At 42.0% G+C, this 72089-nt stretch overlaps 2 protein-coding genes across 12 annotated transcripts in view; one reads left to right on the top strand and one right to left on the bottom strand.

Moving 5' to 3' along the window:
* Nucleotides 1-8590, bottom strand: part of ptpdc1a (protein tyrosine phosphatase domain containing 1a) — a 196380-nt gene extending 187790 nt beyond the window's left edge. For 10 of the 11 annotated variants that reach the window (XM_070895334.1, XM_070895336.1, XM_070895337.1 and 7 more), the window contains exon 1: nucleotides 8439-8590. The gene's annotated coding sequence lies outside the window, so the exon portion shown is untranslated. The remainder of the gene's footprint in view (nucleotides 1-8438) is intronic. The other variant, XM_070895331.1, reaches the window with a different exon arrangement.
* Nucleotides 8591-42655: 34065 nt separating this feature from the next.
* On the top strand, nucleotides 42656-45788 carry barx1 (BARX homeobox 1). Its single transcript, XM_070894708.1, has 4 exons — nucleotides 42656-42860; nucleotides 44325-44619; nucleotides 45456-45540; nucleotides 45624-45788. The coding sequence occupies exons 1-4, from the start codon at nucleotides 42656-42658 to the stop codon at nucleotides 45786-45788; spliced, it is 750 nt and encodes a 249-aa protein (XP_070750809.1).
* Nucleotides 45789-72089: the final 26301 nt, after the last annotated feature.

Raw genomic sequence — 72089 nt, 5'->3', positions numbered from 1 at the left:
GAAAAGGCTTAATTTCGTCTTGCATTTCCCCGGGAACTCCCGACCAGCTCTCATTGAGGATCTGGCAAGTTGTGACGGGCAACCCCTCGCTCTCAAAGGCATCCATTACCAGAAGCAAGTCTGCGGGTTACGCCATTTCCACCCCGTGGTGGGCAATGGTAGCCAACTGAGGGCGTCAGTGCAGTTCTCTGTGCCTGGTCTGTGGCGGATTACATAATCATATGCAGACAATGTTAGTGCCCGTCTTTGGATGCAGGACGAAGCATTGGTGTTGATACCTTTGCTTTCTGAGAGCAGTGATGTGAGCAGTTTGTGGTCGGTTTCGAGCTCGAACCAGAGACCAAATAGATATTGGTGCATTTTCTTAACCCCGTATACACAAGCCAGCGTTTCTTTCTCAACCACACTATAGGCTCTTTCAGCCTTGGACAAACTTCTGAACACGTATACAACTGTGCTGTAACACACCCGACCCCGTATCACATGCTAGTACCGAACATTTACATGGGTCATACAATACTAGTAATTTGTTGGAGCATAGCAGGTTTCTGGCCTTGTTAAAGGCTGTCTCGAGATTTACCCCAAACCCAGTCGTCACCCATGCGTAGCAGCAAATGCAACGGTTCCAGCAAAGTGCTCAACCCCAGTAGAAAGTTACCAAAGTAGTTGAGGAGTCACAGGAACGAACGCAGCTCCGTCACGTTTTGTGGTCTGGGTGCATTCTTGCTGTCTTCAGTCTTGGAGTCCGTGGGTCTGATGCCGTCAGCCGCAATCTTTCTCTCCAGAAATTCAACCTCTGGCGCCAGGAAAACACACGGAGTGTTTCAGCCTGAGTCCCACTCTGTCCAGTCACTATAGAACCTCTTCCAGGTTGTGCAAGTGTTCGTTGGTGTTTCGACCAGTGATCAAGGTGTTGTCCTGGAACACCACTGTACATGGAACCGATTTCAGCAGACTCTCCATGTTCCTCTGGAAGATGGCCGCCGCCGAGCGAATCCCAAAGGGGCATCTGTGATACACAAACAGTCCTTTGAGAGTGTTGATGCACATCAACTTCTTCGACGGTACAGCCAGCTCCTGCGTCATGTAAGCGGAGGTGAGGTCTAGCTTGGTGAATGACTTTCCCCCTGCTAGCGTTGCGAATAAGTCCTCCGCTTTGGGTAGTGGGTACTGGTCCTGCAACGAGACTCGGTTGATCGTCACCTTGTAGTCCCTGCAGATTCTGACCGTCCCATCGCTCTTTAGCACCGGCACGATTGGACTGGCCCACTCATTGAACTTGACTGGCGATATGATTCCCTCTCATTGAAGTCTGTCCAGCTCGATTTCGACTTTCTCTCGCATCATATATGGGACTGCTCAGGCCTGGTGATGAACAGGCCATGCCCCAGGAACAAGGTGGATCTGCACTTTGGCGCCTGTGAAGTTGCCGATGCCTGGCTCAAATAACGCCGGGAATTTGTTTAGCACCTGGGCGCACGGGTCGTCATCCACCGAGGACAGGGCTTTGATGTCATCCCAGTTCCACTGGATCTTGCCTAGCCAGCTCCTGCCGAACAGCGTAGGGCCATCGCCTGGTAAATCATGCACCATTCTGTCATATGATACTTTCACTGCCGATAACAGGTATGCGTTCTTTGGTGTAAGTGCGCAGTATAGTGTGAATCGGGCTCAGTTTTGGCCTCTGTGCCTTGTTACTCCACTGTTTCTCAAAAGGCCTTCTGGCTCAATCGATTGGCTTGCTCCAGTGTCCAGTTCCATGGAGACTGGAATGCTGTTACGTTTGACTTTTAACATTATTGGAGGGCTTTTGGTGGGGAAGGTGTGTAGCCCATACACTTCCTTCTCATCCTCTGGCTGAGTTGTCTCTCCTGCTCTTTCAGCGTCATCCACGCTGGATCGGTCGCTCTCTGCTGACTTTGCCACGTAGAGAGTCTGAGGTCGCTTGCACAATCGCTGGTGGTGCCCCATTGTTCCACAGCCCCTGCACACGTAGTGCTCGAAATGACATTGATGGGCTCGGTGACGTCCCCTGCAGCGCCAGCATGGCGATAATGGATTCACATTAGCACTCCCCAGCGGCCTCAGAGTCATCCTAGGCCTGGCCTCTGGGGCCGTGTGGGCCCTATCGTGTACAGTCCTGCCTGCTGAAGGCATTATTTTAAGCACAGTACTTGCCGGGGAGCCTCGATTCTGAGAAGATATCTGCTTCGTGTTGTCGCTCGTGGATATGAAGGCCTGGGCTATCGTGATGGCCTTGCTCAGATCCAGGGATTCGGCAGACAGTAGCTTGCGAAGGATGCCCTCATGGCCAATTGCAAGCACGAAAAAGTCCCGCAACGTTTCCCCCAAGGATTCTGCAAAGTCGCACTGCCCCGCAAGGCGTCTAAGGTCAGCGATGAAACTCACCACGTTCTGGCTCTCGTGTAAAAGCGGTACCTGGCCATCACGATGCTCTCCTTTGGCTTGAGATGCTCCTTAGCCAGCATGCACAGCTCTGCATACGATTTGTCCATTAGTTTGGCCAGTGCCAGCAAGTTCTTAAGGAGGCCATATACCGATGACCCACATATGGTGAGGAGAATCGCCCTGCACTTGATCTCTGTTTCAGCCGTGTCCAATTCGTTGGCCACAAAGTACTGGCCAAGGTGCTCAACGAAGCCTTCCCAATCATCATCCTCTGTAAATTTCACTAGAATACCAACGGCAGCCATTTCCGCTTGAAAGTTCATGATCTGTAACTCGTTGCCAGTTATGATGTTTAGAATAACTCCATGAGGCTGTGTTGTAAACTTAAACCAGTGTGACCTTGGTCTGTTTAATATAATTCCAAAGTGAGGCAGCAACGTGTGGCCTGCCTTTTATACCTGCTTGCAGCAGGGTACACAGGTGACCCAGAGGTCTCCCACAAGTGTACCCTCTGGTGGCAAGTCTTACCTGTTATGTATGTGAACCTCACCTGTGTGTATGACTCAAACCAGTGGAGTTTTCCCCTGATCCCCATTGACTTCAGTTTTAGTAGGGTTCCTTGGTGCCACACGCGGTCAATTGCTGGCTTGTTGTCAAGGCCTGGAACTCAGCTCATCTCTGGAACTCAGCTCTTTTGTCTGTGTTTGGACCAAGGCTGTAATGAGGTCTATGCCGAGTGATCCTGTCAGAACCCAAACGGAGTATCAGTGAGCATGTTATTGGCGAGTAGGTGCCACTTGATAGCACTGTCGACGATACCGTCCATCACTTTGCTGATGATTGAGAGTAGGCTGATGGAGCAGTAATTGGCTAGATTGGATTTGTCCTGCACCTTGTGGACAGGACAAACCTAGACAATTATCCATACTGTTGGACAGATACCAGTGTTGTAGTTATACTGGAAAAGCTTGGCTAGAGGAGCAGCTAGTTCTGGAGCACAGGTGTTCAGCACTACAGCCAGGATGATGTTGGGGTCCATTGCCTTTGGTGTGTCCAGTGCACTCATGGAGTGAATTGAATTAGCTGAAGATTGGCATCTGTGATGGTGGGGACCTTCGGAGGAGGCCGAGAAGGATCATTCACTTGACACTTCTGGCTGAAGATGGTTGCGAACGCCTTGACTTTTGCACTCACGCTCTGGGTTCTGCCAGCCTGGAGGATGGGGAAGATCATAGCGCCTCCTCCTCATTAGTTGTTTAATTGTCCACCACCATTCATGACTGAATGTGGCATCTATGTCCTTCAGGACTTGGCCAGGTCTATCAGTAGTGGTATTACTGAGTCACTCTTAATGGACATTGAAGTCCCCCACCCAGAATACATTCTGCTCCCTTGCTACCCTCAGTGATTCTTCCAAATGGTGTTCAACATGGAGGTACTGACTCATCAGCTGAGGGAGGGTGGTAATCAGCAGGAGGTTTCCTTGCCCATGTTATATCTAATGCCATGAGACTTCATAAGAGTCAATATTGAGGACTCCCACGGCCACTCCATCCCAACTGTATGCCCTCCACTTCTGGAGGGTCTATCCTGCTGGTGGGACAGGACATATCCAGGGATGGTGATGGAACGGTCTGGGACATTGGCTATTAGGTACAATTCTGAGTGTATGATTATGTCAGGCAATTGCTTAACTAGTCTGGAGGACAGCTCTCCCAACTTTGTCACAAGTCTCCAGAGGATAGTGAGAAGGACTTTGCAGGAGCGTCTGGGCTGGGTGTGCCTTTGTCGTATCTGAATCCAATGCCAAGGTTGAAGTAGAGTGGTCTGTCCGGTTTTACTCTCGTTATACTTCTTTGTCATGGTTTGGTACAACTGAGTGACTTGCTAGGTCATTTCAGAGGGCAATTAAGAGTCAACCACATTGCTGTGTGTCTGGAGTCACATATAGGCCCGACCAGGTAAGGACAGCAGGTTTCCATCCCTAAAAAAAGGATATTAGTGAACCAGTTGGGTTTTTACAACAACCTGATAGCTTCATGATCATCACTTCTGATACCAGCTTTTTTATTCCAGGATTTATTAAATTGTATTTTTTTTTTAAAAACTGAATTCAAATTCATAATCTGCCATGGTGGGATTTGAACTCATGTCTTCAGATTGTTCACCCAGGCCTCTGGACTCCTAGTCCAGTAATCTGTGACACACTCATTCTTTCCCTCTTGTCAAAAGGGAAAGCGTGACAGAGTCACAGATAAACCCAGAGATACAGAATGACAACTGAAGTGTACAAGAGACACAGATAATTATAGGAGACAAGCAGAGATACAGGGCCAGAATTTCCTCAATGTGATTTACATCAGTGCTGCATCTTTAAAATAAAAAAGGTGTGAGCATCTGAGCCTCCAGGATATTTCTGTGCAGCCTTTTAAAAGTGCTGTTCAGCTTGCACACATCATCACGGCTGGAAGACAAATAGGTAAGTCACAAACACGGGCTCTCTCATTTCTCCCTCAAATCACTTCAATGCATTTCTCACCAATGTCTTGATTATATTTTGCCAGCAATATGACCAATCAAATCCCATCTGTGCCCAGAGGGCAGCAGGGCATGGACACAGCCAAAGAAAGGGCATAGAACTTCTATTTCTCCAAGTCCTCCTGGACGAGACCAAAAGCAGAGAGCACAAACTCCGCCAAGCTGGCCAGGAACTTCAGTGGTGTCATGTGGAGGTCGGTGGCAGTGGCAATGACTGCCAACTTCCTCACTCCCAAGACTGCAGAAGAGTGGCAAAAGAAATTCAACGATTTAACCAGAGGTGGCGAGGTAACACACTCCCCACACTCTCTCTTTTGTTATCGCCCATCTGGGCAGCAATGTTCCCTTTAAGCTGCGCAGCACTCTGCAACTCCTGCGCAGCCGGCTCACCGGCTTTCAAATTGGAAAAACCGTGCATGCGCAGTATTTTGAATGGGCCACACAGCCCCTTAAAGAGGCCATGCACCCCCCCAAAAATTAAAAGGGAACACTGCTGGGCACCATCATATTCTTCATCCCCAGGCACCAGACTTTCAGACAGTGGGGAATTAGATAGTGCTAGTGAAGAATTGGTACCAGGTAATTCGCCGAGCACAGGGATCCAGGGGGTCTTCCCTCTTCCCAGCAGAGGCAGACGAGACAGCTGCCTATGGCTTCAGAGTTGTGTAACCAAAACTCATGGGTACTTGCCTGAAAAGGATATTTGAGAAATATCATATCTACATGTAGGCTCCGAGGACAATCTCTCACGATGTGCAGCAGCTGACAGGTGTCACTGTCCAGTCTACAGATCTCCTTTGCGATATCTCAGAAGATTTGTTTCCCTTGCGGGTACCAATGCAGCAAGTGGTAACTGCATCAAACTGTGCGGCAGGTCCCCAGATAAGAGGCAGCCAGAGGCCAAACTGTGGCATCCAATTCCATGGAAGCACAGACCGCAGCTCCGGAGGTTATATGGACAGATTGGCGTGCAACATGAATCACAGCTTCCAGACCATGGGCACAGCTATATCTAATGCTTTCAGGATCTAACAGCTGTCATTAGATGAGCCATTCCACTGATCAGTGGGGCCGCAGAGCCAAGGATTTAATTTTAATGAAAAATTAGTGGCAACCTCTAACCTGAATTAAAACTAAACAAATGTGCAGGATGGGGCACACAACACCAAAGAGAAAGAGATGTTTTATGTGAACTGAAGTGCTGATATACTAAACATGCCTGCAACAGTCCACATCACAACAATTTGTATTTATATAGCACCTTTAACATAGTAAAGCATCCCAAGGCTCATCAAAGAAATTATCAAAGAAGATTTCACACTGAGCCACATAAGGAGATATTAGGGCAGGTGACCAAAGGCTTGGTCAAAGAGGTAGGTTTGAAGAGGTAGCTGTCAGCCGCAGATTAGCGGGTAGCACACTTGCCTCAGAGTCAGAAGATTGTGGGTTCAAGTCCCACTCCAGGGACGAGCACAAAAAAATATAGGCTGACACTCCAGTGCAGTACTGAGGGAGTGCTGCACTGTCAGATATGCCGTCTTTCGGATGAGACGTTACACCGAGGTCCCGTCTGCTCTCTCAAGTGGACGTAAACGATCCCAATGTACTTTTTCGAAGAAGAGCAGAGGAGTTATCCTCGGTGTCCTGGCCAATATTTATCCCGCAATCAACATAACAAAAGATTATCTGTTCATTATCACATTGCTGTTTGTGGGATTATGCTGTGCGTAAATTGACTGCCACGTTTCCCACATTATAAATGACTACATTCCAAAAAGTACTTAATTGGCTGTAAAGCTCTTTGAGACGTCCGGTAGTCGTGAAAGGCACTATATAAATCCAAATCTTTCTTTCAAGGAGCATCTTAAAGGAGGAAAGAGAGATAGCGAGGCAGAGAGGTTTAGGGAGGGAATTTCAGAGTTTAGGATCTAGGCAGCTTAAGGCACGGAAGCCAATGGTGGAGCGATTAAAATCAGGGATGCACAAGAAGCCAGAATTGGAGGAGCTCAGATATTAAGTAGATGAAATAACCACTTTTCTTTTTTTTTTAAATCATTGGGTAAAGGCTGCAGCACCAAAAAAAAGAGATGTGGTGTATATACTCCACAACTGAGGATGACTTAACTTTCTTATAAGTTAACGGCACTGAAAACATTGAAGCTTAAGCACTTTTGAAGTTTGCAAATGTCCACATGCACCTGCATATAAAAGATTCATCTCTGAATACAGTATCAAGCTTCCAGATCTCTGCCCTTACTTTTTTTTTTATGTATTTGTGTGATACTGAGCTACAGATCTGGAATCTCCACATTTGATCTCTGATTTGTGCCAAGTAAGTTCACCTTATCTCAGCTGACAAATGGCAGAGGTACAACCATCCTCAATACTCCATGACTCGGGTGTGTTAATCAGCCAAGATGCCCACTCCTGATCCCCATCCAGTGACAACAGGGTCAGTGTATACAGGTCCCATTAGGAAATAACAGAAATTAATATGTTTTCATTGATCAAAGTAACACTTATTATTTTGGTTATTTTTCTTCGCCTCTTAAATTTTCATGGTTTTTCTGTCAAACTGTTGATGAATAACCTGATAACTGTTTTTAAATCATGAAATATTTCACAAAACAATCTTCCAATTGCAGAGAGAACAGCAGTAAAAGTTTGCCTTGTGTATATATTTACTGCCAGCAGTCAGGCATTCATGTGGGTGCCAATTTCAGGATGGCAGCAAGCAGCTAATTAAAGTTTTACATCAAATAACAGTTAAAGGAACTGAAAGTTTATTTTTAGAATTGAAATATAACACTGGAGTAATGCGCCTTTTAACATACTCATGAAATACAGAAGAGACCTCTCAGGTTTCCTCGTTATAAATATTCCATTAATACACATAATGCAGCTGTGTTTACAACTAGCTATTGTGCAGTTTTGTGTTCCATTTCCATAAGCAAAAAAAATCACCTGCTCAGAGATAATAAACACGAAAAGGTCCAACTTGCACTACAATATTGGTGCTACTTCTGATGAAGCTGCAACTTGGAAATAAAGCATTTTTTTTAAAACTAGATTTGTCTCGACTCAGCTCTGGCTCGACCATCATCTCATTTAACTACAAAAGTGCAACACACAACTTATTGAACTAAACGGGTAAAACAAAGAGCTGTCTGTGTCTGGCACGGCGGCGGAAACCTCTGGAGGGGAGAATCACGAATGGCAGTGTTTTGAACATGCGGCAACCGACTCGGGTCGGCCTTAAAGGTACAAGCGGCATGGCAACATGCTAGAAGAATAAATACATACACACACACGCCAGGCCTCCCATTCAAAAGCAAAGGCGTGCGACTGCCCGGCGGGCCTTGCTGTGCGGGCTGGCCCAGTGAAGGGGGCCGCGCCGGCTATCATTCGGGCAGCAGGGACATGATGAGAACCGTTGCTCTCCGGCGATGGCACCGACCCTCCAGTCAGTCACACCCCCGCCATCGGCTTACCTTCCAACTACCGCTTCTCCCTCACCGTTATTCCAAGGAGGATGATCACCTCGAAGCCGCTGCCGCCCCCTTTTTACTGGTTGTGGCAGGGCCGGAGCTGCGGCCGAATGGCTTCGGGAGCCGGTCCCACCGCACTCGGGGCTGGAGCCGGCTCGCGTCACGTGACCGAGCGCTGGAGGGGCGGGACGGGGCGGCTCGGCACTGCGGGCACTGCACCTCACTTCCACAGTGACCTGACAGGGCACAGGGTAAGTGTGTGTATATACATGCAAATCACAACCACCCCACAACATCTGTATCAGCCACTAATCTAGGAAGATGCAGTTAACGTTTGCCAAATTTACATCAGCTATACATATAGCAAATTACAATTCGTGCTGACAAATGCAGAGTACTGGACATGTTGGGAGAAAGAACGAGCACCAAAGGTATGCAATTGAAGGGAATTGAATTAGCAGAGAACCTTGAAAGGGACCCAGAAGTGACAATAGGCTCATTTTCAGGGTGTCTTTACACTGAGATTTAGCATCAGTGTCATTTTAGCATTTTCACAGACACTGACTAAACTGACTGTGTCAATCCAGAGTCTGGAGTGGGACTACTCGGAGGTGTGAATAATGCATGGAGTGTAAGTCCAGGGTAGCACCACACCTGTTATGCAAAATTCTTCGGGGTCTACCTCCTGGACAGTTTGTAAACCTACCTGACCTGACCTTACTTTAGATGTTTAGAGAACAAAGATTCTCTCTGCCCTGTTCTCTCAACATTTAAATGTCTAGCTTTTAAGAGGTAGCTCTGCCCATGCACGTACCCAGGCATGCGTAGAACTTTCCTAATCAGGATATTTAAAGTTCCATTCAGGTAGAAGCTAAGTAGGCTTTTGGGTGGCATGAAACATGAAACTGCTACAATTGATCTCGACACTGTAAATGGAATGTGACGACAATATACAGAAGCAATTTAAAAAGTGAAAATACCACCTAACTAGAACAGAGCTGAAGCTTTATAATGAGGTACAAATGCACACTTTGGATATAGTTATACTGTAAATTTAGATTGGTGCAAAATAATTTCCACTTTGCATCAATGCTAAACTTGCACTGTAAATCTGGAATCAGGTGAGCCTTGACTCTGGAGGAGGAAGTATCATATCATAGAATCATAGCAATTTACAGCACAGAAGGAGGCCATTCGGCCCATCATGTCCGTGCCGGCTGACCAAGAGCTATCCAGCCTAATCCCACTTTCCAGCTCTTGGTCCGTAGCCTTGTAGTTTACGTCACTTTAAGTGCACATCCAAGTACTTTTTAAATGTGGCAAGGGTTTCTGCCTCTACCACCCTTTCAGTCAGTGAGCTCCAGAGCCCCACCACCCTCTGGGTGAAAGAATTCCCCTCAAATCCCCTCTAAACCTCCTACCAATTACTTTAAATCTATGCCCCCTGGTTGTTCACCCCTCTGCCAAGGGGTCAACAACCACGAAGTGTCACAGCACTTGAGTTTGACAATAGTACAAAATGTAAATCCAGTATGGTGTCAAACTTGATTTCCAAACTACTCAGGGGATATGTGACACATCCTCCGTCCCCACCCCAAACCCCGGTCAATGTTTTAAGCTACCTGACATTAACTTAAATGTTTTAGACACTGGAAATTCTCACCTATTATGCATACGCGGGGAACTTTCTTTGGAATGAAAGCTTACATGCCTCTGTCTTTGGCCAATATACCTCACATTGGCCATTACATAGAAACATAGACACATAGAAATTTACAACGCAAAAGAAGGCCATTTCGGCCCATCGTGTCCACGCCGGCCGACAAAGAGCCGCACGGCCCTTGGTCAGCAGCCCTAAAGGTTACATGTAAACCTATGAACAATGACGGAAAGGCAAAGAGCACCCAGCCCAACCAGTCCGCCTCACACAACTGCGACACCCCTTATACTGAAAACATCTGCACTCCACCCCAACCGGAGCCATGTGATCTCCTGGGAGAGGCAAAAAACAGATAAAAACCCAGGCCAAATTAGGGAGAAAAAATATGGGAAAATTCCTCTCCGACCCATCCAGGTGATTGAAACTAGTCCAGGAGATCACCCTGGCCATATTCTATTCTCTTCAGTACTTACCATTATATCTGCACCGTCCAACAAAAGGTCGTCCAGTCTAATCCCAATTACCAGCTCTAGGTCCATAACCCTGCAGGTTACTGCACTTTAAGTGCCCCTTCAACCATCTCTTAAATGTGGTGAGGGTTTCTGCATCCATCACTCTTCAAGGCAGCGAGTTCCAGATCCCCACAACCCTCTGTGTAAAGAAGCCCCCCCTCAAATCCCCTCTAAACCTTCCACCAACCACCTTAAAACTATGCCCCCTCGTAATAGACCCCTTCACCAATGGAAATAGACCCTTACTATCCACTATTTCCAGGCCCCTCAATATTTTGTACACCTCAATGAGGTCTCCTCTCAACCTCCTCTGTTCCAATCAGAACAAACCCAGCCTATCCAATCTGTCATAACTAAGATTCTCCATTCCAGGCAGCATTGTAGTAAATCTCCTCTGCACCCTCTCTAGTGCAATCACGTCCTTCCTATAATACAGTGACCAGAACTGCACGCAGTACTCCAGCTGTGGCCTAACCAAAGTATTATACAATTTAAGCATAACCTCCCTGCTCTTATATTCTATGCCTCAGCCAATAAAGGCAAGCATTCCGTGTGCCGTCTTAACCACCTTATCCACCTGGCCTGCTACTTTCAGGGATCTGTGGACAAGCACTCCAAGGTCCCTTTGTTCATATACACTATTAAGTGGCCTTAATGTGTATACCCTTTCCTTATTAGCCCTCCCAAAGTGCATCACCTCACACTTCTCTGAGTTAAATTCCATTTGCCACTGCTCTGCCCACCTGACCAGTAGATTGATATCCTCCTGCAGCCCATGACTTTCCTCTTCATTATCAACCACACAGCCAATTTTAGTGTCGTCTGCAAACTTCTTAATCATACTCTCTATATTCAAATCTAAATCGTTGATATATACCACAAAAAGCAAGGGTCCCAGTACTGAGTCCTGCGGAACCCCATTGGAAACATCCTTCCAGTCACATAAACGTCCATCAATCATTACCCTTTACTTCCTACCTCCAAGCCAATTTTGGATACAACTTGCCACTTTGCCCGGTATCCCATGGGCTTTAACCTTCATGACCAGTCTACCATGTGGGACATTATCAAAAGCCTTGCTAAAGTCCATATATACTACATCGTACACACGACCCTCATTGACTCTCTTGGTTACCTCCTCAAAAAATTCAATCAGGTTAGTCAAACACGATCTTCCCTTAACAAGTCTGTGCTGACTGTCCCTAATTAATCCTTGCCTTTCCAAATGCAGATTTATCCTGCCTTTTTCCAATAATTTTCCCACCACTGAGGTTAGGCGGGACAGGCCTGCAATTACTTGGCCTATCCCTGTCTCCCTTCTTAAACAAGGGCACTACATTAGCAGTCTCCAATCCTCCGGCACCATGCCCAGATCCAAAGAGGACTGGAAAATGATGGTGAAGGCCTCTGCTATTTCCTCTTTTACTTCGCTCAACAGCCTGGGATCCATTTCATCCGGGCCTGGGGACTTATCTACTTTCAAAGCTGCTAAACCCCTTAATACTTCCTCTCTCACTATATTTATTTCATCCAGAATATCACACTCCTCTATAGCAGTATCTGCATTACCCCTTTCCTTTGTGAAAACAGATGCAAAGTATTCATTAAGAACCCTATCTACATCTTCCGCCTCCACACAAAGATTACCCTCATGGTCTCTCATAGGCCCTATCCTTTCTTTAGTTACCTTCTTACTCTTAATATATTTATAGAATATCTTAGGGTTTTGCTTAATTTTACTGGCCAAGAATTTCTCATGCTCTCTCTTAGCATTCCTAATATCCTTTTTAATTTTGCCTCTTAACTTTTTATATTCCTCTAAAGATTCTAAAGTATTTAGCCGTTGGTATATGACATAAGAACATAAGAATATAAGAATTAGGAACAGGAGTAGGCCATCTAGCCCCTCGAGCCTGCTCCGCCATTCAATAAGATCATGGCTGATCTGGTCGTGGACTCAGCTCCACTTACCCGCCCTCTCCCCGTAACCCTTAATTCCCTTATTGCTTAAAAATCTATCTATCTTTGACTTGAAAACATTCAATGAGCCAGCCTCAACTGCTTCCTTGGGCAGAGAATTCCACAGATTCACAACCCTCTGGGAGAAGAAATTCTTTCTCAACTCGGTTTTAAATTGGCTCCTCCGTATTTTGAGGCTGTGCCCCCTAGTTCTAGTCTCCCCCACCAATGGAAACAACCTCTCTGCCTCTATCTTGTCTATCCCTTTCATGATTTTAAATGTTTCTATAAGATCACCCCTCATCCTTCTGAACTCCAACGAGTAAAGACCCAGTCTACTCAATCTATCATCATAAGGTAACCCCCTCATTTCTCGAATCAGCCTAGTGAATCATCTCTGTACCCCTTCCAAAGCTAGTATATCCTTTCTTAAGTAAGGTGACCAAAACTGCACGCAGTACTCCAGGTGCGGCCTTACCAATACTTATACAGTTGCAGCAACACCTCCCTGCTTTTGTACTCCATCCCTTTCACAATGAAGGCCAACATTCCATTTGCCTTCCTGATTACCTGCTGCACCTGCAAACTAACCTTTTGGGATTCATGCACAAGGACCCATCCCGCCTGCAATTTCTGCGGTCTGGAGGAGTCCGTGTTCCATGTTTTTATTGAGTGCACGAGGTTGCAGCCCCTGTTCCATTATTTGAAGGGGCTGCTCCTGAAATTCTGGCTGCACTTCAGTCCCACTCTCCTGATCTTTGGGCACCCTGTGCGGAGGGGAGCGGGTAGGTCCGAAGGCCTCCTCATAGGACTGCTCCTGGGCACGGGAGCCATCAGCCGGTCCAGGCAGCGGGCGGTCGAGGGGGTCGTTCAACCTGACTGCCTGCCTCTCTTCCGCTCTTACATCCGGTCCAGGGTGTCCTTGGAGATGGAGCATGCGGTGTCCACCGGTACGCTCGCGGCCTTCCGCGAGAGGTGAGCACCGGAGGGACTGGAGTGCATCATCACGCCCGGCAACCAAATTTTAATTTGATTTTACGTTTTAAAGTTTAATTTGTTTTAATTGCCGGTGCTTTTAGTGCCCCCCTCCCCTTTTATAGGGGGCACTTGGAAAAATGGGATTTTAGCGCCCAAAAAAAAAACCAGAAAAAAAAAGAAAAAAAAAACCACAAAAAAGGAAAAAAAAAGGGGCCTTGAAAATGTCTGCTGTGTCATCCAGGGCGGGTGGCACGGTTTAATGTTTATGTTTTTTTTCAGGTAAACTCAAAAAGAGTTTCATGCACAAGGACCCATCCCGCCTGCAATTTCTGTGGTCTGGAGGAGTCCGTGTTCCATGTTTTTATTGAGTGCACGAGGTTGCAGCCCCTGTTCCATTATTTGAAGGGGCTGCTCCTGAAATTCTGGCTGCACTTCAGTCCCACTCTCCTGATCTTTGGGCACCCTGTGCGGAGGGGAGCGGGTAGGTCCGAGGGCCTCCTCGTAGGACTGCTCCTGGGCACGGCCAAGGGTGCCATCAGCCGGTCCAGGCAGCGGGCGGTCGAGGGGGTCGTTCAACCTGACTGCCTGCCTCTCTTCCGCTCTTACATCCGGTCCAGGGTGTCCTTGGAGATGGAGCACGCGGTGTCCACCGGTACGCTCGCGGCCTTCCGCGAGAGGTGGGCACCGGAGGGACTGGAGTGCATCATCACGCCCGGTAACCAAATTTTAATTTGATTTTACGTTTTAAAGTTTAATTTGTTTTAATTGCCGGTGCTTTTAGTGTCCCCCTTCCCTTTTATAGGGGGCACTGGGGAAAAAATGTGATTTTAGTGCCCAAAAAAAAAAGAGAAAAAAAAGAAAAACACAAAAAAAAGAAAAGAAAAAAAGGGCCTTGTAAATGTTTGGTGTGTCATCCAGGAGGGTGGCACGGAGTAATGTTATGTTTTACAGATAAACTCCAAAAGAGTTTCATGCACAAGGACCCCCCAGGTCCCTCTGCACCACAGCATGTTGTAATTTCTCCCCATTCAAATAATATTCCCTTTTACTGTTTTTTTTCCCAAGGTGGATGACCTCACACTTTCCGACATTGTATTCCATCTGCCAAACCTTAGCCCATTCGCTTAACCTATCCAAATCTCCTTGCAGCCTCTCTGAGTCCTCTACACAACCCGCTTTCCCACTAATCTTAGTGTCATCTGCAAATTTTGTTGCACTACACTCTGTCCCCTCTTCTAGGTCATCTATGTATATTATAAACAGTTGTGGTCCCAGTACTGATCCCTGTGGCACACCACTAACCACTGATTTCCAACCGGAAAAGGACCCATTTATCCCGACTCTCTGCTTTCTGTTCGCCAGCCAATTCTCTATCCATGCTAATATATTTCCTCTGACTCCGCGTACCTTTATCTTCTGCAGTAACCTTTTGTGTGGCACCTTATCGAATGCCTTTTGGAAATCTAAATACACCACATCCATCGGTACACCTCTATCCACCATGCTCGTTATATCCTCAAAGAATTCCAATAAGTTAGTTAAACATGATTTCCCTTTCATGAATCCATGCTGCGTCTGCTTGATTGCACTATTCCTATCCAGATGTCCCGCTATTTCTTCCTTAATGATAGTTTCAAGCATTTTCCCCACTACAGATGTTAAACTAACCGGCCTATAGTTACCTGCCTTATGCCTGCCCCCTTTTTTAAACAGAGGCGTTACATTAGCTGCTCTCCAATCCGCTGGTACCTCCCCAGAGTCCAGAGAATTTTGGTAGATTATAACAAATGCATCCCTTTTTTTCTTAATCCTCTCCTGTAAATCCCTGGACATCCATGGGGCTGTAGAATTATTTTTCCCAGCCTTTTTCTTTAAGGGTACATGTTTGGCCTGAGCCTTCCGGATCACCTCCTTGAATACCTCCCACTGTTCCGACACTGATTTACCCAAAAGTAGTTGTTTCCAGTCCACCACGGCCAAATCACTCCTTAATTTAGCAAAATTAGCTTTTCCCCAATTTGGAACTTTTATTCCAGGCCTATTCTTGTCCTTATCCATAACCAAATAGAATCTGACTGAATTATGGTCACTGGCACCCAAGTGCTCCCCAGTCAAAATGAAGAATTATGTCAAGCTAGCTATCAGATTTGCTGATTAATTGTACATTATAACATTTAAAATTGTTACCATCTTCTCAAAAAGAGAGTCAACAATATTTTTACAATATTTCAACAAAAAAAAACTGGCCAATCAGCCTAATATTGGCAGTGGGAAAACTTTTAGAGGCATTAATCCAGGACAAAATTAATTAGCACTTGGAAAAACTATGGGTTAATAAATGAAAGTCAGCACGTATTTGTTAAAGGCAAATCATGTTTGACGGACTTGATTGAGTTCTTTGATGAAGTAACAGAAAGGGCTGATGAGGGTAGCGTAGTTGATGTAAATATGAGCTTTCAAAAGGCGTTTGGTAAAGTACCACATAATAGACTTGATAGCAAAATTGAAACAGATGGGATTAAAGGCGCAGTGGCTGCATGGATACAAAATTGGCTAAGGGACAGAAAGCAGAGAGTCATGGTAAACGGTTGTTTGTCAGACTGGAAGGAAGTGTGCAGTGATGTCCCCCAGGGGTTGGTAGTGGGACTGTGGCTCTTTTTGATATATGTTAAGGATGCGTCTATTTGTACTAACTGAAAGGCAGCTGTTTTTCTGATTGGCTCTGCACTTTCACATGACCTACTGCTGATTGGTCCACTTGGAGAATAAGCCACATCCTGAAGTTCCTCTGGAATGTGTAACTGGAGCTGCTCAAGTTCTGACTGACTTTCCAATTTGTAATTCGATCCATTTTGACTTCAGAAGCCACCAAGTTCCAGCCTTACCCCAGCGCAAATGCATCTCTCCCCCAGCCGAAGTCCCTTACCCCAGCACAAGTGCTCCCTCCTACAGCCAAAGTCCCTTACCTCAGCACAAGTGCATGACCTTACCTCATCGCCCACCCGCATTGTGTGTGCATTGTTAACAGGTTTATTGGGTATGAAGTGAATAGTGACAGTGACTTCTAGATTTCATCGACGCCAACGATGTTCCTTGTAACACACGCACCGAGCTTGCACGCACCAGGGGGTTGGAAGAACATGATCTATCTTCCTTGGGTTCCCTCTCTCCCCTCCAATCCACCCCCTGCACTCTCTCTCTAACCCCCACAAACTTTTTCTCTCCCCCCAGGCTCTCCCTCTCCCCGCCCCCACTCCAAGCTCTCTCTCTACTCCCAGTCTCTCTCTCTCCCCCCAGCTCTTTTTCTCTCTCCACCCCGTGTCTCTTTCCTCACGGAGCACTTTACTGTGTCTTCTCTTCACAAAAACGAACTATTCCTGGCTGACCCGCTTCTCTCTCTCCCCGCCAACCTGCTTTTCTCTCTCCTGCCAACTCAGTTCTCTCTCGCCCCGCCGCCCACTCTACACTCAAACTGCCACTGAGGCTCGGGGCTGCAACGTGGTGTTCGGCGCCGGTTCTGGTTTCGGATCGGGCGTTGGAGACGAGGATGCATGTGTAGAAAAGGGTTAGTGTAAATTGCACTGGGGGGGGGGGGCAGGAGGCGGAGTCGGTGACTATTTGTCCTAACTCTCGCTTCTGCGCATGCGTTGCGAGAATTAGGACAAATAGTCACTCCGATATGTAATTTGATCCAGTCTTGCCAGTGAGCCTACAGAAAATGGAAGTATAGTTAGCTTTGTGAAGATCCTCTGTTATCTAGTATTCTGCAATTGTAATTATAGTTGTCCTTGACTTGTAAAGTAAAAGACTTTATACACTAATTAGTGGGTTAGTTAATTCTTTGGAATTTTATGTTTTGTTCCTTCTGGAAGTGATAAAAATTCTTCAATTCTGAATGAAGGGGCCGTGTGTGGGGTCCATGTGTTTGGGGTCCGTGTGTGTTTCCATTCTTGCTCTCATCCCCCTTTAGACATGGGTCATGTTCTTTCCCCATCCCTACCTTCTCTCCATGCTCTACTTCCCCCACCCCACCCACCCCAAGTTCCTGACCTTCCCTGTCCCCTCCCCCCGAGTTGCAGACCTTCTCTCCCTGAGTTCCTGACCTCCCTGCCCGAGCTCCTGATTTTCTTTCCCCATGTTCCTGACCTCCCTCCTGTGAGCTTCTCAGCACCCCACCCCCCCTCCCGTCCAAGCTCCTCTGCATCCTGCATCTGCGCTCCTCTCTTCTCCACCCCTCCCAGTCTCCCCTGCCCCTCCCAGCTCCTCTCTCCTCCACCCCTCAAAGTTCCCATCTCCCCCGCCCATCCGATCCCCTGACCTCCACAGGGAGGCGAGGATAGCGTGCCGGTTGAGGCCGCAGCTGCCGCAACGTTGGGTACACATCCGCGGTAGCAAAACGGTCTTCAGACTCCGCAGATGATTTTCAGGTGCCCCATGGGGGCACATGCACAGAGGGACTCAGCCCGACTGCCTGCCTCTCTTCCACGGCTACGTTCGTAACAAGGTGTCCCTGGAGATGGAGCATGTGACATCCACTGGTACACTCATGGCCTTCTGCGGGAGGTGGGCACCGGAGGGAATGTAGTGCATCATCAGCCCCGGGAACAGAATTTTAATTTAATTTGGCAAAGTTTTTAGTTGATTTGGAAATTTGTGGGTTCTAGTGCCCTTACTAAAATGGGGTTCTTAATTTAAAAGTTCTATCTAAAATAGTTGTATTGCATTCCTAACACAGATGAGGCTGCAGACAGGGAGGTTAAAGTAACAGTGACCTCAGTCTTTATTAAGACACTCCAGAGTGAGGAATAGGCCTTAGGGGCCGGCTTATATACAGTGCTCCCAAGGGATGCTGGGATTCCTTGGAACTTCAGGGGATGAACTCCCTGGAAGCAGAATATGGGAGTGCATGCTTTACAGATATACAACATCACTCCCCCCCCCAACCCCCCACCCCCAAAGTCAAAGTGAAAACTATTTACAAGGTGAGGAGGTCGGGAGAATTTATTTCCCTGGTGGACCGCCTCGGTACAAATGTCTGTTCTGGTGTGTTGGCTGTGCCTTTGCTGGGCTGGTGTGTTTTTGGCCCTGCAGGGCAGCTAGGTGAGCCTGGCCTTGCTGGGCTGTTGGACACGATGAGTTCGATTTCCTGGTCTGGCGTGGTGTTGTTGATCCTTTGGGTGTGTGTTGTGGGCTCGAAAAAGGTGGTGTGTGCTGTGGGTTGCTCAGGGCAGTCTGTGAGCCGCAGCCTCGTTTGGTCCAGATGCTTTCTGCAAATTTGTCCATTGTCTAGTTTGACTACAAACACCCTATTCCCTTCTTTAGCTATCACCGTGCTCGCGATCCACTTGCTAAACCATGTCCATAGTTTAGCACTTACACAGGGTCATTCAGATCAATTTCCCATGACACAATGGCACAACCATAGTTTACATTTTGTTGCTGCCGCCTGCTCTCTACCTGATCATGCAGGTTGGGGTGAACCAGCAAGAGTCTGATTTTAAGTGCCCTTTTCATGAGTAGCTCAGCTGGGGGCACCCCTGTGAGCGAGTGGGGTCTCGTGTGGTAGCTGAGCAGTACTCGGGACAGGCGGGTTTGGAGTGAGCCTTCTGTGACTTGTTTAAGGCTCTGTTTGATTGTTTGTACTGCCCGCTCTGCCTGCCCATTGGAGGCTGGTTTAAACGAGACCGAGGTGACATGTTTGATCCCATTGCGGGTCATGAATTCTTTAAATTCGGCACTGGTGAAACATGGCCCGTTGTCACTGACCAGTATGTCAGGCAGGCCGTGGGTGGCAAATATGGCCCTCAGGCTTTCAATGGTGGCGGTGGTGGTGCTTTCCGACATTATTTCACATTCAATGCATTTTGAAAAAGCATCCACCACCACCAGAAACATTTTACCGAGAAACGGGCCCGCATAGTCGACATGGATCCTCGACCATGGTCTGGAGGGCCAGGACCACAAACTTAGTGGTGCTTCTCTGGGCATGGTGCTCATCTGAGCACATACGCTGCATTGCCGTACACAGGACTCTAAGCCAGAGTCGATACCGGGCCACCACACATGGGATCTGGCTATCGCTTTCATCATTACTATACCCGGGTGTGTGCTGTGGAGATCCAAGATGAACATCTCCCTGCCCTTTTTGGGTAGCACCACGCGGTTACCCCACAACAGGCAGTCTGCCTGAATGGACAGCTCGTCCTTTCACTGCTGGAACAGCTTGATTGGCTCTTGCATTTCAACGGGAATGCTGACCCAGCTCCCATGCAGTACACAGTTTTTTTACAGCAGAGGATCTTGGCTGGTCCAAGTCCTAATCTGGCGGGCCGTGACAGGTGATTTATCATTTTCAAACGCTTCCATGACCATCAACAAGTCTGCGGGCTGCGCCACCATCAACAAGTTCGCAGGCTGCGCCATTTCCACCCCCGTGGTGGGCAGTGGTAGCCGACTGAGAGCATCCACACAGTTCTCGGTGCCTGGCCTGTGGCGGATGGTATAGTTATACGCTGATAGCGCGAGTGCCCACCTTTGTATGCGGGTTGAGGCGTTAGTATTTATCCCCTTGTTTTCAGCGAACGGGGATGTGAGGGGCTTGTGATTAGTTTCCTGCTCAAATTTGAGGCCAAACAGGTACTGATGCATTTTCTTTACCCAGAACACACACGCTAATGCCTCTTTCTCAATCATGCTGTAGGCCCTCTCGGCCTTAGACAAGCTCCTAGAAGCATAGGCGACAGGTTGCAACTTCCCCGCAACGTTAGCTTGTTGTAATACACACCCGACTCCGTACGACGACGCATCACATGCTAGCACAAGTCTTTTGCACGGGTTATACAATACAAGCAGCTTGTTGGAGCATAAAATGTTTCTGTCTTTCTCAAAAGCAATTACTCATTTTTTTCCCCATATACATTTCTCACCTTTGTGCAATAACACATGTAGGGGCTCTAAAAGGGTGCTTAACCCCGGTAGGAAGTTACCAAAATAGTTGAGTCCCAGGAACGACTGCAGCTCCGTGGCCTGGGCGCATTCTGATAGCCTCTGTCTTGGCGTCTGTGGGCCGAATGCCGTCCGCCACGATCTTTCTCCTCAAAAACTCCACTTCTGTTGCCATGAAGACGCATTTCGACTTCTTCAGCCGCAGCCCTACATGATCCAGTCGTTGGAGGACCTCCTCCAGGTTTTGTAGGTGCTCGGCGGTGTCCCGACCCGTGACCAATATGTCGTCCTGAAAGACCACCGTGTGTGGTAATGACTTGAGTAGGCTCTCCATGTTTCTCTGGAAGATCGCTGCAGCCGACCAAATTCCAAACGGGCATCTGTTGTAGATGAACAGTCCCTTGTGAGTGTTGATGCAGGTGAGGCCCTTTGAAGACTCCTCCAGCTCCTGGGTCATGTAGGCCGAAGTCAGGTTGAGCTTGGTGAACGTCTTGCCTCCTGCCAGCGTCGCAAATAGGTCATCTGCTTTAGGTAGTGGGTATTGGTCCTGTAGCGAGAAACGATTAATAGTTACTTTATTATCGCCGCAAATCCAGACCGTGCCATCACTTTTGAGTACTGGAACAATCGGGCTGGCCCACTCGCTGAATTCCACTGGGGAGATGATGCCCTCGCATTGCAGCCTGTCCAGCTCGATTTCAATTCTCTCCCTCATCATGTGAGGTACCGCTCGCACCTTGTGGTGAATGGGTCATGCCTCTGGGACCAAGTGGATCCGCACCTTCACCCCGGAAAAGTTTCCAATGCCTGGCTCAAAAAGGGAAGGAAATTTGTTAAGAATCTGGCTACATGAGGTCTCATCGACATGTGATAGCGCTTGGATGTCATCCCAGTTCCAGCGGATTTTGCCCAGCCAGCTCCTCTCAAGCAGTGTGGGCCATCGCCCAGAACAATCCAAAGTGGCAGTTCGTGCTCTAAGCCTTCATAGGTGACCTTGACCATGGCGCTGCCCAGGACAGTAATAAGCTCTTTGGTGTACATTCTCAGTTTTGTGTGGATGGGACTCAGGGCTGGTCTGAATGCCTTGTTGCACCACAGTCTCTCAAACATCTTTTTTACTCTTGATGGATTGGCTACCACCAGTGTCCAGTTCCATGGCTATGGGTAAGCCATTCAATTTTACGTTTAGCATTATAGGTGGACATTTCGTCAAAAATGTGTGCACCCCGTGTACTTCAGCAGCTGCCTCCTCTCTCTGAGGCTCAAAATTGCTTTGATCCACCATGGACCGATCTTCCTCTGCCACGTGGTGGTTAGCAGGTTTTGCAGAGCTTGCAGCTTGTTTGCAAGCTCGTTGGAGGTGCCCCATTGTTCCACATCTCTTGCAAACATACCCTTTGAAGCCGCATGAATAGGCTGAATGGAAGCCTCCACAATGCCAACAAGGTTTGAATTGCCTTGCATTCATCCTTTGTTGAGGACTCTGAGTCACCTGGGTCACCTGAGGCCTGTTGGCAGTTGCTGACTCATGGCTTCTGCCCTGTACATTTCTGCTCGCAAACACAGTTCCAGTTAATTTATGAACATTGCTAGCACTTGTGTGCTGAGAGATTTGTTTGGTGTTATCACTGGTGGACATAAACACCTGTGCTATTGCAATGGCCTTACTGAGGGTCGGTGTCTCTACAGTCAAAATTTTTCGTAGGATGGTCTCGTGGTCAATGCCCAGTACAAAAAAGTCTCTGAGCATTTGCTCCAGGTAGCCATCGAACTCACATTGTCCTGCAAGTCGCCTTAGCTCAGCGACACAGCTCGCCACTTCCTGACCTTCAGATCGCTGGCACGTGTAGAACCGATACCTCGCCATCAGCACGCTCTCCCTTGGGTTAAGATGCTCCCGAACCAGTGTACACAGCTCCTCATACGACTTATCTGTGGGTTTCACCGGAGCCAGTAGATTCTTCATGAGGCTGTAGATCGGTGCCCTGCAGACTGTGAGGAGGACCGCTCTCCTTTTTGCAGCGCTTCCTTCTGTTAAAAAACAATTCTATCAACTTTAATTTCTGTAGTGTATTTATGTGAGTTTTTTTTTAATGTTTTATGTAGTGTTTGGGTGTTAGGGGGTGTTTCTCATTCATAGTAACAGGAGTTTCAGACTTGCGAAACTCCTATTACTATGAATGAGAAAGTACTTTCGTGTGATTGGGTGTCCAGGCCCGTGTGTCTCCTGCGGATGTCCCAACATGAATGCACTCCGTTGCGCAAGAAGAGGAGGCCTCGAGTCCAGGATCTCTGCCGGACATTTGACCAAAAGGTAGGTGCGCATCTTCTCTCCTATTTTTAGTCGAGTGCCCGCAGGAAGAAGAAACAGGGATTTCTGGTCTATTAATTAGCTCAGCATCAACCAGCGATCAAATGTGGTTTTGCATGGCCTATTCTGGTGGTTTCACTTCATTGAAATTCAACTGGCAGGGTGAAGGTTTTGAGAGTTTAGAGTAAATAAGTTGGATGCGTCCATGAAAGTGCAAAATGTAAGTGATCAAAATTTTCTTTATTGTAGTTTATTATGTGTGCAGCATTATACATTGATTTGTTATGTTTATTCTACTTGGTTCCGCACTAGGGCCATATTTTAGAAGTTAAGTTAAGGATTCATCCAGTTGCTGAGACTGATACTGCATCAATTTAAACATCATCGTTTAGCTAAAAATAACAACTAATTGCAAGAACAATAGAATAACTATTGTGCAGAAAACTAGCTCTCTACATCAAAAGAGACATTCATTTTTTATGAGAAGTATTTGTTAAACATTCTCAAAAGTTAATTAACAAAATAGCTGTGTATTAAATAAGGCCCACTACTTTGTTTTTAGACTATATTAACGAAACATTCAAAATCAATAGAGATTTTTATAGTCCTTTAACATTCATGAAGATTTTTTTCAATGTAATTTTGCAGCTAAAGTCGAGAGTTGGAAACCCAGCTGGAGACTTTTGTCATGAACTTGAATCATGGCCTTGAATGAAAATGTTCCTAACTGGATAGATTTTGTCATTTCTGAAGAAAACCACAAGATGGAGCAATGTAAGAAAGTGGAGGATAAGGCTCCAAAGACTTCTCCAGCCAAGATTATCCTGTCCTTCCAGCTAAAAGAGTAAACGTGGAAATTGCACACAATAGTGAGACACTATGGGAGTGAGAAAAAGTGTGTGTATGTAGAGAAGAATCATCATCATCATAGGCAGTCCCTCGAAATCGAGGAAGACTTGCTTCCACTCTAAAAGTGAGTTCTTAGGGAATTACAGCCTCTGTCACAGGTGAGACAGACAGTTGTTGAAGGAAAGGGTGGGTGGGACTGGTTTGCCGCACGCTCCTTCCGCTGCCTGCGCCTGTTTTCTGCATACTCTCGACGACGAGACTCGAGGTGCTCAGCGCCCTCCCGGATTCACTTCCTCCACTTAGGGCGGTCTTTGGCCAGGGACTCCAAGATGTCAGTGGGGATGTTGCATTTTATCAAGGAGGCTTTGAGGGTGTCCTTGAAACATTTCCTCTGCCCACCTGGGGCTCGCTTGCCATGTAGGAGTTCCCAGTAGAGCGCTTGCTTTGGGAGTCTTGTGTCAGGCATGCGAACAATGTGGCCCACCCAACGGAGCTGGTCGAGTGTGATCAGCGCTTTGATGCTGGGGATGTTGGCCTGAACGATGATACTAATGTTGGTGCATCTGTCCTCCCAGGGGATTTGCAGGATCTTGCGGAGACATTGTTGGTGGTATTTCTCTAGCGATTTGAGGTGTCTACTGTATATGGTCCACGTCTCTGAGCCATACAGGAGGCGGGTATCACTACAGCCCTGTAGACCATGAGCTTGGTGCCAGATTTGAGGGCCTGATCTTCGAACACTCTCTTCCTCAGGCGGTCGAAGGCTTCGCTGGCGCACTGGAGGTGGTGTTGAACCTCGTTGAATATCTTAAATAACAATTTGTTATATAGGTTACAATTAAGTGGAGTTCATAGTGACTGCAGAAAATATCAATTTTGTCCTTGCGCTAATGGCAAATAACATGAGAGATAACCTGAAACTTTCCTCCTCCCCCAACCCCGACCCCCACCCTGGCACCGGACAAAGCAGTGCACTGTGCCTGTCCAGGACGAGGGGCACTGCTATTGCCAGTCCTGAGTCATCAACATGGCTGAATCTAAAAAAACAGCACAAATGTAAACACATCAGGACACCAAGATCGTGGCCTTTAGGCTGCTGGTGGAGACTAGCAGCTAGAAGGCATTCAAACATCCTAGGAGGAAATGTAAAATCAGTTTTCTGATCTGCTCCAGGACCACCACACATTCACTATCCAACAGGAATCCCGGGGCAGACAGAGCGCCAGAGTAATGGGCCTGCACCAGTTCTACTACCCCTTCCCCACCCACAGGGACGCTCCAGTTATCCCAAGGCAATATATAAGGGAGGAGACTCAATGAATCAGGTCTTTGCACCTTTTTCTTGACCTTTGCACCTCAAGAAATTGCAATTGCCAGGGACAAAGGCCAGAAAAGTAGGCCCTTTATTTTTTTTTGCCATTTTTAATTACTCTGATAATTGTTATCATCCAGATTCTATATTTTGCCTTTCACATTAATTTCAATTATCAATAGCCTACCTTCAACATCCCACATGCAAACACTGAAAACACTGATAGTTTCAGACAGAAAACATTTTCCTAATTCTAGGCCAGTTGTAATTGTTTAGTGTGGAAATCTGTGTGCAAACCAAAGAGAGGAAATCTTACCTTGTGTCAGTGACATCAAAATTATAACGGGAAGTTTTCCTCTGATCACTGTTTCTAGTGACATCATAAACATGTTCTAAAATAATGCTTTCATGATTTTTCTAGAAATAGCAATCAGATTCAATTTTAACACTCTGCTTATAATGTACATGCTCTTCATCAGCACTCATTTGTTCACTGAGAGTGTATAATCAGGAATCCATGCATGTGCCACCTTGATTCTCTGCCCCCCTAAATTTAATGGACAGACAACCATTGGGTGTATCTGGATTCTCAAATATATTCCCTGTGCACAAAGCCGTGTGCTGGCTGCAATGAGGATGAACATTTACCCCAATGTCAGCAACATACGAACCCAAAGATGGTAAATTGCACATTCCAGACTTTTTTCTGTCATCTCTAGGGCAAGGGCTAAATGGTTACAAGGTTACAACTTCCACATTAGAAAAAAATTAATTGGCACTGTGACAAATGTCTTTTTCAATCATATTTTGGACTATTTTAGTGAAGATTTTGAAAACTGCAGTAATATTTATGCACCAATTTAAACATTTAAAAGAAGACACATTTCTGTTAATTCCAAGAACACTCAAAAGTGTCCCATTATTTTATAACTCATCTATTAAAATTTATGCCAAATTAATGTTGCTGCCATTCTGTGAGAAAAGGAGTGGGGAGTAATGTGCCACACTGTACAATATAGGCCTCCAACATAATTCTCTGTATTTCAGTCTCAGTTATAATGTCAGGTGAGGCACTGATTCGATAGCAGCTACATCTCCACAGAGAGTATAAATCACATCAGAATACTCTCACAAGAGCAGATATAAGAGAAATAAAGTGTAGACCAGGATTCCTAAAGAGAGGGGCAAAAACAAACATATTTTAAAAAGGAGATGGACAAAGTCATAAGCGGAGCACATTTTAAATACTGAAAAACTACATATTTAAAAGATTGATTATCTATTTCCACCATGTCTGCCAATGATATTAGTAAATAAATAAATATCATGGGATCTTACTGCGACTTAGAGTTTACCAGTGCTGCAAAACAAAGACAATTGGGGGCAAAAGAGAAGTCAGTATGTCATTTGTAATTTATGATTTCAACAGACTTACTGATAGCCTTTATCCTTTTCCAAATACAGTATAGAGCTTTTAAAGTTTAAAATACTTTCGTGATATACACTAAATATTATCTGTAAACAGATGTTTGCTATGATTTCCAAGACATGTGACTGTGAGTCAGGTAACTTTTTGTCCATCTCATTCATATTTTGCCTAGACATCACCTTGATTGACAGCAGGCCTTTGTTAATGGTCCAGCAATCTGCAAGTGAAGTTTAACTTAACCTCTGTCTTTATCTTCTTCTTGTCCCCATGTCATTGTCTGGCCATAAAGTTCCATCCCTGGGGCTTTCATTAGGAGCAGTTTTCTGTGGCAGTTTAAGAACTGTGAGGGAAGCAATGGCTATTAAGTTGAAGGAAAACTGGGAGATAAGCTGAAACAGATAGGGTTTTTTTTCTGCACTTGTGCTTGTTCTCTACCTAAAAGAATGAAAATCATCACATTTAATAAAAAAAACATTCAGTGAGCTATTTACAAGCTTGTGTTGAGGTTTGATATTTTCTGCAATATTCATTTCAAAACAAACCTGGAGTCCAATTTAAAATATATATATATACTAAAGCCAGTTAAAACTTTGTTAATGAGATTCTGGAGAAAGTTGCAGCAGTTTACCATTGGGAAAGCAAAACTAATCATTGTTCTTGTATACTCATTTCACAATGACAAGCTTCATGTGCAGATGACTGTAGCTAGGATATTCACCACATTAAATTGGTTCTGGTAGATACTGGGACTTGAGCCACTTTTATATTGACACTCACTTAGTTTGAATTCCAAAGGACTGATATCTATGTGATTAGTCCTTGAGTTTATACAAGTAAATCTGACTGTTTTATCACAGCAGCAGAACCATAGATCCAAGAGTAAATGGATGATGTGCCAACTTGATTTAGTAATATAAATCATAAGAACTTGCTCCCAGAAGTTGATCTCCCAGATTCCGAAGTAAACAAATACCAATGCAAAAGTAACTTTTGAGAAATTATGCCGAGACACCAATGGTAACACATTTGTGTAATTTCCCATATTCCTTAACTTTGTTTTCAGCAGCAATGGCTAACTCTGACTTTCTCCCATATTTCTAACAATGCTGCTTTTGAACTAGATGTTGGGAGACAAATAAGGACAAGAAGGAAAGCACTTGCATTTAGTCCCATCCATGTTCTCAGGATGTCGGAAAGAGCTTCAGATCTCTGAAATGTAGTCACTGTTGTAATATATGAAAATGTTGCAGTCAATTTGTGCACAGCAATGTCCCACAAACAGCAATGAGATAAATTACCAGATAATCTGTTTCTGTGATGTTGGTTGAAGAATAAAAGTTGGCCACGACATTGGAAAAAAAAACGCTACTCTTCTTCTAATAGTGCCATGATGTATTTTACATTCCCCTGAAGGGTTTAATGTCTTATCCAAAATATAGCACTTCTGACAGCGCAACATTCCCCCAGTACTGCACTGAAGTATAAACCTAGATTATGTGCTCAAATCTCTGGCAATAATCAGAGGCAAGAATGTTACTACTTAACCAATGTTGAACAAAATCATCCAAATATTGGGAATGGGGTCCAAGCATGCATTTTGCTGGTCTGCAAAATACAATGACATGCCATGAACTTATTAATGATGCACAAACTTTAAATCATTGAACCAATTTGTTCTTCGTCATTTTTTTATTTTTGAGTTTATTATAGATGTTTTGCATGTGAATAGCTGTCTTCTGAAGTGATGCTTTGCAATGTAAATTAACTGTCAATAATAAGTCACTGTTTATGAAATATTTAATAATATTATGCTTAAGCAAAATGGCACTATAACTGCAATTCTTTACCAGCATATTGAAGTGGCAATATACTATTTACAACCACATATGTGACCACACTGGTTGATATTTCGTATATTGCTCATTTCAATCCGCGCTTCTGACTTCAACGAGTTTAAGTTATTTTTTTAGTTATTGACGGTAATACTGTGAATCAGAACGTTCGCTGCACATTTCTGTAAATCCGACTTTAGCATCGTCAGCGCTAGAAATACCTTAAAGAGAAAGACGATTTTGTACTCAAATGAATAATGTTAGTTTATGCTATATTACTAACTAGAATATTTTCCGGAAGTGCAATATTTTTAAAAAGCATCTCAAAACTTCAGACCTGTCTCAATATTTTAATTAAGTTTTTACAAAAAGCATAAAAGATATGAATAATTATTGCAGGGTTTTAGAAGATTGTTACCACCTGGATATATTTCGGCAAAATAATTACAGATAGTTTGAGTTTACAGACCAATTAACTGGACAGCTAGAGCTTGAAAACGTATAATAAATTTGAAAGGGTAAGTCGACAAGAGGTTTGGAACCCGAAAGGTTACTAACAAAGCAAACAGCCGGTGCCACTGCAATGAACAGCCTCTTTGCGATTGGAATTAATCCATTATATACCATATATCTTATATCAATGTACCTTGCTACATACTTCCATTTGTATGTTTAATTTTAATCAAAATATAATCAAAATATTTTAATTAAAATATTCTCTTCACTTACTTCAATTATCAGGTACCATTTTATTTGCTATTTGGAAAAATGTTCTTCTTGCCGTGTGTCCAAGCCACCTGTAGCACTGCAGCGCCTCATGTAGTATTTCCAACATCGATAACTCTTCTATTCAAGTTGAGGAATTTCATATGGACAATGGGCCGAACGATTTACCCACTGTCCGTATTTGCGCTTTGATTTGTTGGACCAAAGTTGCATCAATGCATCTAGTTTCGTACATCATAAAAGACAAATGTATAGAGTACCGAAAGATCATCAGTATTTGATCACTTCCAACCACAGAATATATTTTGCGTTTAAACTCAGCGGTGAATATGAATGGCTAAACAATTTGTAAATATTTTAGCGAAGTCATTTTTATCCATCGATGTATTTCTTTAAGTTATTGGCTGGAAGCAAATCTCTAGCAGTTATTCCAAATTAATAGAATAGTTTGTCTAAAATTAGCTCTTGATTATTCAAATTATTTTGCTTTGTGTATTTAGTTCACAAATTGTGCGCAAAACTAGTCTCCGGTTTATTACAGAATATTTGTATCAAGCAATGTTCTGGGTGGTTCACTATATTTAGCGAATTCTACCTTGTAATATTTGGAGTACTGATAGATGACAAAGAACATATTTTAAAGTTGAAAGAAGAGTTTCAATGTTAAACATTCTAGATTTCCCGGGGAGATAATGAAGATAAATAGATAGGCGAATTCAAAAATTATTTTAAACTTTGTTCAATTTTAATTTGTTCAGCGGTACACTTTCAGACCTAGGAGAAGATTGTTGAGAACAGATATGTTCTTCAATTTTTCTAGAGTCAGGGCTAGGTTCCTGGAGATATCGACTGGAGGAAAGTATTTTCTTGGAGGCTCTTGCCTGATCTGTTTGATTCCCAGAGTGTCTCACCAAATCCTTAGCAAATGGATCACTGGTAAAATAATAACGGAATCCCAGTACTAGTACCCGCTTATCAACTTAAAGTGGGTAACTTTGACTTGTTAAATGTTCTGTAGAAACGAACATTTGATGTAAATTCAGAGTGCTGAAATTATTTGAATGCGTGATAGAAACGAACGGTAATCAAGGTTAAAAGAAGTTAAAGCAGTTAAAAGTTTTATTAACCATGATATGTAATTTCTGTTCATCAATAATCTTCGTTTTCAAAAAGTTTATTTGAATAAAGCTTTCGATAAATCATAAATGTTTGTTTGTGGGAAATATGAGTGTGAACAATATATTAGTTCAGCAGATGTTTGTGATACGCTATTATCACCTATAATGTCGCTGCCCACCCCAAGCCCATTGTAATTCTTATTTCGTTTTCCTTCTAATTGTGCAGACGAAAATCAAGCGGCAGTTTCCGTCATCGGATGTTGCAATGCAATGCAATGCTCCGTTATTGTTAAATAATTTCATGTGTTTCGTTATAAAATAGATCCTGCGTTCAAAACAATATGTGGTGTTTAAAATGAAGCTTCGTTGTTTTACAGTGAGGAGAAAAACAAATAAAGCAATACTGCACGGTGCATTCATTGCATTCGCTTCCACAGTTCCAGTTTTTATTAAAAATAACCTAAATGAGAATTACTAGCTATTCCGGATGAAGTTATGAACTGCACACATTGGTATCAACATTTATAAAAACACATTTTGAAAGTTTATTGTTTATCACACAATGTTATAATTTAGTTGGTTTCAATATAGTGACTACATGGCGAGTAAGTTATTTCTTGCACTTGATGTGCTAGTGGCGAAAAGAATCAAGTACCTATTGAGCTCGTAAAATTAAATGGAGAGAACAGACCAACCCGATTAAAAAAAAACGTGTCATCTGGTTAAAGAAAAGCAAACTGGACAAAGAAATTCGTTAAAACACCAATTAAAAAGCTCACCCGCACCAGAAGTATTGTAATTTTAGAGTAATTATTATGAATCTATTTATGGGTTGTACCTGTATTGTACCACAATAGCTTTGTGTAACCTAGAAGCATTTATGTCTATCAAATAGCTGAGGTGATCTTTAGTGGGTCTGAGGCACCTGCCAGTACTTTGAATGATCACTCACATTTGTTTCAATAAAAAATCCATATTTAAATCACGTTTATTTCGCCGGTAAATGTGCGGAAATCAAACATTCTCAGTCCCCAAGGATAATTGCAGCATAAGGGCAGTTGTCAAATATCCTTTAAATTGTCAGCAGCTCACAAAGTCAGTAATCTTACAGCCCGTTTACAAGACTCCAATACGCAATTCATCTGCAAATTATAACGAACGGTCCGATGTTGTCCCAGTAATTAGTAGAAATATGCAAGTAATCTTTGCTAGTTAGATAAATAATATTTTTAGGAAGTATCTGACGTCTTAATACCCAGATCTGGTACCAAAGATCGAAAGACCCAAGTTCATCACAGCTAAAAGCATCAGATATGCAATAGGTATTTTTAATCTTTGAAAAAGTCACAGTTTCCACTTCAGGGAAGCAGTGGGAATTGAGATTATATTGTAAACTCGTTCACATTGGACAGGGATCTCAGACTTGAGAAATCTCGGATTCCAAGAGTGAAACATAAAACATCTGCCCGGGTGCTGTATATGATGGAGGGCATGAGAGGGTCGGCTGAATAATACCGTAGAGCAGTGATCCACGATCAGCAAGATAGATTATAGCGTTTCTGGGGGAAGGGCGGGGTGGGGGGCATTACGAGCAAGGGATCAGTTATCAATTAGTCAATCGTTAGACAATTCTTACAGCACCAGTGAGTTTATAGATGGGTCCGCAGAAAATAACAGTTTCTGTAGATTAATATAACGAATGTACATGAAGTATTGAATAGAGAGATGACCTAATTCAATGAAAACATTTGCTCAAGGATTGAGAGGATCTTGACACATAATATTCTAAAATAAGGCTCAAGTAAACTTGTCATTTTATTACGTCGACATGTTTTGTTATTGAAAAGTAACTGTTGCACATTGTCCCGAAAGATTGCACTGATTTCCCTAAAGGCGTTTCGAAATGTTAAGTATCGTTTTGTAAACAGTAATTTGATTCAACCGCATTCCTTCATATCGACTATGTCACTGCAATACTATTTTCAATAAAACATCTCACCGTTCCCAGAAAATCAAAACAAGGCACGGCCCCGCCATGTAAATGGAAGGAACATTTTAGTTTGGGATTTAATGGAAATTCGGGCATCATGGAAGCCGCGGAACTTTCAATCATTGTGGCGTAATCTGATACCTTTTTGTATTCATCTTCGAGGTTCTCATCCCAAATAAAACTACTATTTAGATTCCGAGCAAGGATCACACTTGGAGACCACTAGCAATCAATCTATGACTTTATGTAAAAGACTGAAACCAAGCAATGAGGTTTCATATCACTGCTATTTAAAAATATATTGAGCGTGTTATTTTCTACTGTTTACAATGGTTGATGATATTCACAAGTTCCATCTGCAGAAACGTATTTAGCTGTCAGTTTGAATTAAAGTTTCAAAAAATTATAATGTTGTACTCTAAATGTCAATCAGAAACAAATTATAATGGTCCCAAGTGAACTATTTGTGTCACACCAGATACACTGATATCTTGTGATCGACTTCATTTTATATTTGGAAAACGCTGTTGATACTTTATCCTGTCACATAAGAAATAAGCACAGCAACCATAGGGCTAAGCAATGTTTAGAATATCGAAGTTTCATTAAAAAATTGATTGAAGGGCCACTCTTAGCAAAGGTATTTTTAATGCAAAGAATTCGCCGTGTTAATTCTTAATGTAACTAACCAATAAGCATGTACAGAACTGAGCTATTTTAATTGAGGTTTCAATTCCATGCCGTAAATTTGTGTGACCATGTAAATAGTAAAAATTCATCTCTGAGCTAATATTTGTAGATTTTTACCCGATTGTAATTTTTCCGCCAATTTACTATATAAGAAGAATCTAGGAATGTGCTATCTCATGTTTTTCTCACTAATGTTATTACAGTTATAATAAAATATTTAAAGTATTTTGTCGTCATTACAAGCCGCTGATGGTTCTTATTCAATAGTACACACTGGTAGTTCATAGTTTTACTAAAGGTAACATCCCTTGTCTTACAAGATCAATCAAGCCTTCTCAATAATAATCCATTTTAAAATAAAGTTTATTTTTCTCAAAGGCTGTAGTTATATATTGATATTGACTTGATGCGAAGCAGTTTCTGGAGTCAAACTGTCATTTCACGTAAATGTCACTGCTTTGAGCATAAACAAACTGTTTGTGTAGCTCTGGAATCAGGTTCGCGGTTTGCCGCTCCAGCACTTTAAAACCAGGGACATGAGATGACTTTCATCAAAGCTGATGTTAAATCAATAAAGTATTTCTAAAAGGAAATACAAAAGAAAAATACTGCGGATGGTGGAAACTGAAATAAAAACAGTGAATGCTGGAAATACTCAGCAGGTCAGGTCGATGACCCTTCGTCAGAACTGTTTCTCCCTCCACAGATGCTGCCTGACTTGCTGAGTATTTCCAGCATTTTCTGTTGTTATTTCTAAAAGGAGTTTGATGCAGATATGGGTAGAAATTGGATTGCCAGTTATAAGGATACATCAAGGTATGGATGATTAGTTTACGGAGCACCGAAGCACATTATTTTACTAGAGGAACTTCACAGTTTTGGCTTCTTGGATGTTTTACCTGTGTTTAAATTCCCTACCAGCGGTGCACAGCTCATTAGAGGTAATGGGTTCCATGGGTCGATTGGCCTTTTACTATTCTATAGTTTCCTGTAATGTTATCTCTGATAGGCAACGCCACACTTCTATATTTATACTCCAGCTACCGGTCTCAAACAAGTATCAGCAGTCTAACTTCCAGCCAAGCTGCATCCTGTTTACACTACCTAAGAAAGTTATGTGCCTGCATGGCTAAGTGCATGCACAACCTTCCCTTCGCAGCTGTCCATATGCGCTTAAACGGGCAGCAGAGTCCGCGCTGTCTAAATAATTTAAACCTACCAGCAGTTAATTTAAAATTGACCAGAAGATTCAAGCATCTATCCAGGCATTTTTAAAAAGATCCGCTGGAGTTACAGTGCATTTACGCATCATATCTAGCGATGCTGTGAACCAGTTTCCCTTTGTAGTACAGTAATGCTAAAGATGGTGTGTAAACAGGGTTGGTGGCAGATAAATGCAATCGCCAGATCGACTAACTAACTCTAGCACCTGTTGGTTTCAGATGCATAATTGCATATTTCAAACTACGGTGTAAACATCCCAAGGGGCGACGTTTACCAGCGCTAAGCAGTCTTTTCATGTCAAAAATCAATCCCCAGTTGAGGATAGAGTTCAAACTATTCTGGGATATAGTTACAAATAGTTCTAAACAATAAAAAAATAACCGACTGTTTTGTTGACATGGGTTGCGAGGTCATGACATCATAACATCGCCACCAAAGCAATCCTCATGGGCCCAGACCGGATTTTGGGTGTATCTGTGTGAATGGGGCCTACAACCCGAAAAGGAAATTGGGAGCGATTTGCTCGGGATTCCATGGACGATATGAGTACGATGTTACAACGTTACAAAGTATTTACAGCACAGAAGCAGGCCATTCAGCCCAATAGGCCCATGCCCGTGTTTCTGCTCCACAAGAGCCTTCTCCCATCCCTCTGCATCTAACCCCATCAATATATCCTTCTAATCCTCTTTCCCTCATATGCTTATCTAGATTTCCCTTGAATGCATCAATTTTCGCCTCAATTGCTCCCTGTGGTAGCGAGTTCCACATTCTCACCACTCTCTGGGTAAGGAGGTTTCTCCTGAATTTCCTATTGGACTTATTAGTGACTATCTTATATTTATGGCTTCTAATTCTGATCTCTACCACAAGTGAAAAGATCTTCACTACATCTATCCTATCAAGCCTTTCATAATCTTGAATACCACTATCAAGTCCTCCCTCAGTCTTTTCTTTTGTAGAGAAAAGCGCCCCAGCCTGTTCAGTGTTTCCGGTTAGGTGTAACCTCTCAGTTCTGGTATCACTGCATGTGACCTCAAACTGAAGTCTTATTCTGTTTCTGTCAGGGGTTAGGTCGGCTCACTCTGGATCTATACTACATCTTTATCATTGCTACAGGGGCACAAGGTTTGCAGTGTAAATACACTCTTACATTTCACACAGGGTATCGTTTCACGTTCCATCTGCCGAGATGGTGCGGGGATACCCCACAGGAGAGTGCAGAAATTGTCACCTCTCCTAATATTAAAACATCTTCACATAGTGAGCAGACAGTTCGATTTCCTTTGTGGCTGAAGTCGGTGCAAGGTGCAGCCGACAGTGTAACTGGATCCTGCCGCCTGAAGATCGCACTGTAAAGACGCAAGTCTGAGACCAGCAGCTGTAGTATTTCTGCGGCCTAAAAGTGTCTGTGCAATAGGCCCTCCGTCAGAATGGTGGAAATTATTATAGACCCACAGAAACGTCCCTTTTATTTGATAGCACTTTAATACCTTCGGATTTACTATTCTTCAAATAACTGCACCTTTACCATTACTTTGTGGTGTGGGATTGCAAATGTCAAGTCGTTTAGATTTTGCTGCTTTGGAATTTCCAAGGGACGCAGAAACAAAATCTGTTTTAAAATAATGAACAATGTGGTACTCACAGTTGGATCTTAAAAAAAAAATCCTCTTCAATTGCCCGTTAACTGCAGAGTTGTAATTTCCCTCTGTACATTACTACTATAATAAAAAGTGGTAAATGTTTATGTTCTCATTTTCCTGAAATTCAATTAACAGTCATGTGACAAGAGGACCCGTTCTATGTATTAAGACACAAGTAATTTTTAAATGTCGTTGTGTTCTCTGCCGTTTCCCCATCGACTTTCTCCCGTTATCCTCCCTCTCCTGAAGACGCGACCCGTGCAGGGATACCTTTCAAAAGAGATAAATCATTCTTATCCATTATGGTTTGCACAGCTTTTATGCCTTTTTCCATATGGCATGAATGTAATCGCCCTCAACGTGCATCGGTTAGTTTTCGGTACTTTTCTACCGAGCCGGTTGGGGAAAGTGAAGAGGGAACAGGAAGATGCCACGGTTTCTGCATGCTAACACAGTATGGACTGCAGATTTTGCAAAATGTAGCTTGTGTGACTAGATAGAGATGCAATTCTACCATAAACATAATCTTCTCCATAAAGTGATTTAATCCAGTAATGACAAAATTGCAGAAATGTGTAGCTCGGTAATTATTCTGAAATATATCTGAAAACCATTAATCGGCATTTATTGGGTCAATTTATAAGTTGTTCGCGCACATTTTGTTTAGAAAAACTGTTAATACAATTAGATTATTGATTATTGGTAAGGAAACTTTAGTACTGGAGAGCTTTTCTAAGCTTCCGGAATATCAAACGCCGTTAGAATGTTAAAGTGGAAGTTATATTGACTAATTGTCCCATGCTGTTGCCCTTGAGCCATGGTTTTCCCTGGAATACCGTAGAACTTCCCAGTGCGGTCACTTCCAATTGAAAACACATGTTGTGCAGGTATATCACTGCTGCAATGGGCATACTGACTACCCACCCACATAGTATGCCAACATAGCGCTACAACTTAGAAATACTGCCAACTGCGACACTTTTGTGCCCATACTGTCCATATTTGTGAAATGAATAATTAGATGTGTTCCATAAACTTCGTTCCTAGTCATAATTATACCAATTGTATGAATGTGTTCGAAGCCTCAACTACAATTACAATATAATAAACCTCGAAATATGTCGTTCCAGCTAATTTCGTGATTATTCTGACTTTAATATGAATGAAAAAGGAATATATAAAAGGAATATATCAAAGATTGAAGCCACGCTTTGTATTATGAACAATTGACCTCGATTCCTTTCAAAAATTGTACACTGTCCCCAGGCTGTCTAAAGTGCTTTAAGCCAGAAACCCACTGTAAAAAGGTGCAGTTAACTCGATGTTAAGTGAACTTCACAATTTTGACAATTGCATGAAGATTCGCACTTTATCCGATTTCATTCGAATCAGATGATTGCAAAAGTTACGTTTCTCTACGCCAGGATAGTTAATCCGATCTAAATTCTAACAAGGAATGTCTAGCGAATAGTTGGCACTCAGCAACGCGTGTATGTGATTGCCAAATAAGAAAAAAAACAGCATACTTTTTTGAAATATTCCAAGATCCATTCGCTATGTCCAGCATCACTGGCAGAATCGGCCGAATGAAAACGTTTTCAAACGTCAAACTTCTCCAAAAAGCCGCAGTTTTCACAACCCTGCATCTAATAATCCATCATCATCAACAACAACATCTTGCATTTGTATAGCGCCTTTAACATAGTAAATCGTCCCAAGGCGCTTCGCAGGAGCGTTATCAAAAAATAAATGATTTGGATCCTTTCCTAAGTGACTCAGGACAGGATACTTGCTGATCTTCTGCTGCAATGGCTTGCAGCAATGTGTGAGCTTAGTGTGCCTTGTAAAGAATTTAGCCGAATGGATGGAAAGCGCACTTTTCCAATCTGGATTCAGAACAGGTGTCGCGCTATTTTAATCCGCAATCTTCCTTTTTTAAAAGTCAAATCGGGCAGTAATGACTAATAATATCTGAATGCTGTAAGTATGCGCACAATATACTTCAACAACACGAGAATTGTTTAAAGGTATCGATTTCTTACATTTCATCTTCTATCACTTATACAAATATAGAAAATTAGAAAAAACTATCCTTTTAATTTAGTTTCAACTTTAATCGACCATCTTGAATCTAGAAAATACATGCTTTCTTACCTTTCTTGTCATGTCTCTTAAATTCAATTGAAATATGTGTGTTCTCGCACAGCTACAGTCTGCTGCAACCATTCACCTCACACAGAACATTTGGTCTAACTCGAAAGCTCAGGAGTTGGGATACAGCTCCTAACGTTGATGGTCGTATTCGAATTTTATTATAAGGCAATCGACGCGTTCAAACCGTTCTGCTAATGCAGCATTTTAGCGCGAGAGGTATCTTCAGAAGTGGAAGGCCACCTGGTTAAGAGCGAATCACAGGCAAAAATACCCCAGGAAGACAGATGCTTTGTCACTTGCAGTACATTTTATTTTACTTACAATTGTTTCGAATGGCAACCAAATGAATTACCAGCTGCAGCATAATTTCTTACATAAAGCCTTAACATCAAAAACGGCGCATTTCAATTATCCTCAAAATATTTAAAAATAGAATGCCAAATAATTTGTTTCTCTGCGGTCTAAAATATTATACATTGCATGGCAATAATACATCCTGATAATATTAACAGAGTAAGCAAATAATGCACAACATGTGTGTGTAAATGAATTGATAGCTGTATAATTCTATAATTCACGATGGAACTGTTCCATTTCCCAGGCAGTTTAAATAAATAATTTTCTGTTCGTATTCGGCTTCCAGCACGCAACAAGAACAACTTTCGACCCCGTGTCAACATGTGGAAAAGGGATTCGTAGCATGTTAGGGTTCAAGGAATGTCTGTACTTGTTGAAACCTGCAAAAACACACGAACGTTGCAATGATGGTGTTTTATATGATAATAAATGTGGCTCATTAATTGAACTTATATTCCGTCACGTTCACTCTATCTATGAAGTTATTTACTTTCTATACTTTCCTAATATATTATCACTTATTACTGTACCTGTCCAAGCACATTCACTTTCCCATTGCATAACTGATCTACCACTAGAGTCTCCTTTTCGATTTAACGGTATTACTAATTGCACACTGTATTGAAGCAATGTGAAATGTCTTGTGGATTAGTTTTAAAATTAAAAGATAAACCCACAAACGTGACAGTGGAATCAAGCAAAAACTGTACACGCGAAATATGCCACTTCTTCTTGGAAGAAAATAAGATTTATTCTGTGAAAAAGGGATAAGGCCAAAACCAAGCTAGAGTTCTGTGCCGAAATAAAGAATGTAAAGCTATCAGCACGGATTGGTCTGCTTGAAGTGACAGATTTATATGTTCATTTCTTTTCTGCGATTTTCTTTGTGCCTCACAGTGAGACTCCACAGGGTCTAGAAACATTGTTGTGCCTGAAGAAACGGGATCCAACTTTCGCGGTCACCAATTTGGTTTTATACCAACAATAAAGTTGTACCAAGATTCAAAGGTTTTCCATGTGGGATATTTCAAGTCTTTTGACACTACTGTTTTTTTGACAGACCAGAAAAATAATATTCTATTGCTTTAACGGTAAATAAAAACGCGGGTTTACATTATAGGAAGCTACAATTTATAGGCCTAAAAGTGCGGAAGTAACGCATCGGAGTGAACCGCATATTATGCATCTGGAACGATGCATTTAGTTGTCCTCACAATCAAACTTAATGACGGTCAGTGATTTAGGAAACTTAAAGAAAGATTGATTCACCAGAGTAAAAAAAAGTATTTATCTTTGTGACTACACCAAAATGCAGAAGTATCAATTTTCAAATGTTTTAAAATGTAAAAGGTTTGAATTGAGGGAGTAATGATACAAACAGTTAACAATTCGTTTAATCAAAGGGAAAGTAAACAGGGCATTAATCAAAACTTGCCCACGTGTCTGGTGCCCTAATTACGTTACAGGCATAATACATTATCCTGACACTTACATTTACAAAATATATTCTAGGTCATGTTCTGGGGCCTTATAACTTCGGTTTAAAATGGAAAAAAAAGTTGCCCGATTCTATCTGGGCAGAAACATGGGATGTGTGCAGGGGCCCTTTTAATTACTTTATTTAACGTTCTCCTTTAACTTCCAGGTGCTATATCGTGTAATATAATTGGAACTGTCATAGCATTAGAATCTGGCATCAAATTTCGTTATTAAAACATTTCGTATAGTTTGTGTTTTATCTGGCTAAAGTGTAGGTTGCAATTAAAATATTTATTTTATATTGAAGCGGGTTATTTCGAAATGTATCACTGGGAGCGATTTAAAACAATCTCTCCTTTACTCTACTAATAGACATGGGAAAGCAACATAATTAGACACATTTTCAATCTTTAATTTCACTTTGAATTGCATATCAGAGTTGTTCTTCATTTAACGAGGATTAGAGAATGCGACGTTTGGTTGTAATTAGCAGCTCTCGATTATTCCGTTTTAATCCGAGAAAAAGAAAGAAGTGTGTGGATTGATGCAAGTAAAACAAATACTTTGTAAAAATGAAATAAAACTATTTCATAAATAAATATACTTAATAAAAAATATTATAACATAGCTTATATTTTTCTGGCGATTTTAATGCAGCATTTTCCCCTTATTGTACTATGTAAACTGGCACGGAAAAGATCAAATTCAGTAACAAAATGTTCCAACCATACCACCCACCCGCTTTGCATTCATTTATTATAACATGTACCCAACTGTAAAGATGCAATTTTATGATTACAGAGGAACTTCATTATAGGAAGTCTTATAGATAGAAGCTACCTGGGAGGGACCACTCTATTCCGGACTCCCCGTCATGGCTGCCTATCATAGGATCCCCAGTCTCCACGGACATCGGTTTCTGGCTGCCTGTTATTTCAATATGTGTAATTTCAGCAAATATCAGCAGGACGAATTATGTATGGTAGAGTTTCATTTGACACTCTCCATAAACTCAAAATGAGACTGAAATATTTGTAACACCAGATTTAGTGTATCTTTCTTTAAAAGTTGGCTTGCTCGCGAGTTCGGACCCGGGGTCACAGTGTTGACAATTGCTCACAAATTCAATAATTATTATAAAATTCCGATCAAGAATTCGGACTTCTGCAAAACAAATTGGCGACCCCCTCTCCCCCACCCTCCTCCACATTTTAAAATAAGGCATGGAATAAGATCCTCGCATGCTGTAAGTAAAAACGAGCCTGTTCACATATTTGTTAACCAAACATCACGCGAGGTGCCTGGTCGTCATTCAGAAAATGGACAAAAGAAAAAAACGTATCTGAAAACCCACATTTCCAAATGTGCGGGTCGAGCGCCACTCACATTGTTGTAACATTTTACGGGCTCGGATTGCCAGGAAATAATGCTGAGCCTGGCGTGATGCATAGAAGAAAATTGGAAGACTGTATTTTTCGGGGAGGGGATAAATAGCTACTTGTGATCTGACATCCTTAGTCCTGTCGATCTAGGAGTTAGGTTTACAGGGATTTGGGCCGTAGAAAACAGTAATATATTCGGCCAACTGGACGGGACCAGTTTGCATCCTTAACTTGGGACTTCACATTACTTTAATGGTTGGCAATTGCCGCAAACCACCTTTAAATCAGAAGGAAATCACCATCTCGCTTCCGAAAGCTACATTTCCAAAATCTTGACTTGCCCTTTATGACCGAGCATTCAATAAAATACTGCTTCTGAAAAGTATTCGATGTGCCAGTGTAAACTGTTCTGCGAGTTCTGCTAGTACTTGAAACTCGTCTCGAAATGGGGCAATCCGCGGAGAACGTGACTTTACACAAGAAATGGGGTCGTTACAAAAGTCGCGAATGTTTAAAATATTAAGAGAAGGAAGCACTATATTCGCGATTACCAATTGTCCCCGCATTGTGTAGTCCTGCAGCAGCAATGTACACGGCACAGCGGAAGACAAGTGGCTTTGCGCTCAATGTCAAACCTCCATTTTCACCATCCGAAAGTGGCCCCTTTCGGGGGCGAACGTCATGTGACACCAGAAGCGGAATTGTCGGGGTAATCAGACTGATTAAAAAAAACACATTTAATTTATTTGTTGTGCCATATTTCGCTATTGGCCGTGCGAATGGTTGGAAAAGTTAACGAGGCAGAGCAAAGGAAATAAATCAGAGCCGCGCGTCGCCCTTCTTACGCGGCGCTTCGGAGCAGACACGTCGCGCAGTGCTGAACAAAATCTAAACTCTTTTGTTATAGGATGGCTTTCAGTAATGTGCGCGATATCGTCAATAACTGTAGTATTTGATGAAATGGCAAACCGTCTACATTCATATTAAGTGAAAGAAGAACTCATTGCAATCCCAAACACTAGCACTGGTTTAATTAGCATGTTTGCCATTGAACACGACCGATTATTGCTATTTTTTTGTGCATTTAAGTTTTGGTTAAATTCACTCGGTTTAATAAAAGTGGGACGCGCCGGTTTGGACGCAGGGTTTGCGAGCAGCCCAGCCCTGACTTCTGTGAGTGCAGCCGGGATGTTTTCCAGTTAATGAGCAATAAGGAGGGCAGCTATAGGCTGTGTGAAGTGCTGGGTGGCTCCCTCCAGGGCGGAGAGAGAGAGAGAGAGAGAGAGACGAAATCACGTGAGTTAATGATGTTGCAAACCTCCCAACTCTCGCTCTCCCCCGACAAGATCGTCGGGCTCCGAAATCCGGAAAAGCTGCAAATCAGCACAAGTGAATAAGCAACAACACGGCCGACCGTGCGCCAGCCTCAAAGAAAGGATCGGGCTCTTTAACATGACCACTTTCTTTGCATCCTACAAGTCCTAAAAGAGAACGTGCAAAAATGAAGCTACTCCTCGCGTCGAAATGAAAAATCGCTGTAGTGTGGAGCACTGAGCAGCTCGGAACTTGTGGAATTCAGTCACCCGCCGCACTGAAGGGGAATCAACCTGCATTATTGGTGCTTTCTTTCTTTCACTTCTTCTCAGTTGGATTGTGGCATAAAGAAAATGATGCAGCATCCCCTGGAGCTGGGAGCTCATTACCTGCCTCATGAGCCGATCCATGATTACAGGTCACACCGATACAGGAGCTTTATGATCGAGGAGATACTGACTGATCCCCCGGGCTCAGGCAAAGTCACCACCGGGGGAGAGCTCCTCAAATTCGGGGTTCATGCCCTGCTCAACAGTCGGCCCTACCACAGCCATCTAGGTAGGTGGGAAAACTTCCCTAACTCTCTCTTCCTTTATGTAAGCTTTTCTCTCCTTTATGTAGGTTGCATCAACATTATTAAAGCATGGTTTCCAAATCACTCATATCTGCTCCCTCCGATTTTTTTCTCTTTGGAACAAATTTAAAAAGTGGTCCACAGTTTGCAGTTAGCGCCCAAACCCGCCAAGTTGGGTTACTTCACAGATGGGATATCAATTCTCCGGCGATGACATTGTCGATTTAATTTAGCTTTAGGTCGCAAGTGGCATACAGTGCGCAATAAACACACAATGGAATTATTCCGATAAAATAATTACACAAATTGAAGCAGAGAATGAAAGAAATGGAAGCACAGTAATGAAATAGTAGACCGCCGTAAATATTTTCAAGAGGCCTAGGAAACGAGGTCCAGAAATCCAGGCAATGCGGAAAACCTGCCGAGCGTTGTAAGCAAACGGCGAGATTGTTATTATACATGCTGCATGTTTCACACGGTATCTGTAATCTGAACAAAACATATATCCAGTTTTTAATTTTCTCTTAATATTGCCGAAGATCCCAACCATATTTGCCTAGAATAAACAGTATGTCTCCGGGTCGGAAATGTATGGTTGAAAAGTATTCTAACCCCCGAACCCCAGTTCAATCGCAGCATTTATTTTTGAAGCGGGGAATCTCACCCCTTCCAAGATACAAATACACGCGCACATAAATGACCAGTATTCTACCAAACTTTAACATTCTCCAAAATCAACCCTAATTTAAACTAGTAAACTTTTTTTCACAAAAATGTCAAAATCGAATACTACAATTCTTTTAATCCAGATCCTGAGTAATGTCATTGCACATTATGGAAATACATTAGTGAATGATGTGGTAAATTGAATAATTTCCTGTTTCCTACAAGACAACTAGCGCATAAAGGCAACTTTGTAGTCCTGCTGTAATAGATAGTATTTATGATTTATTATACTCAATGCTATAAAGGAAGGCAAATAATTAACAGTTTCCTATAAAGAGTGCAATCTAATTTTACAATGTGTATTGCTAGATAGTAATTAATTTATCAGCCATTAAATGGCTGCTTTGAAGAATTGTGAAATATTATTTTCCAAAAAGATAAACAAGGCCTGAATATATTCCAGATATTGCTGTTTTTTTAGATCTGATTTATTTCATATCATGACGGAGTAATGCAAGCATTGTAGGAACACTGCTCGTTACTTTTAAACTAAAAATTAAAATAATTTCGTCGTTACGTGTAACCAAATAGCACATGGAGAATGTACTTTAAAATGTTACATTATTTCACTGATAGGCATCATTCTCTTTGTTAACTGTGCTGCGCAATCAGGACATTATACATTGTGTAGACGAAGGCAGGTTTAATTTGAATGCATTTAATTACAATCTTTGAGTTCACTACAACATTGGCAGTAACATTTGTGCCCGAAATGCTTGCAGCTGGCCTGAAATCAGATCACGCTGGAGTTTTTAAGTTCCCGCTGGGTCCGATCTCGTGTAGCCTTGCCGCTCCATTGGGTTCAGCGTTGGTATCCGGAGGATCGAGCCTGCCCACCGGCCCCGGAGGACCCCATCTTCCGCTAGACCTACATCTCCGGTCAAAGCTCGAACAAGGTCCAGAACCAGGAAACAAGGCAAAAAAAGGCAGGAGGAGCCGGACAGTCTTCACTGAGCTACAACTAATGGGACTCGAGAAACGATTTGAAAAGCAGAAATATCTATCAACACCCGACAGGTAACTTTGAACAATTTCCCTTTATTAAAAAATATATAGGGTTGCTACAAAGCACAACAGTGGCACTTTTTACAGACATATACAACTCAACAGAGAAAGATACACTTTGCACTCTGCTGCCTAGTAACATCTATTATTTTAAACATTTAATTTATATGATATTATTTTAAACAGTTTAACTGGTTGTTGCATTAAACCCGGTTGCTTTTAGTTTAAACAGATCGGACAAGTTCCCCGCCCCTCCCACCTTATAATCACTTTTGATGTTGTGATAATCTTTTTGTATCTTTTCCCTTCCCCCACCAATGAACAGTAGGGAAGAAAAACAAGACACAACAAGCGAGGGTATAAATATAAAAATACACAAAGTAATTGAACCGTCCAAACTAATCAGCAGTCAACAGTGTCTGAAACATACACATAACAAGTGTGCGGAGCCAGTGACAGACAGCACCCATTTCATCGGTGTTGATATCATAGTTTGACTTTCTATCACTCCCAATAAATAGTCTCTCCACAATCTAAACATGCAGAGGAATTCTAATAGCAATTTGTATATTAGAATATTTCCTCCGGGTTTAGTATTAGTATTTTCGGCCGGAGAGGTAGTAACAGGCAGCCGAAATGCAGTTGATTTTTTTTTTTAGCTACACCAGCAGTTATTGCACAGGTCAATTGATTTTCAAAGTGCAATGTTCATTTACAAATCTACAGACGCTCCAAAACGTGAAATAATTGTAACATCGACACATTTATTAACGGGTTCATTTCTCTTTCAAGTAAATGATATTTTGATTTGCCCCAAATATATTTACGTATATATATTTTAAATACAGAATAGACCTAGCAGAATCGTTGGGTCTTAGTCAACTTCAGGTGAAAACTTGGTACCAAAATCGAAGAATGAAGTGGAAGAAAATAGTAAGTATTCTATTTAATGAACGTTCAATAACGGAAACACTTCCCGGGAGTGGCCTGTTGCTAAATGATATTTTTATTTAAAGGTACTGCAAGGTGGAGGCCTGGAGTCCCCGACAAAACCCAAAGGCCGCCCAAAAAAGAACTCCATTCCTTCAAGTGAACAACTTTCAGAGCAAGAGAAGGTAAAAGAAGCCGAAAAACAGATTGTGAATTCCCCATCACCTTCCGAGGTTAATCAGGAAGAATAACGCGTCAAGGTGGTTGACACAAAACTGATTTCCACACTGCTGGGATGACGATGCCAATTGTTACAGACTGACCTTGAAACTCCAGCGAGCCACGTGTCTAACGATTTGAGCGCGTCATATATGTGGAATTTACACCCAAACTGTAAATGTCAACTCCACCTTTGAATTAAACTGTTTTCTCTCTCTCCACAAACCAGCTGATGGAACTTACCGCTGACAGAATCACCATTATTATATTTGAATAAGTAATTAGTCGCATTTGGAGTTTGGATCAATTTGCCGTTGACTCGGAAGTTTGTTGCAGAACCGCATATCGAGGTTTATGACATTGTTTTCAGTCCCTACGTAAGATTATCGAGAAAGAAACTGAGAATTGTTTAGTGGATCAAAGTGATCAGATTTCCCTTCGACTGTACGTAATTTAGCATTTTAGCGCCGTCCTTACGTTTTGGCTACATAAAATTAAAGCTCAGAATCGTTACTTTTACACTTTGCAGTCTTTCAAACACGTTCTGCTTATTTTTAACAAAATGTCAGTATTGTTGAGGGAGATGCAATTATCGTGCCTTCTATTTTAGGTTTCAGCCTACAATCCAGTGGTGCCTCTCTGTCAAGTTCGTTTTATAAATATTTTGACCAAACCAGTTCGATAGTAAGTACAATATGTTATGGTTCAGTGCAAAAGAGCCACAGCTGCAGTAGCAGATTTGAAGTGTTTGTACCAAGTACCGAATTTATAAATGATTTCATACACTTGTGAAAGATAAGAGAAACTGTAAATAATTCTTGCAGCAATGACTGTGGCATAATGCCAAGAAGTGTGTCTTATGCCTTTCAACAAGAGAAAACTACAGAAACTTTGATATCTAATTAAATGTGCTTGTACTTTTTAAATTTATATTTCCGTTTATACTACCCTTACACGGATTCCAACAATAAAAGATTAGTCAGTCCTCGTATTTATATTTTTTATTTTAACGCTTTGATTTTAAAAAATTGCGCGCGTATAGACTAGAGAATATATTCAACCTTTATATTTAGACATGGATAGGTACTTTTTATGTGCAAGTTTAATCCTCAGGGCGCATGTTGTAAAACAATGTTATATTTATATTAAACATATCCCTCACAGCATTCCTTCCTTAAATGTTACAGCGTATTTTGTAATTGTTTAGCCGGCTAGATTTTTTTTGCTATGATACATAAGCAACAAACTAAACCGTGCAGTGGATGCTAAGCAATTACAAATGGTTCTGATTCCACATATTCAGGAAGGAAAATGTACTCAGTTAACCACAGGTGAAGCTGATATTTAAATACTTTTAATGTTATATATAGTCAGCCTTGTTTGCAGTTAAGTGCAGCTCCTTTTACATATTAATACAAATCATTGCTTTCCCTGCAACTGTTCACTTGCAGTTTGTGCTCGCTTCCTTCGCCAATCCGGATCCGATGGTTCTGTTTCGAATCAGCCCGCACGCAGTTTCAATTTGAATATATATTGGCTATATTGGTAGCTGTCACATAATTTAAAAAGAACACGTTCTGATTTGTAATTTCTTCATCGGCGATAATTGCATATGATTGAAATCAAACAGCTAGGCATAGCTATATATTCTGACTGATTTTATTGGTGGAAACCCCAAATTTTAATAATGCTTGTTAATGTAAAATTATGTAAAAATAATTAAAGACTCCAGAAATGTACTTCTGCTGCCCTATGCTGCAAGAAGCTCTGAATAGAAATGTAAAGGCTCACGGAAATTGTTCGGGCCTTCAGCTGAAACATTTGACGTTTAGAAGACCAACTACATTTTCTACAAAAGTGGGGACGGATGCTGACAAAACCGAACTGCTGCTGTGTGCAGGACATTGCTTCACCGTTGCGGGTCTATGATTTGCTTTTAAGTGGTCCAGTGCCACATGACCTATGGCCCGCTCAATTATTCAGAGAAAGTTAAGCATGTATAAAAGTCTGCGTCAGTCAAAAACATTACACATTAATGATATGTGATCTACTGGAAAGCATGCAGGACTCCTGCAGGTAGCCGCCTAAGTAGAACCAACATACTTGGTATTTTCCATTTTTGTTACCCTTATTGAAGTTTTAAAATGCCAGTTCAATTTTGGATTATGTAAAGATATGACTACTTTATGAAAATAATCGATACACTGTATATTTGTGGATTACTGCCAATGCATACTTCAAACAAAAACGACACTAATTTAAGCGATTAAACAATTTTCTCAATGTCTGACATCTCTCAGTTTTCCTTAATATTTAATATGGGTATTTAACTAAAAGTGCTTTGACTGGTTTTTACTATGTCTCGTGCGAGGAAAACAAACGTAATTGGAAATCCTTTAATTGTCATTTCTGGCATGTCACGACAAGTTTAGGTTAATGATAATAGAATACATCCTACATCTCTGTTGTCAGTGATAACCAATCCGAAATCGAACACCTGTAGTGTAACAATATTATTGTAGTAAGAATGGATTTTGGATCCCGTTTGGATCCCCGGAGTTCAGGACTGAATTTTGAAGTAAATTGCTTTACATAATAAGGTACAAAGTGTATCTGCAAGTTTACTTCAAAGACAAGCTCCGATGAATGGTACTCAAATAACCGTGGCATCACAATATATTGAAAATTGAAAGAGTTTTAAATACAAAAATACAAATAAGGCAAGAGAGATATCCACCCGCAGTATAGCACTCCAAATCGTAAAGGTTTAACTCCGCGTTTGACCCATTCTGGTTGCTCTGGTTCTCCAGTGTTCACGTGATACGCACACCACGCATCTGGAAACTCAAATCCGAGCAATGAAAAGGAAATCACTGCATTTCTACGAAATCAATTTCGAAAAGTATTTTCCTTAAAAACTGTTTAAAATTATTAACGGCACTGTTTTATTAGTGTAAGCAGAATTATTGTCGGTTGGTCGGTTTAAATGTAGTTATCTTTAGCAATTCAAACGTAACATTATCAAACATGATCTAATTTTACTATGTTATTTATATATATATATAATTCATAATATTCTTGAATGAATAACAGGTTAGAGACGTCAATACTGATCAAAATAAAAAAAACGCATTTGTCCCTGAAAATACGACATTCATATATGATTTGAAAATCAGCATGGGGGAGGATAATGTGGAAATGTTAGCTGCTACTCGTTTAATTAAGCTGGGATCATTGCAGTACTTAAATATAATAATATAATAATAAATATTCACACAACGTTTGGCAAATAATAATTTTATTCAAGTCAGTTGAAACAATTCATGCTGAACCAATTCACACTCCTATCGAGTCGGCCACTCTTTCGCCCACACTGAACTTAAAAAGAACTCCGGCTCCGTAAAGTCCGATTGCTTTCTATTTATCAGATACCTGCACTGAACCGCACGTGACAACATTAAAATAAAGACTAGAAAAGAACGCTGGATAGGAATCGCCCTTCTTCAATGACGTTTCACCACAATTAAAGGACGCCGAAAATGAGGAAAGCGCTAACTTTCCCCCAGAGTTATATCAAATGGAGGTTTTTTTTAAGCAGGCAAGGAAAGCCAGGAGTCAAAAGTTGAAAAGGTGCGCCATACAGGTGTGGAAAGCCAGGACTGCAGTTGGTGTGATTGACATCTGCAGAATAACAATGTCAGCACTGTGCTCCCGTGAAGGCTTCGATCTGATGGTTATCAGATGAGCCACTGGCCAAACCCACTGAAATCAAACACAGCTGGCCAACATTATGGCAGCATCCTAACACTTTGCAATGAAGTAGCGTCCAAAATAAGCATTTCCCTCGGTGTCTTTAAACATATATTTTTTTAAAGAACTTAGAAGGCTTAGAGCGCACTGAACCGCAGTTTTCTAGCTTTTCTAACGATGTACAACATAGAAACTCAAGAGAAACATGCCTATTTTAAAGATAGATAACATTTAGTACCGTGGTTATACTATCAGAAATCGGATCTAAATTGCTTTCAAACATATTTCGGCATACAAAATAACCCAGAAAGTTATTTAAAATATTTAATACTGTATAAACTATATTTTGGCAGAGATATTTTCTCAGCTTTGCAGCAATGTCTTGTTATTTTTACTAACTTAAGCTTACTAAAGCAAATTAGGTATGTAAAGCAAGGTTATGTCGTTCTAATTGTATTTTTAGATGTGAAATTCAGCCTACATTTGCCTATTTGGTATACTGTCGATGCAATCATTTATTTCCAAGTTAAACAAAAAAAGCCGTCAGGTCGACTGACCAACGCATAGTAAGATTCAAATCAAATCACGGATATAACTCATGCAGACCAGTACACACGCAACTGCATTGCAACACTAATGAGAAGGGCAAAGAAGAAGTGACACACCGCGCAATAACGGTTGGTATGCAGCGAGCACATGTTAGAATTAATGCAGTGGGATGATTAGGTTAAATGGGCAATTAACCTTTCATTTCATTGGAGAATTTCTCCTAATTTGGCCTAATGGGTAAAATTATTACCACTATTTAGTAGAATAAGTGTAATGACATAACCCGTTTTAAAAAAAACATTCAGAACACATCGTTAAGAAAATAACCAAGGCTTCTCAGAGAGAGAGAATGGCGAGCTGACTGTTTACTTCTGGACCCGCCATTCCAGCTAATGTTTCTAGCCTTGCACTATGTCATATCACTTTCTTCGGTAAAGAACATATGCCACATAAACGTTGAATAATTTCCTATTAGTTTGTCTGCTGTAGCGAATTAGGGTCGACGACAATGCGGCCTCATAACAAGGCCGGAACTGTATCGTCCTAGACTCGCTCTGTTTTGGTTTCGTGATGTTTCAAGAAGCCTCAGCAGTTGATTATTGTTTTTCCTCGGTGATTGTTGTGATGCGGGAATATTTATAAACACGCAATTCCCTTTCGCCTTTCACTGCCTTTCTTTCACATAAAATCCAATGAATGAAACGTATTGAATTTTAATACAACAATGTTGGTCAAAGACGAGGTTTCTTACAGTTCACGATTACAACATTAGATGCATTTAAAGCAATATAATAAACGTGTAAACACGAATTAATAATGAAAACACCCATACAAGTGCTATGGATCTCACTTTAAAATTCACTTAAAAATTCACTGCCTTAAAATATTTATTATGTTAGTGATCTGATTTAACAATTACTCTTTCCAAAAGCTTGAATTTATTTTATCTTTGATACTGTAAATATGCAATCTCTTCAATGTTCATAATCACGCCGATTTGTTGATTTAAAATATTAGTTCAATAGAATTAAACAGTGTTTGACGCAAATTGGCCGCGGAGTTTGTCTATTACAACAGAGACCACACTTCAAAAGTACTTCAGTGACTGTAAAGCGCTTTGGGACATCCCGAGGACGTGAATGGCGTTTCATAGATCCGCAAGTTGTTTTCTCATCTATCAGAACACATATTAAATATATTTGAAATAAGAGTACCACAATAATTAGTATCTGAATAACGTTCTGTTTTATTATTTAAATATTCCACCATTTAAGTCGCGATTCTTCGCGTCATAGCAATACTGACAGTTTACATCATGTGTAATGAATAATTGTGTCCTAGATATCAATTATTTTGAGTTTGAATGCGAACGTTCTAAAGCTTGCAACCGCGCCGGAAATATGTATACATTTGGCTGAACATAAATACAATGCATTATACCTTGTAATGAGGTCTCGTGTAGACGCGCGTTTCTATGTTACATCTGACACACATTTCTGAATTACTGTTAATGTGTGTGATACCGCAGTTTTAAAAAAATAGTCATATGCCATTATTATGAGACATGTTGTCAAGCAGTTCCCACCCTGAGGAATAGTAGAAGCCATGAAAAGTGTAATAAAATTGCAATAAACAAAGCCTGGTTTGTACCAAGTTACTGAACCGGTTACAGTTTCGCCATTCACAAATTTCACAGGCGACAGGATGCAATCCTGTTTCTTACAAGCTGTCGCTGCTGCAGTATACATTTACTAAATTGCTTTTCCAGCCTCATAGTAACGTGTGCTGGGGACAGACTTTTAATTTCCACATGGTCAAAGCGCAAAAGATAGAGGTATAGAAGCAGTGCAGATGTGTGCATTGCCCAATTCACAGCGGTTTCCAGATTACCCAAGGCATGGAGTGCATGTCTGATGGTGAATAACTGACCTGTTAACAGCCAGCAACATACATTAGTGTCTGGGTGTTTAGCTTAGACATGGTTAGATACATCCGGCCTTTTTATGTTTGAGATCTCAGACCAGGATTCACAGAGCAAGACGCACAGAATCTATGTGCAACCCCGAGTGGATAGAGTTCTGCTACTTGCGGCCTCGGAAGGTTTGTTTTCCCGTTTGCACTCGTGATTCGCTGTGATTAATACATTCATATAAACTGCATGCTGGCATCCCGGAGGTTATTTTAGTCCCTAATATTTGAAGGTGTTACTGTAGGCAGCAGACGTTTTGTTTTCCTGCAGACAAATAAACTCTTCGACTGAACCATCTTGTCCCTGTACCAAAGGGAAACACACAGAATTTCAGGTCCAACGGTGGGCAAGAGAGCGCAGGTACTGTCCTAGATCAACAATGTCTGAAATCGACATTTAACACCTCCCCCCCACCCCCGCCTCAGAAAAAAACTATTTCTCAAAGAGCAGTTGAATTCGTAACATGTCATAAAAGAGCCCCCTTTCCTAGAACCCACGGCGTCTAATTTAACATGCAGTCAATATCCCTGTAAGCTTTCCAGCTTCAGTTTATACATTTTCCTTTCAATATTATTTACAGTTTAATTCAGTAACCCATTTGCTTCTTCACAGCGTTTATCAGACAAAGCGGTTTTTTAAAAAAACGACTGATTTGAAATGGATATGATCACCCGGATAAAGGCCGCTCCAGTTTGAAATTGCCTGTCCAGAGCTTTATTGAAAATAACGGAATTCTGCTGATGGATGAAGAAGACTAGTTATACCCCACCCCCCCCCCCCCCCTACTTGGGTTTTCTATTTGTGCATCTGTCTGACAGAGACTACGAGAAATCCGCTCTCCACATTCTCCGAGTTTCAGCACAGTTTAAGAGGTTTTAGCGAGCCAGACTTTTAGAGGAGTACATCTCGGTTGGGATCCCGGAGTTCAGCAGGTGTTGGTGGACAGGATTCAATGGCTCATAATTTTGTGTTGCAAGTTGATTTTTTTAAAAACCAAATCTTCTCACGGGCACAATCTTCAACATCGCTGCCACCGACATCCCGCTTCCCTCAAAGTACACAATATCCACTTAACCTGCGCGCCCCATCCAGTCACCGCCACTCCTTTTTAGATAAGCGGTAAATGCTCACATTGAAGGGAAATTGAACTCATAGAAAGCAGAATCCCATGTGAAAACCTTTAGGCACTTCGTTTGATAGTCCACACAATGGTTGTTCCGCGGCAAGCAGACGTCTCCCGAAAGATAAAAGTGTAAAATGGGTACTTTTATAATAAAATATTTCATTTAACCAGTTGACTCCGCGCTAGGACTGAACTTCAAAACTCCCACATCATTTTGAAGTGCCGTAATGCTCGAAAACTGAGTGTGGAACAAGTTATGCTAAGTTCAACAAATTATCTTTTCCCATCGGAAACATGGATATGCAACCTATATTATACGTCTTCCCAGGAGTAAACACTTCCATCTTATACACCTGTTATTAGGTTGGCCTTGTGCTATTAAGTCGATGTGATATGCAGTGGGCTCGGCAGCGCCCTGACGTGAAGGCAGCATAATAACTGGGCAGTTAGATCCCAGTTTGAGTCCACCTCCATTATTAGTGCCACCCCACCTAGGGTTGACATGGAGTCGTGGAACTCCTGCCGGTATGAAGCCACATTTTAAACCTGCCCAAGATACCAAAGGTATCCATTAAGTCTCCTGGGAAGTATTCATGAACGATTCCCGTTAATCCCGTTAAGAGGAGTGCTGCTCCCGCCCAATCTCAAACTTCAGTGAAATTGTATTATTTTTAATTTTAATGAGAATATTAACTTCGAGCATGACCAGTGCTTTCCTGTCTCTGAGCGCAGTACAGCCGGTACTAGGAGCCAGGTTCGTTTCCTGGGCCTTGGAGTCTACCGCCGCCGTTCACAGACCGGTAGCTTCAGTGCAACGTAATTGCATCATTTTTTATGGAGCTCTTATAACCGGCGCCACACGTTCCATTGCGACCTCAAACCTCTATAGTAGACCTTCAATAAGAATAATCTAAAGCATCGTCGATATTTTGTAACAATGAAGTGGCACTGTATTTAACTAACCCGCACAATCACTTCTGACTGAAAGGTGGTTTTTAGAATGTTGTTGTTTGGATACGATCTGTAAGAACAACTGTGTAGGTAATCTTTATTGTGAAGAAATACTTATACTGAACACATTTTAATACACCTCCTTTAAACAGACTTACACAAGACTAAACTGATATACAGGTATAATGGATTGTGAAGCATCGTTAACTAGCATAGCGTTTTTGCATTTTATTTCAGCGTCTGTTCGAGTTCATGCTAGTCCTATATGCCATTCAACCCATCCTTTAGGAGTAGCTGGCTCCTGCTAATAATGGGGAGAGTTACTGTCAGTCATTGTAAAATCATGCAAAAGGCTAACCAATCTTTTTGTTAAGTATAAAATCCCAGAAATTACATATAATTTTAAACACAAAAATAAAAAAACAATTCTACAGCTCCCTACACACCTAATCAGAAGTCAAATAAATCCCAACAGAAGGTGTTTGGAAGGAAAATACCATAAAACACAAACTTTTTCCAATTGACAGCATAACCTAATACAAAAACAGTCAGTTCTAATTTCTGCCTAAATAATATGTGCCCAGGGTTACAGCATGGATTTAAACCAGGAGCATTCCTTTTATAACATCCCCAATATATGATGTTCAAAGTTCACATCTTGTTTTTTAATGTTGCATCCTGAATCTGATTTCTCTAATTAAAAAGTATAGAGGATTAATATTTGAAAAATTATTTTGAGAGCTGTGATAAGGTGCCATAAAAATGAAAGTTCTTTCCTTGAATTTTTTTGAAACCTTGACACCATTAGGAATTGTACCCAACAAGAATTATTGAGATGGGCAATGTGAGGGAGCCAAACTAACACCAGTACAAATGCAGTCACTAATTCAGTTTACATTTACTCCCTGATAAAGTGGATTTAACTTCAAAATATTATTGAAATAAAGAAGCTTAAAAAGGAAGAGAAAATATACATTGAACATTAAAGTTAATGATAATTGCTGATAAATAGTTTCATTTTTAATAGTCCTAATGGCAACACTCACTCTTTAAGTAAATAATCTTTTTATTGTTGTGCTAACTAATCATTTGGAGAGTGCTGCACTCTTTTGGTCTTGATCTTAAATATATTCCAATTTCCAATGTTTCAAGAACTTTGAAAACATTCTGAGTACCATAATGTAATGGATTTTGAATACACTTTAACCAGAGAAGGTGATCTGTGCCCTTAAATGTGCTAGTTCAGGAAAGATAAGTGCCTATTTATCCATTAGAATATATTCACCGATCATTTTATAAATAGCTAATGCTGAGCAATGGTGCCCTATGGGTTTTTACCACTAGTGCATAGAGAAGGTCATGCACTTGGTTACAGAAGAGATTTGGCACACCAATTTTTACAAAGCCATACCGTAAAGAACACATTATGCTGTCATAACTAAATGCGAGGCACACACATACAGAATCTAGACCTCAGTGAAGTCTGTGGTTGTCTGTCACAAAAAAACAAAGTAGCTTTTGATTAGAACATCTCATTGTAATTTAAAAATTACTGCAAGTCCTCAAAGGTCTCATATTTTGAAATCATTTCAATTGACAAAATTTAAACCAGTTATCATATTTTAAAACCAAATTAATAAAGTTTTACATATTGTTCATGCAATCTGTCCAAGATAGCAACAACAACAGTAACTTCTATTTATATAGGGCCTTTAACATAGTAAAATGTCCCAAGTCATTAATGTATGACAATTAATAAACAGATTTGCTCTGTTCTCCTCTCATTGGATAGAGTTTGTGTTATGTACTTTAGAACTTTGTAGTTTGAATGCCAGCTTAAACTCAGAGAGCATCTATTATGTGCAACAACTTCCACTAGAATATTCTCTGAGAGGAGAACAGAGCAAATCTGTTTATTTTTTTTATAACACTCCTGTTAAGTGTCTTGGGACATTTTACTATGTTAAAGGCCCTATATAAATACAAGTTACTGTTATTGTTGCTATCTTGGACAGATTGCATGAACAATGTGTAAAACTATTAATTTGGTTTTAAAATATGATAACTGGTTTATATTTTGTCAATTTAAATTATTTCAAAATATGAGACCTTTGAGGACTTGCAGTAATTTTTAACATTAACATTTTCAGGTAAATTTTAGTTTTTTAAATATAAGCACTGAAGTTAGTTGTTAACATCTTCCCAAAGTAAATATTTTACTTTATTTGTGTTTCCCATGACAACAGCTTAATTACTGTTATAGAACAGAAGGTTATCAGGACAACTCACCATTATTCTCAATATGCATTGCAAAAATCCAAGTAATAAGTTGCAGTGTTAATTAGACCTTTTATCAGACTAGTATGTATGGCACAACTCTCTACAACAAACAGGATTAGGTGATAAAAATTCTGAGATTACTTTATTCCAACATAGTTATTGCAAATGAAATATAATTATTATGGTATCCAAAGTAATGTCTGTGACATTTCTACATATATCCTGCAGGAGGTGGAGTGTATAAGTCATTACTCCTCAGAACCTCTGAAACTGAAACTTATTGGCAGTTCTAGGCCCGCTACTATTCACTGGCCCCGAACTTGGTGAAAGCTAAGACCCGCCCAAGTGCCGACCAAAGGACCGCTGAGATCCTAACAGTACTTTGGGCGGAAGTTTCATGAAAAAGTCCTGGACAGACCACCCGGCAGAAAAAAATGGACTTACGCCCTGAATCTGGGCGGCAGCGGGTGGGAGCTCCCATTCTCGGTGGCAAATGAGGATTGAGTGGCGCCCAGGGAGGGGGGCAACAGATAAAAAATTAAAATTTCCCCCAAAATTAGAAAAAACACTAGAAAACCTTCAGGGCACCCCATCCACCTGAATCGCTGCAAAAAAAAAATTAAATAAAGAAGTGTACTAACCCTTTTTTGCAGGTCTTCTTACTTATCATTGAGGTTAGACCTGCCTCCACATGGCGGTCCTTTCCCCTGCTGGAGCGGAGGACCGCCTAGACCAAACTGGCAGCTTGGCGAGCCAGCGGATGTCAGCGGGCGGTCCCCAGCGGTCTTCCCTCCCCATCGGTGGGAAGCTCAGAGGGGAGACCGCCCAGAAAATCCGGCAACAGCGGATGGTAAGTCCACCAATTTCAGCCCCAAAGTCTTTATTAATGACCAGGATAGTAGTTTTGGGAGTATGGTCAGTTTGCAGATGACACTAAAATCTGTGCAAAGGTTGACACAGTGGAGGGGTGCAATCAAAAGTAAAACGATTTAGATGCACTTGGGCAGTGGTCCACACAATGGCAAATGGCATTTAACTTGGATAAATAGTGTCATGCATGTTGGGAGGACCAACACAGAAAACATGTATCATTTGCAGGGAACAATATTTATAGGGGATGAAAGAGAAAAAGATCTTGGTGTTAATACACACAGATTCTTTGCATGCCTTCAAGAAGGAGCTGGACTAGTTCTTCAAGGGGCAGAGATTGCATCATGTCGAAGGTAAGTGTCTTTATAGACAACACTTGGTCCACGTGATCTTCTGGACTGGTTTCTATCACATGAAAGGGCTGTAGAGGAATTTTCCAGAGTATTTTTCCCTTATTGGCCCTGTTTTTTTTCACTGTATGTTTGCTTCTCCCAGGAGATGACATGGTTGCAGGGGTGGTGGCAAGAATTGCTGGTCGAGCGGGAAGTGTCTAGTCAGGATGCTTCAGCCATGAGGTGTGAGGCAGTCTCTGGCATGTCTGATACGCAAAATGAAGATTGCTGGTCTTTTCCTTCCCGTCTATTTTGTACGGTTCCTAGGAATTTGCAGAGCTCTGTGGCAGTCAGTACAGGAAGTGCTTTTGATATGTGCACTACTCTGCAAAAACACTTTTTTCCGTAAAAACAGTTTGAGAATAAATTTACTGGCCTCCAGTTCTTGGTTTTATAGCCAGTTTTCAGTCAGCAAAACTACAATATTAAACGTAAATACCAAAGTATTTATGAGGTCAATATTTTAAAGTTGCTCAATCCTTTGCGGAGTAATGGGAAATGTTTAGAGAATGTATAAATTAATAAAGACATACAGATTGACTTACATTTGTGATGTAATTTAGAATTAAATAATAGAACAATTGTGGTGATACACTTTCAGGAGTGGTGATGGATTAAAACTGAGCCAATTAGTATCGGCTGCATAACTCAAGGTCATCGCAGGTACAAGTGAATTATGTCACCGCAGGTACAAGTGAGTTATGTCACCTGTGGTATATGAGTGGTTTATTCTCTGTAAACGACTTGGAATCATATGTACTCTTGATAACTAAAATTACAAATTAAAAATTTTAGTTAGGAATTTGGGCAATTTTGTAAGGCAGATAAGGACTGGGCGAATTAAAAAATAAAATTAGATTACTTTTGTACTGACACTTTAATAAAAGTTAGGGTGGCAGCTTGGTAATGTGCCAAATATCAAAGGCAAACCATTATATAGACCATTGTATAAGTTGTCATTACCCTACTTGTCTGGGCTATCTGCTTATAAAAGACTTTTTAACCTAAATTATTTTACATTTACATAGCTTATGTGTTTAATAAGTTTGAAATGTTGATATTTCTTGTTTTAACCCAGCTTTGTAATAAATACCATCTTTTTTTGAATAAGTAGCATTTATCTTAATCTTTTAATATTAACTAATCTGTTATAAAACTATTTTTTGGAACACGCTTTGCTGTATAAATATATAAATAATGACAAGCTCTGCACATTTTAAGGGTGTTTAGGGTTAATTAAACAGAGGTTTTATTAAAAGAAGGAATACGGGCATAAATCAGGAAAACACACTAATAATTAACTTTGCCTTTAGAAAAATCTGTATAGAAGCCAAAAATGTGTCAGTAAATTACAAGTTGATCTACTATTAGGTAAGTATGAGTGCTAAATCTACTTTTTACTCATTGATGGTTTACTGAGGGTGTCATAATATCTACTGGAGGTAAGGGTTCATACCACAGAATGTCACGCAGAGATTTTTTCACTTGCTTACAATTGATTTTTAAATTAAATTCTCATCTAATTTACACTCAATAGAAACTTTCTAATGCCCATTCACACTGTAATATTTCAAAAAGGGGCTGTTATGATTGAGTGGGTTTAACGAAAAAGATTGATTTACATACTCACTCCAGCCTGGGCAACAGTAAAAGTAAAAACAAAGTACTTATTTACTGAGTAATAGCTTTTCAGTTCAATCACAATGAAGGTAAACTTTCACTTTAATTTTATTTACATAAACATTAATAAAATATAAAGTATAATTTTAAAAAAAAAAGTATGATATCTATTGTGTATTATAGCAATTCATTTTTTTACCCCAACAGGCTCAACTCAATGCTGGAGTGATCTCTATTAAACTAACAGTAATAGTCTTTGCATTGAACCGTTTTCATTAATAAGAATCATCATTGTTATGAAGCAGAAATCAGAATAACCTTACATTACTAGATTAATATCACGGAATCTTAACATTCTACTTTACCTATCCATTAATGTGCATTTGAATCTGTCCTGAAACTAACAAAGAACAATTCCAGAGACCTTTCAGCTCAGAACATTGATGATGAATTATTTTCTCCTGTTTATTCAGGAGGCTGCAATGCATCTCCTGGAAATATGATGTAATGTGCTTTGTTATGCAATTAATATCCTGTCTGCATCTGTAAATGATATTTTGGAAATACAGCTGGCATGTTTAATTCAAATTATAGACTTAAAATCTCTTTAATATAAACTAAAGAATGACAAGCTGGTAAGCAACGGATTAAAAATACATCAAAAGAGAATAGAATTGGAAATAATTGCATGCCAAAAATATAAAAATGAAGAAACAAAGTACACTGCGAGTCTTGATTTAATGCCTTTCGAAATATATACTGAATTACCCATTGATTTCAATCAATCAAGTTAAAAACAAAATGGTGTGGTCAAATCAGTCCAAAAGGATAGTGAATTGTATGTCTGGCTAAATCTCTAAACAGACTCCAGACAATTCTGATCTCATTATCAAGTGTCCACATTAGAAAAATATTATAACCATATATTATCGCATTTCTCTATGGTTCCTTCCATGCGCATTAGGCAAATACACCCTTAAATTAGGTTTGATACCTGGTCCATGCTAAATTGGCTAATGTTGCCTTAGATGATAGTAAAAATACCTTCATGCCCTTGGCCTATACATATGAAAAATTAAATGCAACCAGCTTCCCCACTTCTGATTGTTATCCAGTGACCTCTGTTGGAAAGTGTGTAAGAATGAAGAAGATCTGGCTCCGTTCTGATGTTTTCTATAGTCAAACAGCCTGCAAACACTTGAAGGGTGAATTTCCATGGGGGTTCTCCAGCTCGGCCACCCTAACTTAAATAAAAGAGCCAGGGAAAACCTGGAACAACAGCATAAAAAGCGATTATGTCATTTTTTCCAAGATTTCCACGGCTCTTCCACTGAAGTAATGGCAGACATCAAAAGAGTCCTGTGAATATTCAGCCCCTCACTCTCTAGGTTCACACTGGCCACATGGACGATATGCAAGAGGGCTGGTGGCCTTTCTGGAACCGTATCCAGTACATGCCACTACTTTCAGGAAAAGAGAGGAGAAAATTAGAGGAAGAAACAGGAAGAATCCTGATTTTATGAATCAACAATAAATTTTGCCATTGTACCATTTTTTAAACACAGCATAGTCAGGTCCTCACCTATTGAAACAATTTGCCTTAGTTTGGCCAGAAAAATCAAAATTATACAAAGTAACTAAAATGGTAAATTTAGTCAAGTTCAACTAAACTTTTGAGACAAAATAAGTGCAACAATAAAATCAATTTTTGTTATCATCTTTATGTTATTAGTATAATTAACACTATAAAAAAACTAATGTTGAGAATAATTCTATTCTAGGATTCTTGGGACTCAGACTGAACACCAGGTGGTTCTAATGACCCATTATTGTAGTGATGTCGTCCCTAGCTGCACTGCCCCACAATAACATTTTTACTGAGCTGGCTCAAAGGAAGTTTTTAAAAAAGACGTGGTGTGCGACCTGTACATTTTTTTTTAGAACATTTGTTACCAGGCCACTCTTTGAATACATAATTCCATAATGAAGCTCCTCACAGAAAGTAATTCTGACAAGCTCGCAAGTTGTTAAATAGAATGACTTGTCTTCTGATTGGTTGGCATGTGCACTGAGAGTTTTGATCTGATAGTTTCCCGTCTTTGGGGTATGATCCAGTTATAATTCTAAGGGTGGAAGACTTTAGAAGAGACAGTTAAATGAAAAGAAGATTAAAAGCGAAAGAAATTAGAAAAATAATCTTTTGGCTGAGGCCAGTAATTATACCCACCCCCTCACACTTAGATATTTTAGTATTGAAAAAGTATTTTTCCTAAATGACCCATAGACTGCTAAAAAAAAAAGATTAATATTTGAAAATAGGAATTTTCACTTTTTGAGGAATGAAACAAAGACACATATTTTCAGCTTGATGATATCCTGAACAAATGATACAAAATGTTTTAGTGATGAACTGATGTTTTGACCCATCTTATCCTGAGCTGACAAACAGATGATAAAGGTTTTCCTACACTTTTTATTATGGCTTTGAAAGTCATGAGTAAACTTCAAAAGCTTCCATTTTATTTCAGTAAAGTCACAATTCTTGATGTTGCCTTGTCAGGTCTAGAATTCTAATTCTATCAGATCGAGAGTGGGGGGGGGGGGGTGGGGGCGATGTTGTGGGTGTGTGTGTGTGTATGTGTGTGTGTGTGTGTGTGTGTGTGTGGGGGGGGCGAGGAACAGCTTACACAGTGTCAAGCTTCCAATCACCAGTAATCAGGTTCTGTACTACAGGGGATGAGAAAGAGAAGATGGCCTTCTGATTGAGACAGAAAAAGGCCTGGAGCAAAAGAGTTTTAAGAACAGATGGGAGAGCTTATGGCTCTGTGAGAGGCAGGCACTTGGGAAATACCGTACAGCTTACTTTTGTAAGTGAGTATGGCTTTCAGCATCAAAACTAAGCACATGAAAATGTAACTATTCTATATCAACATATAAGTTTCGTGAAACACTACGACCCTGCTGCAGAGTTTTATCTCTGCCGTAAAAACAAAATATCTCGTTAAAGAATTGTGTTTGAACTTGAACTTTTGGAAACAAACATTTTACTGTAACATTTAAAAAAAAATGAAAACTACTCCAATTCTGGGGGTTGCCTTTCAAAGTGAAACCAGAAGTTTGCTGATGGTTCAGTAGGTAAATCCATCCCAGGTATTGTACCGAGCCATACAAGCCAGACAATTCCAGGTTCTATGCCAAGTCTGTGCTTTAGCTAATCCCAGCGACAACGTAATATGGGCAATACAGTGTTCTGGCCTAGGGAGAGGGAACATTGTTAATTAGCCATAATTCCTACTCTTGATTGTTATCCAGTGATGCCCTACTGCAAAGTGAACTTAAGAGGGTATAATGGGAGGACAAGTCAAAGCTTTCCTGTGATGCCCTTCACAGTTGAATAGCCTGCTATCATTCACTGTTTAGGCTAACACATGAAACATTGCCACTTGGGAGAGATACTAGATAGCTGTCGCTCTGTGGAACTGGAAAGTAGGGGAAAAAATTGAAGCTTGCCTGGCTCAATTATAGGTGCTTCAAGTGACCACATCAGGAAGTAAATTATTCACTGTTAGAAAAGACAGGACTACTTAATGCACAGAAAATACAAAATGGGCGTAATTTATAATATGCACTGTCAAGGGGTGAGGTTCCCCATCAGCAACACGAACTTGGAAAATTTCCCTCAATAGTTAAATATTAGGAAGGTCAGGGAAGCACATTTTAAGATAACTGATTTTATCCAATTGCTGTGCACAAAATCTATTTCCTTTCAACAGCAAAAGTTATTTATTATGAAGAATGCTGTCATTTATAAAACGCACCCAAATTTTCACTTTTCTGCCAAGAGTCTTGTGGCTATGTAATGATAGTGTAATGTAAGTATTTCATTATTTTTCATTTATCCCACACAATTAAAGGTAATGCTTTTGACTGATTACATAACAAAGTAAATACTGAATCAATTTAGCCTGACTTGAAATAAACTTTAGTGATACCTGTGACACTGCTGCATTGTCTTATATATGAAGACTTATCTGAATGTTCAATATCTGTATCCCCAACTTATCCAGCACTTTTTAGCACAAACTCCAACTCACATACCTGCGCAATTCTTGTTGACCTCCATTGTTCCCCATCATTCAGCACATTGATTTGAAAACTCTCATCTTTAAATATTTTAACAGGCTCATTCCTTTCTACCTTTGCAACACCCCCAGCAGATACATACATGAACATTCAGACATGCGAGCATCATCATGTCCCTGTTCTGAAAATGGGCACAAAGCCAGCAGCAATTTTCACAGCACCAAAGCTTTAGCAGAGTGGGTGGACAATATAACTCCAGTCTATTCAATCACTATGCAGTCAAACAAATATCTGATCTCAAAACAGTATGTAGAATATAATTCTTACATGTATAAATAATTATTTATAACAATTAAATACACTTCAAAATCACACCAACTTAATTACGTGCTATTATATATGAGCTTTAACCTCGTTCAATAATTGAATCCTTATTTCACCATTATCTTAAGGCATACCTTTACCCCCTTGTCTGGAGGTACATTATTTTTAAATAGTTTACCTCACATTTTGAGGAGATCAACAGTTACTTCAATTATAAAATCATAAGAACATAAGAACATAATAACATAAGAAATAGGAACAGGAGTAGGTCATACGGCCCCTCAAGCCTGCTCCGCCATTCAATAAGATCATGGACTCAGCTCCACCTCCCTGCCCGCTCCCCATAACCCCTTATCCCTTTATCGTTTAAGAAACTGTCTATTTCTGTTTTAAATTTATTCAATGTCCCAGCTTCCACAGCTCTCTGAGGCAGCGAATTCCACAGATTGACAACCTTCTGAGAGAAGAAATTTCTCCTCATCTCAGTTTTAAATGGGCGGCCCCTTATTCTAAGATCATGCCCTCTAGTTCTAGTCTCCCCCTTCAGTGGAAACATCCTCTCTGCATCCACCTTGGTCCCTTCATCCAAGTCGTTAATATAGATTGTAAATAGTTGGGGTTCCAGCACAGATCCCTGCGGCACCCCACTAATTACTGTTTGCCAATCCGAGAATGAACCATTTATCCCGACTCTCTGTTTTCTGTTAGTTAGCCAATTCTCTATCATACTAATGTATTACCCCCAATCCTGTGTACTTTTATCTTGTGCAGTAACCTTTTATGTGGCACCTTTTCGAATGCCTTCTGGAAATCCAAATTCATCACATCCACTGGTTCCCCCTTATCCACCTTCCTCATTACATCCGCAAAGAACTCCAGCAAATTTATCAAACAGGATTTCCCTTTCATAAAACCATGAGAGAGGCAGAGGCGGCAGTGGCGTTGGGGTGAGGGGGCGGGTGGGGAGAGAGGCATATGCTTGGGTTAGGGACTTCGGCTGGGGGAGGCAGCACTTGCGCTGGGGTAAGAGGCTTCATCCACTGGTTCCCCTTTATCCATAGAATCATAGAATTGTTACAGCACGGAAGAAGGCCATTCAGCCTGTTGAGCCCTTGCCGAACCTAAATTAGTCCCACTACCCCCCTTTTCCCAATAGCCCTGCAAATTTCTTTCCTTCAGATACTTATCCAACGCCCTTTTGAAAGATATAATTGAATCTGCCTCCACCACCCTTTCAGGCAGTGCATTCCAGATCTTAACCACTCGCTGCGTAAAAAAGTATTTTCTTATGTCGTCTTTGGTTCTTTTGGCCAATCACCTTAAATCTGTGTCCTCTGGTTTTCGACCCCTCTGCCAATGAGAACAGTTTCTCTCTATCTACTCTGTTTGGACCACTCCTGATTTTGAACACCGCTATCAAATCTCCTCTCAATCTTTGCTGCTCCAAGGAGAACAACCCCAGCTTCTCCAGTCTATCCATGTAACTGATGTCCCTCATTTCTTATTAGGATATTAGAATATTAGGAATAAGATTAATACAGTAATATATATATATATATATATATATAAAACATTACTTTTATTTCTTTTTTTCCTATTTTCTCTATTTTATATTTTATTTGTTGTTATTTTGTCTTTATCTTTGGCATTTATTTTTTTCCTCTGCCCTCACTGACATACACTTAATGTTTGGGGCTAGGACTCGTCTTGTATAAAAGCCATTGCTGGTTGGCTGAGCGCCAGTTTTAAAGTCTATTATTTCTGCCAGTCGGGAAATGGCTTAATAAAATTTGACCTAGTCATGTGATGATAACAATCAGTCAAACTTTTATATCTATTTTGCCTCCAGGAAAGTGAAAGTGGCAAATGAGATAAGTCATTGGCACCCCAGTTCCTGCCAAAATGAATTATTTATTCAGTGGTGGCTGAGGTTGGATTAATAAAAGTAAACAATTCCAGAATAATGAATTTCCATCTTTTTACAGCCTTGTAAGAAAGTTATATTGTAATATTAAAATCAATTTTTTTACAGGAAAAATACTACACAGCATTTCTTTGGTATGGCTGGAGGAATTTTTAACATTTGGTTAATAGTTGAACTTTTAAAGAGTTTGAAGTAAAGCAGGCCAAACAAAAACAGGCTCTGGGCTGTATTTTGTATTTTTAACAATATCGCAATCAAATTTTGCCCAATGTTGGTGCTTTCATAGAGAAAATCATTTTTACTGGTGGGACTGTTTAGATCTTGCAATGCAAAATTATATTTTGTATTTGTATGCTCATTAAAATCAAAACTGATGTGATGTACACCCAATAATCGGCTGACCTATATTTCTGGTGGTTTTAGCCGACATTAGTATTGTAGCCGCAGGTCTGAGGCAGATAGCTATAGAATCAATTCTAACTTAGCAGTACCTGTTCCATATCGCATGGCTCCTCATCAAATTCTCTGAGCCAGGAGCGCGGATACATATATACAGAGCTCTTCTTTCAAACAGTAAAGAAATATTTTAAGAGCATTGGCTGGAATTCCCAACTGCTCAAAACTTTGTCTTGCTTGTAAAGTGCTTGGGATCTGATTCCTTAGCAAGAATGGTAATGTCACTGCAGCTTAAATGTCTCTGTGAAAGAAAGGTTCTGAGACACTGCGAGTACTATGCTGTTAGGACACAAGAACATAAGAAATAAGAGCTGGAGTAGGCCATTTGGCCCTTCGAGCCTGCTCCGCCATTCAACAAGATCATCCTACATTATCCCCATATCCCTTAATTCCCTTAGTTCCCAATAATGTATTGATCTCTGTCTTGAATATTTTCAACGACTGAGCATACACAGCTCTCAGGGATAGAGAATTCCAAAGATTCACAACCCTTTGAGTTAAGAAATTTCTCAGCTCAGTCCTAAATGGCCAACCACTTATTCTGAGACTATGACCCTGTGTTCAAGATTCCCCAGCCAGGGGAAACATTTTATCAGCGTTAACCCTGTCAAACCCCTTAAGAATTTTATATGTTTCAATTAGATCACCTCTCATTCTTCTAAACTCTAGAGAATGTAAGCATAGTCTACTCAATCTCTCCTCATAGGAGAATCCCCTCGTCCCAGGAATCAGTCCAATGAACCTTCATTGCACGCCCTCTAAGGCAAGTATGATTTTCCTTAGGTAAGGAGACCAGGGGACTGAAATTCAGGGTCTCGCTAAGGCCCATCACCGTCCATTTGTAGCGGTCATACTGTCCGTTTCCAGAGGCTGCCGCTTTGCCGTCAACTGGCCGCTGTGACTGAAATTTGGCATGGGAGGTTTTGAGGCGATGTGGCCTTCTGCCCCGATCGACTGCCTTTGGTGGCGGTATGGGGCTTGCGACAGTGATGACGCGATCAAAGTGTGCACCGCTGCCGCTCCAACCCAGAACCCATTTTCAGTACAAAAAAGCCGGTCCTTTGACTGACAGCACTCCCGCCAGGCTTTTGGGTCAGAGCACTATTGGAAACTGCCAGCTGGTGTTTTGCAATCGTTTTTTTGTGGATCAGAATTTTTCAGAGCTTTGTGTGCAACATTTGAAAAACGGCAGCAGGATTCTGAAAACTTTTATTGAATTATCAAACTTTTCCCTCTCTCTCATTAATTGTGGCCGTTGGGAGTCGTTCTCTGCTGCACAGATGCCACCAAGTGAGGGCGGAGCCTGCAGCCATTATGGGATCAGTTTGGGCAGGGGAACGGCTGCAGCACATTGTCAGAGGCAGGGAGACATAAACGAGGAGGCATTGCCATCACCAATGGGCCCTCAGGCAGCGGGCAAGGGAGGCAGTAGCCATGGCTGCCCAACATGTAGAAGGGCCTGCAGATGGCCACAGATGTCTACGTCGAGAGGCTGGCCAGGTGGGCGATGGCATGAGGAGGAAGGTCAGTTACGCTGACCCCCCCTCACCAGATAGTGGGCGAGGAGCCTTGCCAGCAGCAGCCTGCAGAGGCTCCGCACCATCAGCAGGAAGAGGGAGAAGGCGCTCAGCCAGCTGGCATGGGAGGGGTCCAGCACATACCTCTGGCAAGGAGGCACTACTGTCCAAAGGTCTACTGGTGTCAGTTCTTCAGCAACGAGCAATGTGTGAGAAGGCCGTGATTCATGAAGGACATCCTGACTGAGCTCTACAATGCCCTGTGGCCAGATCTGAGGACAGCTCTCAGCGTCGAGACAAAAGCGACGATAGGTCTGAAATTTAACGCCAGGGGCTCGTTACAGTCTGCAAGTGCAGACGTCTCCAATATCTCCTAATTCTCGGTCCATCGTTCCATCCAGCAGATCTGGCAGGTCACCAATGCGCTATACAAGAGAAGATTCCAATATATCTCCTTCCCTATGACCAAGGAGAAACAGGTGGAGCACCAGGCCAGATTGTCCAGATTGCAGGCTTCCCCAGGGTGCAGGGGGCCATCGACTGCACACACGTTGGCCTGAGGGCGCCACAACACCATCCCGAACTCTTTATCAACAGAAAGGGACACCACTCCCTGAATGTTCAATTGGTGTGCGACCACCAGCGAAGGATCCTGGCAGTTGATGTCGGGTATCCAGGCAACAGCCGTGATGCCTTCATTTTGCGCCAGAGCAATGTGCCCGCCATCTTCACTGGCCCTGTGGGTGGCTGCTTGGGGATAAGGGATATCCCCTGTCCACTTGGCTGCTCGCTCCACTTCACAACCCCAGGACTGTGGCCGAGCATGCCTAGAACAACGCTCATTGTGGGACCAGGTGCATCATTGAGCACTGCATTGGGATGCTTAAACAAAGGTACCGTTGCCTGGACCACTCTAGTGGCGCATTGCAGTACTCGCCTGAACGGGTCTCCATCTTTGTGGTCGTCTGCTGCATGCTGCATAACCTGGCTTTCATGAGGGGACAGCAGCTGGAGGTCGATCCAGCAGTACCATCGCAGGAAGAGGAGGAGCGGCAGCAGCAGGAGGAGGAGGAGGAACGTCCTGAGCCACCCAGGAGGCGTCGTCGCCATCCCAACCCTGCAAAGGAAGTCCAGACTCGTCTGATTACTGCTCGATTCCGATAATTTCATCCCCACATGAGCATTCAACTTTTACTTTCCATGTCCATCCCAATGAGTGCCTTGATACGTCATTGCCCACCATCACATTATATAGCAGCCCAGATATAGGTGCAAAAAATAAAGATTTAATACCTACTCAATATAACTCCAAACAACTAACAGAACAATAAACAGTGCAGAAAAATAACATATAAACATCATTTGCCACGCTTGTGCATCTCCTTACAATCCCCCTTACGTGTGCCTACCCTACTGCTGCGCCTCAGTGTCTCCCCTGTGGGTGCCTCATGGGTCTGGGAAGGCTGCTGTGTTCCCTGTGTGGAAGCTGCAGATGTCCTTCTAGGATGCCCTCGAGCAGCTTTGGCCCTGGAAGGCCCGGCAGCAGACTGGTCAGCACCCTCCAGGGAGGGTTCAGTCTGACTCAGGCGAGGCCATGCGCGGAGGCACTGGCAGAGTGACAGGTTTGGGGCCAGGAATGCTGCGATCCTGAGGGAGCGCATCATCCTTATCCTGGTCTGAGGAGCCTGAGTCACTCAATGGAGGCGGCACGACGCCACCACCACCAATCTGAGGGAGCTCAGGCGCCACACCGGAAGGTCCCCCGTGGCCCCAGCCGCGAAAGCAACACTGAGGCGTTGGGTGGCATCGAGCTGCCACGTTCTCAAAGCCACCAAATATGACAGCACTTAGACGCTCCGCGGCCTGGTGCACTGAGCCTAAGTGCTTAAGAGCATTCTGAGCTTCCAGGGCTGCGGCTTTCCTCTCCAAACCAGCAACGATACGCTCGTTCCCTCGCTCATGTGCTGAAATGGCAGCTGCCACATCACACACAGGTTGCGGCCTCACAACTGGATCTGCACGGTCACTCTGGGAGTCCGCACAATGGCAGCGATGGGCTCCATGGAGTGCGTAGTGCTGTCGACTATGCGGGAGGTGGACTCCTCCAAGCTCCTCACCAATTCTGACAGCCTCTCTGGCACCCTTGCTAGTGCCCCCAACATCTGGGAATGCATGGCCTCCACCCTTCTTTTGTATACTGCAACATCGATGGGCTCGTCTGAGTCCTCCTCTGCAGAACCCCGATGCGGACTCGCCCCCCCAGAGAGATGGCACATGAGGTAGCCTTGCCCTGTCACCAGGGCAGCCCGCTAGGCCCCGGTGCAACACCCAGTGCAGACCCATGAACTATGAACTATCTGAACTAGATCGGACCACGCATTCCCAGTATCTGAGCTGACACGTGTGGGTGGAAGCAGTGACGTGGTGCTGCCAGCAGTGTCCTCCTCTTCCTCTTCCTCATTGCATAGGTCCCCAAAAGATGGAGTGAGATCCAGGGTGTCAGCAAGGCTCGAACACTCAATGTCCTCAATGCTGTCAGTACGCTCATCTCTCTGGCTTTCATCAAGGGTCTCCTCCAGGCCTGGCGATGGTCTCTCATCATCCGGTGTCTCAGGAGGATCCTCTCTCTCGCCTCGGCTGCCATTCGGCCACTCGTCTGCTAGCATCAATGGGAGAAGGGTTGCCGGGAGGGGGAGGTAGGGGATTGATGCAAAAAGTCTGCAACTGGCACACTTTCAGATGGATCGGCATAGTGTGCTCTGTCACTTTCAGGGAGAGATAATATTAAAGGAAGGCCTCACTTACCCATGCTGCTCAAATCAGCATCGCCAGCACTGGAGGCCACAGGGGGAGTCTCATCTGCAGGCATAAATGGGAGAAGGGCTGCTGGGAGGGGGAGGTGGAGAATTTACGCATGGAGTCTACAAATAGCAGACTTTCAGTGGTTGAGGCACGGTAGGTGCTGGAGCATTCAGGGAAGGATAGCATTAAAGAATGGCCTTCACTTACTCTCATTGGCATCGGCAGTGCCCTGGGCAACAGGGAAGACACCATGTCGACAGCCGAGTGCCTTGACCCTCACCTCCAACAGTGTGAGGATTTGTATTTCAGCCTTGCCATACCGTCCCCCTTTGCTCAATGCGATCATAAGCAAGTTTGGCCTGCAAAACAAAGAATGGTTGGTTTGTAGCACCGTGATGCATCAGAAATGAGAGCACAAGTGTGAGATGAGAGGGCCTCCATTTTGAACACATGCACACATATATATAGGTCTCAGCAATGAAATGCTGCGTCAGTGACTAAAGAGTGAAGGTGGGAAATAAGAGAAGGATGAAGGAGAGGCTCGCAAATGGAAGGTGAGCATTTGGTGCAACACGTACTCACTTTCATCAAATGGATGATGTCGTTCAGCCTTTTTCTACATTGGGTCGCCGTCCAATTATAGATGACACCTTCACAGCGATCTCCCTCCAGGCATTACTGAACACTTGGCGAGTTGGTCTCCCTGAGCCTGGATAAAGGACTCACCTCCTTCCCTCAAAACCCAGCATCAGGGTCTCCCCACAGCAGCACCAGCCATCCTTGCTCACAACTCCTTCCCTCCTCAGGCCTAGCTGCAAACCCGGGCCTTTCAGAAGGCCAGGGCGCAGCTGGCTCATTGGCTGCAAATCACCATAGGGTCAATTTTCCTGTGGGAATACTGCTCCAATCAACCCACCCACAGTGCTGCGAACTATCAATTCTCAAGGGCAATTAGCACTGGAGGATATTTTTTGCTTTTGTGGATCCATTGGCCGCTGCAACCATAGCGGCGCTAATCGTGGGAAAAAGGCGGTAAGTCCGCCAGCTTTCTGTCAGCACTGAATTTCGGCCCCCAAAACTGTACACAGTACTCCAGGTGTGGCCTCACCAATGCCCTGCATAATTTATGGTAAGACTTCTTTACTCTTGTACTCTAATCCCTTTGTAACAAAAGCTAACATAATATTTGCTTTCCTAATTGCTTGCTGTACCTGCATGTTAACTTTCTGTGATTCATGTACAAGGACATCCAGGTCCCTCTGAATGCAAACATTTCTCAGTCTTTCACCATTCAAAAAACATTCAGCTTTTTTGTTTTTCCTATCAAAGTGGATAACTTTACACTTCCCCCACATTGTATGCCATTTGCCATATTCTTGCCCACTCAGTCAACCTGTCTATGAACTAGAACCTCCACTTTTGGGCTTATCACTGGCGTGGGCGATAAAAAAGGATTTTCAGATTGCTAGCTTCTCGCCCATTCTCAAAACACCGAGTTTGCACTTTTGAAAATAGGCGTTAACATGAGCGATATCAAATGGCCGGTAGCGTTACATTTTTTTGACCTTCTGCTGTAAAGTGTGGCCGTCCTTAGCAACGGCATGGCAACGCTTGATTCACGCGATTCTGGAGGTCAAGTGTCACCATGACATGCGCAGAAGAGGAGTCAGAGAGAGAGAGAGAGCTCAGAGGGACTGAAGGCGTGGCTGGGTGTTGTGTGGCT

The sequence above is a fragment of the Pristiophorus japonicus genome, chromosome 12 (genome assembly GCF_044704955.1).
Source record: "Pristiophorus japonicus isolate sPriJap1 chromosome 12, sPriJap1.hap1, whole genome shotgun sequence".
NCBI classification, from domain to species: Eukaryota; Metazoa; Chordata; class Chondrichthyes; family Pristiophoridae; genus Pristiophorus; species Pristiophorus japonicus.
The sequence above is the reverse complement of the archived record's forward strand: the minus strand, read 5'-3'. Positions and strand labels throughout refer to the sequence as shown.

Bases quoted from the DNA above. Each gene is read 5' to 3' on its own strand.
- barx1 (XM_070894708.1), top strand. From the start codon at position 42,656: ATGATGCAGCATCCCCTGGAGCTGGGAGCTCATTACCTGCCTCATGAG. The intron at 42,861-44,324 runs GTAGGTGGGAAA...AAATGCTTGCAG, and splicing joins GCCCTACCACAGCCATCTAG to CTGGCCTGAAATCAGATCAC. The intron at 44,620-45,455 runs GTAACTTTGAAC...TTTTAAATACAG, and splicing joins TATCTATCAACACCCGACAG to AATAGACCTAGCAGAATCGT.